Below are 71,707 nucleotides of genomic sequence, written 5' to 3' on the forward strand. Positions count from 1 at the left end.
AGCCCCTCCCATTTCCCAGTTTATTGTCTATTTTGCCGAGCCTTGTCCCCTCTCCCAGGTGTAGGTGAACAAAATGCCGAATCCCCGTGCTGGACCCTCTCCTCCAGTGACCGCCGCCTTGGGAGCAGAAGATGGCGGTGATGTGTAGTCCTGCATTTCCCTGGAGTGGTTTCTAGAGGTTGGGTCGCCTCACTCCTGGAGGCAAAAGGAGGGAGGGGCCTGGGTGAATGTTTTTGCAGTGGGTGTTGTCAGTGTTGTGTATCTTACTTGTAATGGTGGTGGCATGGGAGCAAATCTATCAACTTTTATACCTTCCAGAGCTATCTGTCAATTCTGCCTTATTAAAGCTGGTACTATAAAAGCGCCACACCTTTCCAATTTCACCAATAGAACACAGTGGTCCCTGAACACAAGGAGTAATAAAATAATTATTGCCTCTCTGACTAGTTCTTCTTAGAACGTAGCTTTTAAGTGTTATTTCAGACACAGGTGTTGCTGTGCTGTGGACATGATTTCCTTCCCAAACAGCCATGAATTGAGTCTGGTCCTGGGCGTGGGTGGTGGCGGGTGGTGGCAGGACCTTTAGGAGGTGGAGCCTAAGGGGCCCCCCGGGGTGCTGCCCTGAGGTTTTAAGGTAGCTCTCAGAGGCCCCTTGCTTAGTTCTCTCTGGAGAGGGCCTGGCCCTTCCCAGCTGTTCCTCGCCTCCTCTCTGTGGTGTGATCTCCAGCTCACACATCTAGTTAGGCCTCAATGGCAGCCAGAGCAGCAGGCCTCCCAAACCTGTGGCGATCTGCACCTTTTTAAAAAAGATTGTTACTCACCTGTAGGTGTTTTATTAATAGTAGCAAAAATGGGCAAATATAAGCGTACGAGTGAATATTTACTTCTAACCTTGAACACTATTTTCCCTTTGTTTCTAAGAGCAAAGCAGTTTGTTTCTGATGATTGACTCCATTTGGGTTGCTGTAAAGCACGGTAGACTTGGTCATTTCTAAGTGACGGGACGTCTCACACCCGGGTCTGGGAGATGGGGAGCCTCTGAAGGTGTGGCGGTTAGGGAGGCCATGGCCTGCGTCCTGGCCAGCGGCTGCTGTAGGCCACTACTCTTACCTCGAGGGAGGAACCCTTCTGACTTAATCAAGTCACCAAAGTCTTTGCCACTTAATAGTATCGCAGTTATTAGGCTGCAATAGACAAATTTGGGTGAACGCATAGTAAGAAAGCATGATCACTAGTCATGCCTTGTAGGCGCGTCGTAAATACTTGTGGACTTGACAGTTGACTGAACGTTTTCCTCCTCAGGTCATTAGAATAACCCACTCCCATCTGCTCCTCTTGCCAGTCCCCTGTGGTTTACATGGACCCGTGGCACAAATCAGCCAACCGGTAGCCACAACATGTTGTGCATCTGTCTTGTCACTTGCTGGGCTCAGAGCCTAAGAAGGCCTGTTAATGGGAGAGGGGCTAGGGTAATCCTTATTCTCCAGGGACTGAGGCAGAAGGATCACAAGTTCAAGGCTGGTCATAGTGAGAGACGTTGGAGAGAGAGAAGAGCGAAAACTGTGATTTCCTGTTTGGATCTTTGGAGGGAGGCAGACAGGAGGAAATGTGTGCCAATGGCATGCCCCCAGCGTGTATAGTACGGAATATGCACAACGTTATCTCCCTCATTCTGTTCATATTCCTTTTATAGAGCCATCCGTTAGTTCCAAATTACTCATTAACAAGTCTACATCTTTCCCAGATTTGTTTTTCTTAGTGGCAAAGTGAATCATTCACTGGGAGGCGTGTGAATTTTCCAAAGGGAACAGATCAAAGGATTTTGAGGAGCTCAGTCTTTCAGATTATTATTATTATTATTTATTTTGTTGGTGATGGGGCTTGAACTCTGGGCCTGGGCACTGTTGATGAGCTCTTCAGCTTAAAGCGAGCACTCTACCATTTGAGCCACAGTGCAACTTCCTGTTTTCTGGTGGTTAATTGGAGATAAGCATTGCATGGAATTTCCTGCCTGGGTTGGGTCTGAACCATGATCCTCAGATCTCAGCCTCCTTAGTAGCGAGGGTTACAGACGTGAGCCACATTGGTCCTTGGTTTCAGATTCTTTTTGCATGAGGTAAATGGACCCACTCTTTAGTCCTGGGCTGTACCGGTGAGGTATACTGTGGGACAGTGGGGTGAGCCTGCTCCTCATTCCCCAGGCCAGGCAAGCCTCTGCGGGGCTCCTGTGGGAAGACACTCAGTCCTCCCAGCTTGTATCATCAACCATGGGCTTCATTGGTGACTGCTCAGTATTCCGGGCGGCTTGTTTGCCTGCCCTTATGAAGTTTACCAGTGTTGAGGTTGCATCAGGAGTCATAGAAAAGAAAGCTGCAGTGAAAGTCCCTGTGTCTGAGAAATTTTAGCTGGTAAATGGATTAAAGCTTGATTTAGGAAATTCGTTTGGGATTCCTAGATTTTAAAAAAAAGTTTTAAGAGGGCAGAGATAGAGCTTAGTGGTACAGTGTATGCCAAGTGTGCGCCAGGTTCTGGGTTTGATCCCAGCACTGAAGACAAAATCCAACAAACCAAAACCAGGTTTCTAAGGCATTGCTTGCTAAATCTTCTGAATGGTAGATTTTCATCATCAGTCCCATACAGAAAACACTCAGAAATATAGTCGTAAGCTCTATATTTAAGCAACTGTTTGGACATGTACTTTCTTCAAGAAGAATTCTTACTTGTTCATTTAAAAGATGTCATTTCCCATATGCTATACTGAGGCTACATTACTTTAAAAAGATGTCCTTCGGTTCAGCTATTGTTGTGAGAAGCGAGTACCAGCATTATTTGACATTAAATGTGTGGTAATGAAAACTATTCATTAATTTTTGGTAGTTACTCAGAGCACATTCAGGGCGGGCACAGCGTATAATGCCACTGCGTGCTGATAGCTGTGTGGATCTGCCTTCAGATGGTGAAATGAGGGTGGATGATCCCCCTTCACCCCCGCCCCTCCCAGAAGGGCCACTGAGGCTCAGAATGTGATGGCGAGCAGAGGATGCAGAGAGCTGTTTGCTTGAGGAGCAAGCGTGTAGACTGCTGGGTGCAGGCAGAGGCTGCGCAGCAGATGAGGGCTGTGCTTTTTGACCTTTTCTTGTCTCTTGGCTCACTCGGTACCAACCCTAGATTACGAAACATGTTCTGGAAGTTATTTCTAGAGGGCACACATCCCTTTGGTGACAGCTTATTTCTGGATTCCTGGTGCACATGCCTGGACTCTGATGACATTCGGAGGTGTGTGGCCAGCCTGTCACTTGATTAGTCGCTGAATTGTAAGGACTCCCCACTGGCAGGGCGGGGTTGGGGGGGGTCCAAGCATGTGAGGGAAGAAGCAAAATAACTTGTTTGTTTCTTCCAGGCTTATCTTGACAGGACACCAAGCCGGCCTCCTTCCTTCCCCTGTGTCCCTCTTTATTGATGTCCCTACCAGTTCAAAGGGAGCTAATGTAGCCCCTCCTAGGGAGTGATCTTTAGGGAGTGATCTCTGAGACCCTTGGAAGCTGCTGTAGTTATGGGAGAGCTTATATCTACAAAGGTGACTCAAATCCCCCCTGAGACATCCGAGATGATAGCAGACTCCTGTAGTCCATGCTCAGTGTCCCTGTGCTTTCTCTTTCTTGTCTATTCTGAGGTTCTGTGCTGAGGCTCACTGTGTCTCAGGAGGTCTGTGGTAGTGGCGGAGGAGGCAGGGATGTGGAGGTTAACTTAAAACAGACGACTTCTCTGTACCCTGCTGTGCTTGACTTTAAAATGAGGATAGAAAGCAGGTTCTCACAGAGCTTCGGGGAGAGTGGAATGAGGCCTGGCCTGGGGAATGTTTAATGCAGAGTCCAGCACAAGGTGTGCATTTGGTTCATGTTAGTGAGCACCACCGTTTCTCTCTGCTCTTACCTAGATTGTGTTGGAGAAGCAGAGCCCCTGGTCTGGGGCTGTTTCCAAGCTAAGCACAAGACTCCCAGGAGCCGGGAGCAGGCACCAATCCCGCAGCCGCCTCTAGCCGTCACAGCACAGGCTCCTTTCGTCCAAGACCGTCTCTTCATCTGTCCTCTGGCTTGGCAGCGTGGTCCTCCCAGGGGGAGGCACCAGCTGCTCCCTGTTTTAGTCGTGGGGGGAAGGTTGAGTTTCTGAGTCTTCTCCAGGGGTCAGGGCTACACCACAACTCTGGGTTCCCTTTCTGATCCAGGGCCCCGAGAGCCTCCAGCGTCTGACCTTGTAGGAGGGACGAGGCTGTGCACTGAGATCCCAGGATTCTGTGACTATACCTGAAAGTTCCTGCACCACGTGGGCTTTGCGTGCCAGGAGTTTACTTCCAGTGCTGGGACCCCGTGTGTGTGGCAGGGGCTGTGCCTGGGATCCCAGGCGGGGCCCCACAGGCCGTGGACACAGGGCAGCCTGTATGGAACTGCCTGTGACCCAAAGGGTCCTTTTACCTGTGGTCTGTGGCCAAATCCACACACCACACACCATCCATTCCACTTGCTGTGGCTTAGATGCAGTGATGTCTGCAGCTGCACCTTTGCCCGGGCCCTGGGTGCCTAGGGGGGCACCGTCAGTGGGTGGAGAGGAATCCGTGACCGGATCGGCTCTCAGGCTCACCTGGGCTTTTCAACCCTGCTTGCTCTCCCTCTCCGCAGGCACTGGCCTCTGGGCAAGTGATAGATCTCATTAAAAAAAAGTCTTTAGATTGTGGGAAGTAGAGTTTATTTCAGGAGGCCATGGTAAGGAGTAAAGCCCACAGACACTTATGTGCTCACCTCGGTGCCTGCCCCTCGGTGTGTTGTAGGTTCCATGAGCAAAGCGGTTCCTTGATTTGTGTGGGTGGGACAAGACCCGGATTGTTTGGAGTGAAAGGACACTGGGCTGGTGGAGAGAAGACGGGAGAGGGAAGCTGGGCTCTCATCGGACCTTGTGCCTGACCCCGCAGGAGTGGCTGCTGTGGTTTGAATGTGGTCTCCAAGTTTATGTGTTGCAGATTTAATCTCCAAAGTTGTATGTTAATGATATCTAGAGACAGGGCTTTGAGAAGATAATTAAAATGAGATGTGGTCAGGAGTGTGGGGTCTTCATGGTGTCTTTATGAGAAGAGACCCTTGTTGGGTACTGGTGGCTCACGCCTGTAATCCCAGCTTCTCAGGAGGATGAGACCTAAAGATCATGCTTCAAAGTCAGCCCAGGCAGGAAAGTCCATAAGACTCTTATCTCCAGTTAACCACCTGGAAGCCACAAGTGGAGCTGTGGCTCAAAGTGGTAGAGCACTAGCCTTGAGCAAAAGAGCTCGGGAACAGCATCCAGGCCCAGAGTTCAAGCCCCACAACCAACCAGAAAGAGAGAGAAATCCAAGGTAGCAGTTGCTCTGTCTTACCATAGAACAGTATTGCCAGAAGGGCTTCCTCAGGGGCCAGCGCCCCGCTCTTGGACTTCCAGGCTCTAGAGCTATGAGCCAAACAGACTTATTCTTTTCCCAGGTTTTATTGTTACAGCAGCAGAACATGGCCAAACAGCGGCTCTTGGCATCTAGGACTGTGTCATGTGAGGCCGGAGGCGAACCCATCTCCGCCCTCAAGAATCCTTATCCCTACTCAGAGAGTTGATTGCTCTCGGCCTACAAGCACATCTTTGTTGGAAAAATACTATTTCAGTTTGCCAGCGTGTTCTACAAGCCGACAGTAGGAGATGAACTTTTAAGTCCGCTCGTTTATGGAACCTTCCTGCTCTGATTTTAATTTGGTCTCGGGCGCCGCTTGCTTGCTTGGCACCCATACCTTGCATTGGTTTCCAGTCTTTTTGTTCACAGCTATGCCACCCTTCCAGCATTTAGGATTTTTCCATCTGATGCAATCTGCCAGTTAGAATTTCCTGTTGGCAGCGTGCTGAGAAAATGAAACTGGAGTTAGAGGTTTGTTCTGCATCTCTGTGGCTCGGGAGAGAAGGTAGAATGCATTGAGAAGTGTGCACGTTGGGTCTGGGCCCAGCCTGTGACCTGGGTTTGTGATTCATGTTTTTCTGACTTGGTCACTCTGATGACCATCATGAGGATCATATTCTTCATGATTAAGTTTGGGGTCCCATCCCCACTGTCCACTTCAGAGCATCGAGTGAGAACTCTTGGGGAGTGAAATTAGTGGGGCTCACTGGTTTCAAGGCCAGGACTGGGTGGAGACAGGTTTCTGCCCCTGGGGAAGCCAGCTAAAATTCCCACCAGCCCTGTGGACCTGGATGATTGATTCCATGCCAGACAGGTGAAGCGTGGACAGTTTACCACCACCTTTGGTGAGACAGGCTGGAAAGGAGATAAAGGGGAAGAATTCTTATCAGAATCTTGCTTCATGTGTCCCTATGTGGCATTAGATCCACATTTGATCTGCACATTAGATCTGCACAGGTGGCAGATGGCTCTTGTGACAGCCCAAAGCAGCCACAGTCCCCGCTCTCAAAGCGTGAGGTCAAGTGGAGTATTCTGATCTTACAGGACTCACCCTGCTGGACGGCTCAGGCATGGGCCGACGGAGGATATGGGCGCATGTTTGTGAAATACACAGTGAAGAGCATGCACATATTTGTGAGAGCGCAAGAAAGAACGGTGATGTAGATGAGATTCCAACTTCTCATGACTCCCAACAGATTGGAGGTGTGTGTGTGTGTGTGTGTGTGTGTGTGTGTGTGTATTCATGTTGCCACTTGGACATTGTCTGCCCTGGGAGCTCTGTGAGACAGGAAGATGTCTGTCTTAACAATCCCTGACTCTCAAGGGCCTACTATGGCCAGTGGTAGTCTTGGCACTTAATTCACACTCAATATAAATAAACAGCAATTGAGCGATCTGGTTTTTGTAAGAGACCATCACTTGCTATGTACTCATGGCTTACACCTGAATTCCTAGTTACTGAATTGGCTGAGACCTGGAAGATTGTGGTCTGAAACGAGCCTGAGAAGAAAAGTCTGCAACACTCCATTTCCAATTAACAGCAAGATGAGGCACGACTCAAGTGGTAGAGTGCCAACTGAGAGCAAGCAAGTCAAGGGAGCGTGCTAGGCTCTGAGTTCAAGCCCTAGAGTGCACATGTGCACGCGCATGTGCACACACACACACAAAAGTGGAATGCAGGTGCAGAAGGTACTTTGGTCTGGAGTTTGGCGGCAGTCTGTGGTGGACTAGTTCCATGGTGACTTTCTTTCCACTTTTGGCATGCATTCAAGTAGCGGTTAAGAGTGTCCTGTGGAAGGTGGTTGTGACGGCTGGAGGGGAAGGTGGCAGCTGGCTGGAGGTGAATGTGAATGTTGATGTGGAGACAGACATACCTGGCTTCCCCTTCTGATGGATTCACACATTATGGCATGGTGGCCTTGGCCTTGCAAAGGTTAGCTGGAGGAGGTATGTAATCTCTCCGCCGCTCTGTATGTCTCCATGCTGAGGTAAGACGCCCCCCCCCCCCGACGCTCCGCACTGATAACCTTGGGGAGCCCCTTAGGGCCTCTTCAAACCTCACAAGTTGGCAGTCGCTCCTATCTCCGTCCTTAGAGAGCGTGTGGACAACAGGGCCCTCACAGGTTACAGTAATGTGTGTGTGAGCGGCTCCAAACGCGGCGGTGCTTGGCGGTGCTTGGCGGTGCTGTCGGGAGGGTGTTGGTCCTGCATTGATGGCAGTCATTTCTCTTGGCGGTGCAGATTTTTTGAAGCACCTTCCAGTGCAGGGTCATATTCCAGTCTGAGACTTTTCAAAAGGCTGAGCACACTTCCCCAGCCTCCCTCCAGCGAGCATGGCCACCTACATGCTGGGCTCCACCAACCGGATGCGTCGGGCCAGACTTGGCCTTAGAAGCTGGGAGTGAGAGAAGCAGGCTTAAAGGAAGCCATTCTGACTAGGGACATGGTGACACATGGTTTCCTCACACACAGCTCCTTCCCATGGTGATTCTGCCAGAGTCCCATGTTCTGATTTGGGTGACACTTGGGGCCTGCGTCTCTGGCCTTCTAGAAATGCTCAGGGATCCTTTAGTGAGTTCCTTTCTGCTTACAACCACCAAAGTCTTCAGTCTTATTTACCATGAGGACTGTGGGCTGAGACTGTAGGCCTTTCCAGTTCCAGAGCCCACAGGAGGGTGAGTTTATGGCCGTAACCACCTTGCACGCTGCTCACCACAGAGCTTGTTCAGGGGCCTAGAATGGTGGCCTGCCTGCCTAGCAAGCATGAGGACCTGGTTCAGTACGTGCTGCTAGAGGAGGAGGAGGAGGCGCCTGAGAGGTGGCTGTTTGTTTTCTCAGTGGTGAAAGTATCTTGTTTCTGAGAGGTCCGCGCATAAAGCAAAGTCGCTGCAGGAGGAAGAGAGGCCGTAGCCTCCATTGTGAGCTCCCAGACTGCCGCGTGCTGTGGAGAATCCACACATCACCCACAGGCCTAGCAGTGTGCCAGCTTGCTTCCCAACCCAGACGATGTTAAGGCTAACTTTGCAAAAGAAAAAATGAAAGAAATAGCACCTAACACATTGCCTCCATCTCCCCCTGTATTGTCTGCGTGCAGCCTGGCTTGAGCTACCACAACAACAAAAACCAAGAACTCTAGAAGAAAATTAACGTGAAACTTTTGATGTTCCGGAAAACTGTGTATCATACCCCGAACACCCTCCCACCCCTGCCCACCAAATTGAGTGACAGCTGCTCACCTTGAGTCAGGGGCATCAGTGTCATTGAGTGTCTGTCAGATTGGGAAGTAATTTCATCTCAGCGTGTGTCTTCCTCTGTCCGCTGTGGAAGGAGGGTTTCCCAGATCGCGGTGACCCTGGGTGTATTCCCTCTCCATCTCCACCTGTCCCAGGTGGGCTCAGCCCGGAGGCTCCGCCCCTTCCTGGGCCTCTCCTAACTGGCACTGATGGAAAGGAAGCCTGTAATGAGAGGAGAAGGTATGTGGACACCTTCCGAGTCCGTGCCGTCACTGCTTGGTTATAAAAGCAGAGGCAGACCCCGCTGCCCAGCGCTGACTCGGTCCCTCCCCTCCCTTCCCCCCACCCCCTGCCCCCAAGCCGAGCCGTGAGACCCGAAAGGGTGGGGTGGAATGCCTCCTCCCCGCGTGACTCTCAGAACGCCCAGAGTTTCCCGAGAGGGTCAAGCTTGAAGGGAGTTCACATTTCTTCCCAGGTGTGGGCTATTTCCACACCACACTTTCTGGGAATACGGGGATAGACCAAAATCCATGCTAACTATAAGCCATCCGCTGCTTCCGCCTGCTTCTGAGGAGAAAGAGGTTATTGATCACTTGAGTACATGACTGGTGCTCGCGACTTCAAGGATTGAGATCGTATCCCATGATCGGTGCTGTGGCTTCACTTTCTGCGTATGCTCCTGGACCCTACTCAATCAATACCTGTCACGGGGCTCAGGACACCCGAGGCTGGCGGCCGGCTTCAGCCCCTGCTGCCCCAGGCCTCAGTTCCACGGTCTGGTGTCCATCATTGTCTTGTCCCCGTCTCTGTGGGTCACGACAGAGACCCTTTCTGGTCCGCAGTTGCAGCAGGTGAGTCACTCCCCAAGCAGTGTCACGACCGAGCCTGCGTGGTGAGGTGACATGGTGCATGTGTGGGAGATGCAAGGGAAGAACGCACAGCCCGGGCTCAGCGGCGGCCATGCTGTGCGGCTTTGGCAGCATACTTGGCCTCCCTCAACCTCAGTCTTCGGGCCTTGAAATGGGTAAGAATGACTGCTTCATGACGTCATAAGGGTTCTGTAAAACAAGGAACAGAGCTTGGTACTTAGAACAACTTAGCTGCTGTTATTATTGCCTGTCATCAAGGGTCAATTGATCAGTGGTAATGAGTGGTTAAAATAAAAGATGAGTTTAGGGGAGTCTTTCTCCTTCTTCCTTTCTCTCTCTCTTTTTTCTTCCCTTTCTTTCTTCTGATTAAAATAAAAGGAAGGAGGCACCAACAAAATCTAACCTGAATTCAGGTACAGTGGCACACACCTGTAGTTCCAGCTACTCGGGAGGCGGTGGAAGGAGAATCTCAAGTTTACGGACAGCTTGCGCAAAAACAAAATAAAAAGCACAAAGTTGAGGCATAGTTCAAATAACAGAGCAATTAAGAGGCCCTGGATACAATCAGGTACTGCAAAACAAAACAAAGCAAACAGGTCGACTAAAATTTATTTTTATTTTTTTTTAAGCAGACACACAAGTAGGAAAACCAGTATGCCAGTCATGGCTCACAGCTCTTTGCCTCGGATTCCATTCTCACCCAGTCCTGTATACTTTATCCACTGCAGTCATATACTTAATCCACACAGATTTGCATGTGCATTGAGTCTTCAGATCAACTGTGAAAAGTACTATTATTATCTTGACTGGTGAAAAAACAGACACACAGAGGGGGTGAGTAACTTGCCTAAGACCACACAGCTCCTAAAGGCTGGAGCCAGCACCAGCTTGCAGGCAGGTCATTTCATTTGGCAGAGGGGCACTGTGTCCCGAGCAGTGACAAGACTGGACAGCTCAGACAGCCCATCAGCATCGGCCCCATCATGGGAGGCGCATGTAGGTCGTATGGAGGAGTAAACGCAGTTCTGCGTGGAAGTGGAGGAGGACTGCGGCAGGGTTTCCTGGCAGTCAGCTGGGGGTGGAGATGGGCAGGTAGATGTGAGGGTCCAGGCCCGATGTGTGTGTGGGAGGGGCTGGAACGTGCTTGGCCTCCTGGGCAGGGAGGACCCGGGGAAGGGTGGATAGAGCAAAGGGCACACGCTTGGGATTCAGGTCAAGCTGCATCAGGCTCTATTTAGACTTGACTTGCTCTTTGAGACAGGCTGAAAATTCACCCAATGGCCATTCCCATGTACCAGGCTGGGTGGAGCCTGTGCCGGGCATGGAGTTACCTGTTGGTGTGGGACCCCTCCTGAAGGGCTGCTGTGCATGCACAGCCGTGGGAACCCTGCCAGCAGAGCTGAGAACGCCACCTCCACATGTCCCACCCGCTCCTTCCCGGCCTCAGCTTGCTGGGGAGCAGTGATTGGAAATCTCCATCTGGGACTCCATGGGGGATGGAGAGACTCCAAGGAAGGCTGGTATCTGCAAACAGTGTCTCTGATTTGTTCAATTACCACATTACCAGCAAGGGCTGTTAGCTTGATGATGAGAAGCTAATTATATGACAGGGTGAGCCACGTGGCCAGCCATGCCACTCAGGGCAGCACAATATTTATCTGGGCAGCGGAGCCGAGCTGCTAATTCAGTGCCGTCTTTTCCAGAGATTCAGCAATGCAGTCAAAAACGGCCCAGACAGACAGACACCCTCCAGGTCCTGGAGACACAACTCTAAGGCATTCTCTTGCCAGCTACAGACTTGGAACTCACTTGCTGATGGCCTTTCTTGTGTTTCCTATTAAATAGCCTCCATAAAAAGGGCAGGAGGATGACGGGACATCCGAAGTTTCAGGCAGAGCTTCCCTTGGTTGATGGTTAAAGGCAGAACGACTCACAGGCTTTATGTTTCACATGTAGATTTTTTTACGCAGCTGGAGAAAATTTGAAACATTTAAAACACACGTAAGTTAAGAATCCTGATTATGGCCAGAGCCAGACCTGGTGGTATAAGCCTGTAATCCCAGTGCGTGGAATGCACAGGCAGAAGGGCAGGGAAGGCCACCTGGCTACAGAGGGACACCCTATCTCAACAAAGAAACAACAGCAAGTAGTCACTGTCACTAATGATAAAATGCTTGGATTGACATGCCATCAGGGCCAATGACATGGAAACATTAGCTTAAACCAACTGATACAGTTAGGAACCAAAAATGCTTGACTTACACAAAATGACCCTGTGTGTGTGTGTGTGTGTGTGTGTGTGTGTGTGTGTGTGTGTGTGTGTGTGTGTGTGTGTGTGTGTGTGTGTGTGTGTGGTGGATGGTTATAGCACTAAAGCAGTGTTGCTGCGTGAACAGTGTGAGATATATAGTGCCTTCCAGGTGTTATCTTTACAAGCCAGTTTCAAATTGGGCCACATGTTCTGTGGTAAGTATGTGTTGGGAGACACGCGGTACACACACACTCCTGGTTCCATGTTGTCCACCACTGCTCTTGAGCTAAGTAGTTGTGTCAGAGACCACCTGGCTTACACATGGGAAATATTTGCTGTGTTACCTTTCCCAGAAAACTGTTGAGTCTCTGTGGAATCTGTCAAGCACTCTAGGCCTTCAGATGTGCTTCAGAACAGTGCTTTGCAGAACTGCATTGTATTCAGATGATTGACATCCCCTTCACGCATGTCCCGCCCTCCTCAGGGCCTCTGATCCTCCTTCGCCCTGTGATCTGGTGTCATATGGGGAAGCTCCTTTAGACTCCCATGTTCTGAGTCCAGCCGACACTTGTAGGAAGCACTGTTTTCATCTCCATTTTATTTTATTTATTTTTGTCGTTCACAGGGCTTGAACTCAGGGCCTGGGTGCAGTCCCTGAGCTTTATCACTCAAGGGTAGTGTTGTACTGCTTTGAGTCACAGCACCACTTCTGGTTTTTTGGGGGTTAATTGGCGATAAGAGTCTCACGGACTTTCTTGCCTGGGTTGGCTTTGAACTGAGATTCTCAGATCTCAGCCTCCGGAGTATCTCTGCCTCCTCAGATCTCTGGCCTGAGCCACCGGAGCCCAGCTCATCTCCATTTCAGTGATGTAGCAAAAGACATGGAGAGGTGAAGGAAGACAGCCCAGTAAGGCAACTTGAACACATATCTACACAGGGTGACCTTGAACAAAGTGGTTTCCCCTTTTCTACTACCAAGATCCAGGAGAATGCTGGTCCCGTTGAGTATGATAGGCTTCCAGGAGCTACATTTTGTACTCATATGAATTTTAATCTCTGTAAAACATCTTCTTTACATCATATGTTTGTTTTAAAGCATAGTTTTTCCTGTTTTTCTTTTGTACCTCTTTCATTGGGACCAGAGTAAAAGTCCTCATTGGGACTTTTTGATTCTTACGTTTTTTAGAACAAAGGTTCTCCCCTGCTTTTTTTGTTTGTTTGTTTGTTCTAAATTATTTTTGTGCTGGTACTGGGCTTGAACTCAACGCTTGCACTCTTGCTTGGCTTTTCTGCTTAAGTCTGGTGGCCATTCTTAAGCTGCGGTAGAACACGTTAAAAATTAGCCATTGTAAAACATACTACATACTTTTGGATTTAGTCTTCATCACACAACCCCTTTTTGGAAAAACATATGGAGAGCTTATTTAAAATGACTTTTAGCCTTTAACTGTGAAGGCCCATTTTCTCCAATAATTATTAAATCTATAATAGATTTTTTCCCCTCAAATTTTGATTATTATGTTTGCTAGTTTCCTCAGGTGATCACCATGACATCTAAGTGCTCCCGGATTCTGACTGACTTCCTCCTTCCCAATTTATTTTGTATTCAAAACAAATTGAACAATAACTGGTTTTGTAAGATCACAAGCATACGCCACATGCCCTTTGTGAGGGATGGTTTTGGACAGAACAGAGCAAGGATGCATAGGTGAAATCTGAAGTCCGACAGCCACTGGACCCCACTCACATGGTCCTTGGACTAGAGGAGCAGCGTTAGGCTCTACCCCGGAGCAGCTGGCCAGGGTTCCAGTCCGGTCTCTGTGCTCACCAGTTCTTTGACCCTGAGCATTGGGCAAGTGACTTCCATACCTTGCCCTTATCTCAAAGGTCTTCCTGAAGAACCCTCTTGAGTTGGGGCGGGAAGGACAGAAGCAAGATTGCCTAGCAGGGGAGGCTGAGCCGTGCTTTGTCTCTGTGGAGTTTCCAGCCCTGAAGCCTTCTCCCAAACCAGGACGAGGAAACGTGGTTTCCACAGTGACACCGAGGAAGGCCGTGCAGATGACACCCGCACAGGCCTGGCAGCTGTGAGGCTCCACCCCGCCTGGAGGAGCGAGACCTTCCTCCCGCAGGGGCCCTGGCCGCGTGTCCCCATGGGGTACATGAGAGCCGCTTCTCAGAAGAGCCAGCATCAGAACAGGTCTGACCTGTAACTGCTGGCTTGCTGAGTGGATTAAAATTAAAATCTCAAGGTTTATCTCTTCACCTGTCACGTTCCTCCTACCAGTGCTGCTACCTTGTTGAGTTCTGGACCCTGTGTTTGGAACATGTCCATTCTCCTCCTCACTCAGCCTTTCTGCTTACTCTTGGGACATTTCTTCTGGTATTTGTTTTCCCCTGGGTAATGGCTGAGGCTCCTTTGGCCTGGGGTCTGAGCCTCCTCCCAATCAGTCACTGACACTCCGGAAGCTGGTCTTATTACTTGTTATATCCCATGGGATCTGCATGAATTATCCTCTAAGTAAACACGTGGGGATGATAAAAGGCTGAGAATTTTCTCATCCACTCCACAGTACCCCTGTAGGCCAGGATTCTTTGATTTTTGCTGGAAACAGAACATATGTTTCTGTGGACATCAATCTACTTGATGCTCATGCCAAGGCCCTCCATAGACATGGGGATTTTTCCCATGGTGATGATCAGTTTCTGTGTCAGTTTCTGTGGACCCAGTTATTGGGTACAACACCCATCAAGATGCTGCTGAGAAGGTAGTTTTTGGATGTGCTTTATGTATCAGCAGACTTAGAGTAAGGTGAATGGATGACCCTCTGTCACGTGGGCGGACCTTGTCCAATCAATTGAAGGTGAACAACAAAGATGGAGTGCCCTTGAAGAAAGAATTCTGCCTCTCGACTCAGAACTGCAGTGGTGCCACATTTCCCCCCTGCTGGTCTGTCCTGTGGATTTCAGACTTGCCCAGCCTGGCATGCACCTATTCTTTAGCACAAGTCTGTCTGTTTCTCTCTCTTCAGTGTTGGCTCGGTCTCCATCCCCAACTTGTTTCCAGATTGCTGCCATGCCCACCTGTTTGAGATTGTTCCTCAGCTGCCATCCCAAAGAGGAGCTTTGCCTTAACCTGTAGTAGTAGTTCTGTGCCACCGTGAAGAGACTAGAAGAGCTGTTTCTCACTGTGAAGCGGTACTCTTGTGTGTCTGCTCCCATGAAGCCACATGCCTCCTCATGGAGGGAGAAGGGACATGGCTTATGCTGGAAAACACCAGTAAACATGATGTTCTCACTCGCACATTCGTTGCAGATGGTGTGGCCATGCACGTTGTTTGGGGGCCTCTCTTAAAGCTCCTGACACATCCTGTTCCTTTCCCTTCACTTATATTTAGACCGAGGTGATGTTTACATTTTAGCCTCTTGTGATGGGCACCCAAGCGTGGTCAGGAGGACTGTTCACGGGCCATTGCCCTTTGCAGTTCTCAGGACAGCTTGTGACTGTATTGTCTCATTGGAAATAGTAGCAAGTAGACTGGAGCAAGAGAGTTCACATGGATTATAAACAAACAGCTAGGTGGACAGCCACGCTGAGTGGCGTGAGTCCATGAAGACTCCTGAGGAGCTGTGTGTACGGTGTTGCCATGGTTTGGTGCTAAAAGTAGGCACACATAAAGAAGCCAAGTTCATTCTATTTTTAAAGCATAGACTTCCTCTAATAGTCAAAATAGAAAAGAAACATGAAAGGTAAGGACTGGTAGATTGGATACAAAGTGAATCCAAAGTAAGACAATGTTTTTTTGGAGAGTTTAGCAAAGAGTTTGTTGAAGTTTATCCAATGACAGCTTATTATTCATGGCTTTCATAGGAGCATGCTGGAAATAGTTCTGCCCACTTGGGTCTGCGGATGCTGCTCCCAACATGAGAGAGGGTCCCAATGTGTTTCTGCGTGTTGTGAATGTTCCAGGAAATGGATGTGCCTGTGGGGTGCAGCCGTTTGTTATGCCCTATTGTATCAGCTCACGCCGATTTCTGCTTTCTCCCAGCACTGGGGTTATGCCTCGTGGCTGGCATAAGGCATGATGCTGGCGGGAAGGGCATGAGGTATCTCAGAAGGGACTGGGTGCTTTGTGCTTAGTGAGCTCATCTAGAGAGGATGGGGCAGGGGGAGGACAAGTCTGAGGGAGTGATGCTGAGTGGGCAGGAGGGGAGCTGGATGTGGCCCCTGGAGCTCATGTAGTGGATTTGTCAGGATAGGAGAGAAAATCAGATGTGTGTCTGGAATAGTTGGAGCAATGAAACAAATAACATGGTGCTTAACCCAGAGTGTAAAATAAATAACATGAGTTCTTGCTAATAAAAATTACTGAAGAAATGGAGGAGTAAATCTTCCATGTAGAAGATTCCCACATAACCACATGCCAGTTCTCTGGTTAGGATTTAAGATTTGGTCTCTTTTACTAACATCCTTCCCTCTTTAAGCCTGGATTGAACTTAGTGACTTGTTTTCAAAGAATAGAGTAGGAGAAGGGAAAAAAGACTAGGAGATTTATAATAGGCAAACCTGAAACCACTGTATCCAAGTGATTCCATTAACATTAGTTTTAGTAGCTATTGGGTAGGGTGGCACAGACCTGTAATCCCAGCTGTGTGGGAGGTGTAGGTAGGAAAATCACAGCCCAGGTCTAGCTTGGACAAAAATATGAGATGCTATCTAAAAAATAACGAAAGCAAAAATGTTTGGGCATATGGATTAACTTGTTGCCCAGTTACCAAATGCAAGACCCTGAGTTTAAATTCTAATGTTACCAAAAATCCTTCCTCAAACTGAAAAATCATTAGCCTCATGTTATTATTTTTGACCCTCAATATACTGTTGAGAAAAACTCACCACAAATGCAAGCTGAAAGGTATCTGCAGAATACTCTGCGTAACCATGACGGTCATGAAAAGCAAGGAAAGACCCAGAGTGACTCTCAGAGACCATAGGACACTAGATATGATACAGTGCAATCGCTTGGGTAGGATCCTGGAATGGCGAATAAAAAGTTAGTGGAAAAAATTTATGAAATTCACACGAACCTGAAGTTTAGCTCGCAGTAGCACACCTACTACATTGGTTTTCAGTTTTAAAGCAAGTGCCATGGGAATGCAAAGTGGGGACAGGTGGAGGGGGATCGGAGAGGGGCAAGAGACAGCTCTCCCCATGGCCTTTGCTGCTCTTCGGTAAATTGGAAGCTATTCCAGAAGAAAGCTCTTTGTGTGCTCCCAGGAGGGAGGGCAGATGCCGGAGAAACGCAGACAGGCGCTAGATACGGTATAGGCGGAAGCCAGAGATGACCGCACACCTGCTTTCTCCTGTGAGAAACTCTTCCAGTTATGGATTTGTTTCATTCTTGAGTTTAAACCTCATTGCTTTTATTTTTTAAGTTTTACTGTCAAGGTGATGTCTAGCGGGGTTACAGTTACATAAGCCAGGTAAGGAGTGCGCGTCTCTTTGAACAGTGTCATCCCCGCCCTCATGTCTCCCAGCTGTTTCCTTCTCAACCCCTCCCCCACAAGTGGTGTAGTTCTCCTCCAGCACAGGGTAAGTCACCCTTGTCCCACCGCCGCTCCACCCTGAATGCGCCTAGCTCATCTCGTTACCTGTCATTGTCATTGAAGGGTGGTGTGGTTTGAATGTGTCCCCAAAGTTCATGGGTTGGAAACTTGTTCCCCAAAGTAACTATATGACAGACTTCACCCTCCGAGTGGATTAATGCTGGGCCTCACACTTATGAACTGTGAGAATGGGTTCCTCATCCAAGGTGACGTGGCTCCTTTCCTCACTTTCTTACTGTCCTCTTCCCATGCTGGGTGATCAGCAAGAAGGCCTTGTCAGATGTGGGTCCCTTGACTTAGGGCTTCCCAGCCCCCACAGGTGTAAGAAATAATTGAATATTGGTTATAAATTACCCTTCTTTGGATATTCTATTTTTATAGCATACAATGGACTAAGGCAAAAGGGTTTTGCTTATTGCATGATAAAAATGAACTCATTTATGGGAAACTTGCAGGTTACTGTGTTGTTTGGGGTCCTGAAGTAGCCTGAAGGTGATAAGCCATGTTTCCAGGAAGCCGCGTTTATCACCACACAACATTGGAGGCAATCAGGGGCGAAGAGCCTGCTGGTTAAGAGCCTGTTGGGTGACAACTCAGTCGTGTGAGAAGCAGTTCTGGGGTCTGTTAAGTTAAAGACCTTGCCCGGCACTGGCGGCTCATGCCTGGAATCCAAGCTACTCAGTAGGCTGATACCTGAGGACCCAGGCTCAGAGCCAGCTGGGGAAGGAAAGTTTGTGAAATTCTTTATTTCCAGTTAACCATCAAAAAGCCAAAATTGGAGGTGTAGCTCAAGTGATGAGTGCTAGCCTTGAGTAAAAAAAAGCTAAAAGACACACACACACACACACACACACACACACACACACACACACACACACACACACACACACACACACACACACACACACACACACACACACACACACACACACACACACACACACACGTCTTCTTTTCCCCACTTGCCTGGGTCGGTCTGGTACCCAGCACATGAGGGCTTCTTCCTCTCTGAACTTGCCTAGACTGGAGCACATTGGCCAGCAGCACAGTTAAGGCCAGGGCCTGGAGGAAAAGTGTTTTCAGTGTCTGAAGACATCTCATCCTGTGCCAGGGCTGGGTCAGCAGATGGAGCTCCTCCAGCCCAGGCCACCAGGTTGCCAAGTAGCATATGACAAAAGGGGGACTTGGTGGCTGAGGCTTTCCATCATCTGACCCAGACAGATTCAGAACTAATAATGAACGGTTTGAGTTGTTGAGCTAAATAGCCTCTATTTCAGCCTGACTCTGCCCCAGAGCACAGGGTAAGTCTGTAGACAAGAAGCCTCTCATCCTTCATTCAAGAATGGAAGCATCTTAGCCCTAACGTAAGCAAAAGGCAATAAGGAAGATTAGCAAGCAAGCAAGCAAAGGATTACACAGCCCGTCGTTCAATAACAGTTATATGTAATTGCTCCTGTGTTACATTATGTTTTTAAACTCAGGAGATAAGTCTTGTTTGTACCAACCTTGAGTCACTCCTGTCTTCAGTGTCCACAAAGACCTCTGTCTCCACCACTTGCAGGCTTGGAACATTTCCATTTCCTTGTGCTGGCTAAAACACTGAGACTTGCCCAAGCCCTTTTCATTGCTGTAGCTGTTTGTTCTAAAGTTCTTGGAACCAGAAATTCTCTGTGAAGGAACTGCAACCCTCAAACACACAGAGTCTTAGGAAAGAGCTTTCAGTAAGAAAGCAGGCAGGGGCAGTTTTCAGGAACAAGTGGCCCAGCTGGTTATATTGGCCCCCTACGGAATCAGACCCTGCAGAGGCCTAGGTGTGTAGATGTCTGTGCGAGTTATGCTACAGGGTTGGCTGGTTTGTTTTAGAGTAAGGATTGAGGGTATGCAGCTAGGGGAAGGACAGGATGTTAAAAGAGGAACAAGAATGGAGTAGAAAGGGAATCAGTCTCCGGTGACCAGCAGTCTCTTTGGGAGGGAGTCCCAGCTGAATATCTAGAGCTAGCTTGGTACCATGAAATGGGTCTATAACGGCCATCGACCCAGCAGAAAGCAGGCCAGTGTGTCAGGGTAATCTGCCTCCCCAGGCCTGAGCACCTGCATGCTCTCTCCCACTTCCCTGAGCTGTTGCCAGCCTGCTTCCTCTTCCTTACCACGTTTCCTGGGGCTACTTCTGTCCTCGGAATTTCTGACCACTTCCTGCCCTTCTCGCCTGTCACCCTTCCTGGAGCAGAGCCACTGCATGAGGGAAGGACAAATGGTGGATGGCAATCCTTGAACTTGACTTCACCTATTCACTCAGTCATCAACTCCTAAATCTACCACAACACAAAATTTAGCAAGTGTCATGGGCAGTTTGGAGTTTTTTTTGTCAGTCATGGGACTTGAACTCGGGGCCTGGGTACTGTCCCTCAGCTCTTTAGCTCAAGGCAAGCGCTCTACCACTTGAGCCATAGTGCCACTTCCGGTTTTCTGGTGGTTCATTGGAGATAAGAGTCTCACGGAGTTTCCTGCCTGGGCTGGCTTTGAACCGAGATGCTCAGATCTCATCCTCCTGAGTAGCTAGGATTACAGGCATGAGCCACCAGCGTCTGGCATCATGGGCAGTTTTTGAGAAACACATTTGATCAGAAAATCAGGACATAGTGTTATGAAGGTTGAGGTGAGAACAGCAAACTGGATATGATGGAATCTTCCCAGGTTGTGAGGCTTCTTGAAACTTCCGTCAGCCCCTCTGCCATCCTTCCCCTTCCCACCTTTTTCTGACTTCTGCTGTCTTCCTGTCCTCACACCTTATTCCTGCTCATCTTCCTCCACCACTGGCCTTTTCTTCCCCACCGGGCTGGCTGGCTCCTCCAGCGCCCCTTGGGTGCCCACTGTACCCTGTGCAGAACACCGTCTCCACCTAGCTTTACTCCACCTGATCTTTGGGATAACAGTGAGCTATAGGTGTGGCTGGAACTGGAAAGCAAAGGTCCGAGAGCCACTCATGGCCAGCCACACACAGTGGCCTTACAGCAAATGTGGTTGTTCCAGCAGGACTGAGTAACTTACCAAGGAAAGAAGTGACGTGGAGGCTGGGAGGGGTGAGGGAGACAGGGGGCGTGGGGGCTGGCGAGAGCCTTCGCCCTGTGTCATAATATGGCAAGTATTTGCAAAAGAGAAGGCCGGAGGGGCCCTCTCCCATTCCCTAGCACCCCCACCCCGAGAGTAAAGAGATTAATCCATTTATGAGGGTTCCGTCCTCATGACCCAGTCACCCACCAGAAGGACCTGCTGCTGCCCACCATTCTCAGCAGTCTAAGATTCTGACACAAGAACTAGGGAGACCCATCCAAACCACAGCAGAGATATTTCTAGAAAAAAAGATAGAGAAGGTTGGCAGAGCGCAGAGGAGGGAAAGCCTCAGAAGCTCAGTGTGTTGCTTTTAGAGTTGCAGCTATCTGAAGATGAAAAGAATTTTGGAGAAAACACTCCATGTGCTACACTTTACCTAAAACAAGTACAAAGGTACAGCGTATAACTGGGTCAATCTAATTGTTACGAGAAGAGAGGGAGAGAAGGCGTTCCTACTTTTTCCTTTTGCTTGGCTGTGCAGGTGAGCTAGCCACCGTTGGCCACCTGTCTTGTAAGTGCTTTCCCAAGGACCCATGTCAGTTTGCCCTTGGGGGACTGTGAGGCCATGTTTCAGCTCCCTGCCCCCATCCAAGACCAGTGAGCTCCTCTTGGTTTGACTGTTGTTTTGTCTTCTGTGTTTTAGGTTTGGTATTACAATTGCATTGAGAGTGCTTTAAAAGTCACAATCTAGGGCATGTCTCAGCTTGATGCCAACCTTAAAGCAAGCCTGAGGAACCATCTCTCCTGAAGCAGCACGGCTTATAAAGTCATTATTCATCAGATCAGCAGTATTGCATGCTGACATTTATACCATATGGGTATGCAAATTTGAGTATGCAAAACTCTGCATACCTTTGCATTCTTTGATATGGGCTTGCTTCTAGCACTGTACCCTCCTTCCACTGTTGTGAAGAACATAACATGGACTCTGAACTGTCCCGGGACACAGGTTCTGCACCAGCTCTATCAGGAGGCTTGGGTGGGACGTCGGCAGGGAGGGAAGAGGAAGTCACATTCTCTCGAGTTAAGATTTTGAGGCAGCAACTGTCCCACTCTGCTGATGCTTTCTCTGTGCTTTATGCTTCAACACTGTTCTGGAAATGTTCCAAAACAATTAAGATTGTATCCACCAGTTAGCACTCGCTGGTATTTCTGTCTTATGTCTAATTCAGACACTTTGGGCAGAGAATTAAAGCTCTTAACCTGAGCTGTCTGATAGAAATCCACAATGTGATATACATATATGTATATATGTTTATTATATAATATTAGATATTATATATTTATTTATTCATACCATATATATTTCAACATTGTTAATGGCCATGTTGTAGAATGAAATAGACAGGTACCAGTGGCCTGTAACCACTAGCTTCTCAGGAGACTGAGATCTGAGGATTGGGGTTTGAAGCCAGCCCAGCAGGAATGTTTGTGTCACGTATCTTCAATTAACCAGCAAAAAGCTGGATACCAAGTTCAATCCTTAGTGTACACACACACATACACACACACACACACACACACACACACACACACGTCAGTGCAGGGGAGAATCAGCTATGGAAAACTATACAGCAAAGAGCTAAGGTGTTAAAACACTCAGCCCCAAAGCCCAGCCATGAACCAATAACACTCGGGGAGAAAGCCCTTTGCCCACAAGGGCACCCACTCAGATACATGTACATGCTTCCACTGAGTCGAGAAATCTAAATGACTCAGAAATCTAAATAACTCGGAGATCTAAATGACTCAGAGATCTCTCAGAATCCGATTGCCTCGCAGACTGTTGTGTTTTTCCTCTGTGAGTGAGGGCGCTTTTGCTGAATGGCCAGGCCTTCTGCAAACAAGCCTCCCAGCCCTTGAAGGGACAGTCTGTCTTGTCTTGCTCTCTGCTCTCCAGCCCGCCTCCTGTGACTGGAGATCTGACTGCCTGGGGTGAAGTTTCAGCCTGCTCACAGTCACTCCACTCCACCTTTCGGAGGGTGCCTGATCATGCCAGGAAAAAAAAAGGAAAGAGAGGGCAGGCCTGCACGGTGAAGTCATTCCACGAGGGTGGTGACACGGCTCACACGACTGCGGGAAAACACTGGCTCCAGCTGCTGTCACGGTGCTGGGAGTGAGAGGTGACCTCTTTATTTTTAGAAGGGGGCTGTCATAATAACCCAGCCCTGAGCTTCATTCACGGCAGGTGGCAGGCACTTTGGAAGTTTGTAAACACCAACTTTCTGAGTAAGGGAGGAGCACCTTTCTCCCAAAAGGACAGACTTTCACTCCTCGGGTTTTTCCTCATAATATTCTGTGTTATTGTGGAAAAGACGCTATTGTTTGACCGTAGCTGTGTGGCCAGATCTTTAAAGGGCAGAAATGCCTGAAGGGGAGGACTTCGGACCAGGCAGAAGGTAATTATGATACATAAATTATGATGTATACTTTGTTTAGAGTCAGTTTTATTTGCTAATTGTCTTCTTAAAAATATTGTGATTAATTTGAAGTATAGGTTAAGTAAAAAGTTTTTTTAAAGAAAAAATGCCATTCCTTAATTCCAGAAAATTGAACTAACCAGAGAGAAACAAATAACTGAAAAACTCTTAGAAACATATGTAAACAATGATGACCTAAAGTCCTTTGTTATTTTCTATACAGAATGTGAAGTCTACTTGAATTTTTGATGTTTTTCTTTTAACTTGAGATGATAAAATCTTGTTGAACTCTAAGTTCGCGAAGTTCTTTAACTATTTGCATTTTAAAGACCTGCTAAGCAAGCAGTTCCAAAGCTTAAATATTGGGCCAACATACCTATTTTGATATTCTATAACTTTTTTAAAAAAAACATGGTTCTTGTCTTTGAGAGTGTGATCGGTTGCACCTTCCTCCTCACCCCCTTGCAGCAGCTTAATTGTCTCAGTGTTTTTTATTTTTATCTAATTCTAAGAAGGGGGAGGGGAGTTGCAAAGACACCAGGCACCGGCAATTAATTCTTGCTAATCTGAGCACAACTGTGTCCATATTGAAAGTCCCTTCGCCCGCTCCTTTGCTGTTAAGACTTGTATCGAATCACTAGAATTGGGGTCACTGAGATTTGGTTATGAAAATGTAGAGCAAAAACTACTAAAGAAAGACAAACACTGACAATTTCATTACCAAAGAAAATGTAACTAACTTTTCAGAACAAGAGCTCCAAAGCTGTGGATGAGGCGACCCCTGGGCAGACCACCTTTCTCTGCACTGTTCTGCTTTTCATTCCCTCCCAAATTCCTTTCCAGTAAACGAAGAGACTTTAAGTTGACATTTAACTGAACTAGGAAACGACTTTATACATAAAATAAGACATCAAACCAGGTACTTGAAGATGACCTTTATAAAAGTGCCTGGAGAGGTATAAGGATTAATGAACTAGTTAGGAAAACATTTTCAGAGAAATTTAAATGTCAGTTTGGGTTTTGACAAGATAGGTTGATACATGGGTCTTGTGTGTATTCTCTGAACATCTGATGTCTCTTTCCAAACTTTTGTGACTAAGGCCTGATCCCTGTAGGATAAGAGGAAGTGAGGTTGGCAGAAATGTAATCAGGGTTGATTTAATAAAATACAGCACTATCAAAGTAAAATTAAATAGTAATGGATTGTTGATAACAGATATTTTGAACTCTCAATCTGTGATGCAAACTTAACCAGGCATAGTTTGTTAAGGATATATTACTAATTAAAAAGGATAACCAGAGGGGCTGGGAAGGTGGCTCAGTGGTAGAGTGCTTGCCTTACGTGCATGAGGCCCTGGGTTCAATTCCTCAGCACCAGATAAGCAAAAAGAAAAAAGCCGGAAGTGGCGCTGTGGCTCAAGTGGTAGAGCGCTAGTCTTGAGCTGAAGAGCTGAGGGACAGCGCCCAGCCCCAGAGTTCAGGCCCCATGACTGGACCCAAAAAATAAAAAAATAAATAAAAGGGATAACCAGATAAAAAGGAGAATAGATGTGTGTATGTATGCATGTATCTATACACATACATAAGTGTGAATTATACACATAGTAATAATAATAACCAAGGACTGTATGTTTGCTGGAAGGTGAGAAAATCCTTGCTTTTTTTTTGAGGTAACATATTTCTGCCTCCCATTTAAATTACTTTGCTTGTTTTTCGGTTTATTGATAGTTTGTATATTTGGTTGTACTGGGGTTTGAACTCAGAGCCTCACACTTAAGTGCTCTGTCACTTGAGCCTCATACCTAGCTCTCATTTTTAATTTTGATGAGATAACTTTCAGCTAATAGTTAGGGGTTTTATCCTTTGCCTCCTGTATTTTTTTCTTCTATCTGTGCAGAAAAAGGGCATCCTAGATCATGTCAGGGAGTGGGGAAGGTTGTTTAGAGCTAGACTAGAAATAAAATATTTACAAATGAGAGCGAAGCTTGCTTTTGCTACTCTGGAGACTATAAATGCCTTTGAACAAGGCCTTTGGTGTCATGTGTAAAAGAGCAATCACTATAATAAGTCCTGAATCTGCTGACAAAACTTGTTCTGAGAACTCTGTGGCAGCAGGTCTTGATTGAATCCCACACCAAGGCTTATTATGTTACTTGAGTCCCTGTGTGGAATCTGGCATCCTGGATTGCTCTATAATTTCTGGACAGCTAAATCTGAGTTGGTCTTTAAAAAAAATCAGTGGAACCACCAGGACAGGGACCTTATCACATACAGGAGTGTGTGCCTACGGCCCCATTGTCTCCTGCTGCTCACTCGGGGCCAGCTCCAAAGCTCGTGTAGAATTCACCAAAGGGGATAGACTGCCTGTGATCAGGGGCAGGCCAGTAGAGGCCCTCCCCACGGGTGCTGGCCTTTGCCCAGTCATGAACCTGCTTAGTAAGGACATCTGAATATTCCATGCCATTTCCAAGGTCAAGATTTGGGAGGAGAGGGCAAGGAAGCCATTCTGAAACAGGCTCAGGACAACAGAGACCCAAGCAGGAAGCGGTGTGTGCTGGGGTGGGGGGTGGGGTGTCCAATAACCACACCCCAGCTAGAAGGCAGAGGAGATGAAGAACTCTGGGAGATTATTAGACCTCATCCACGGGCTAGCCCTGACTCTTTTCCTACCTCATCTTGGAGCATCAGCCCTGCCAGCCTGCTGAGGAGCCCTGGGAGCCAGATAGATGGCTGGGTGGGTGGGACCAGACCTATCTAATGGTCACAAAGAGAGATGGGCATATACTGGCCCTGAAAGCACTTGGACGGTGGATAATTATGTCCATTTAGTCATGGGGAGAGACACTATAGGGAAAAGCACTAAGCAAATCAGGAGTAGTCTGATCATCAGGGCTATAATTTAAAATGACAATGTGGGAGAGTTCCTGGTGAGGGTTCAGTGTGTGAGGGCTGGGGTGGCGGTGGTACAAAAGCAGGGGGTAGCTGCCAGGGCGGCCCTGTGATCCGCTGTGGGATTACTTGTCAGGGAGTAATGACTTACAAATTTGCTGGGAAAGGCCACCAGGCCTCTAAAATTGGAGCTTTGTAACACTAGTGTCTGCTGCTCTCAGACCTTTTTGTTATTGCTGCTCTGGAGAGGCAAGCTGGTCCTAAACAATTCAGAATCCTTTATCCAAATGCTCGTATTTGGGTCCTCTTCCTTTCCAGAAGAGGTTTTTGCATGTCGTATTTCTTTCGAGACTTTTGGCCTATTTGCACACATAGAACGATAGATCTTGGGGCTGGACCTCAAGTCCAAACATGAAATTCAGTTATGTTTCATTTAGACTGTAGCCACAGAACCTGAATAACTTTCATAGCTTTCTGCATCTGCATTTTGACTGTGACTCATCACTTGTGAGTTTCCACGTGTCACATCAGGTTCTGCCTCAAACACTTTTAGATCCGGAACATTCTAGATATTAAATTTTCAGATTGAAATCAATACCTTATATTTGTTTCTGCAATAAGAAAGGAAATATTTCTTAAAAAAAAACCAAAGCTCTTAAATGCAGTGGGCTACTATTTAGTATTTGGAAATGTTCTTATCAAATGCATTGAATTTGCTTAGAAAGCTTGGAAGAAATCGATTTAAACATAGTCTTTAATCCAGACGTTGAAATAATTCATCTTGGCTGGATGATAGGTGTAGTTTTACATTGTTGCTGTTCATTAATAATGCCATTGCTTTAAAATCTAAGAAAGAAAGGCCTTTTTACACAGAAATCTAGTTTTGCACAAATCTTCTGTCTGTGTATTAGCTTTTATGTGTTTCACGAAGTTCTTTCTACTGTCTGTGGTCTGGAAATAGCTATTGAGAGGTAAAGTAAGCAAAGCCCACAGAAGCCATGAAATAAGGGAGTTGTGACTTGGCTGGGGGTAGGTGGAAGTGGGGAAGAGCCCCTCCCTCACATGGCCCTGCAGGAGCAGTATGGCTAGCCAGGGGCTAGAAGCCCCCCCCCCCCCCCCAGCCACATGGGATAAATCCGCACCCTGAGTCCAAGCCACCCACCGGAAGTTGCTGCAGATGGCACAGGAGGCCGGAAGTGCTGGCTCCTGGTGAGCCTCAAAGGCAGCCCTGGTGTACACGTGATGGGGGAAGGCATTAAGAGGCAGCATTTAACTTCACAGCGCTACATCTTCTTAGCTGATCTATCCCTAAGCCCTCACTGATGCCCAGCAATGGTTTGTTGAAAGAAGTAATGATTTATTTTCTTACCCCCTCCCACACAGTTATAAAACATGTCAAAAGGGCCTGGAAAATATTTATCACTTTTGAAATCCTGCTTTGACCCAGCTGGGCTAATATTTGAACCTGATAAAGAACACGTAGAACAATGTCATCTGTCCTAGTCACAGGAGAGTTTGTTCTGCAGGAGAGATATCGTAATCGCCACTTAGCTCTCCTTGGGACCCTCCTCCCCCAACTGCTGCTTCCCTGCAAGTCTCTGGCTTTCCCCCTCCCCGCCCCGCCCCTGCCCTGAAGCTGATTTCTCTGCCACTGCCATCTCTGGGAGGGGCATGAAGGCCTTTTTGGTTTGCAACACCAAAACAGGCCTGCAGCAGCTCTGCAGTGAGTCACAGACAGATCTGCCCCAGGTGACAGCGAAGCAGGGGTCTGCACACTGTGCTGACCTGGAGGCCAGAGGCGTCCAGAGCCCGTCCCACCACTTACTCATTCATTAAAAACAAAAAACAAAAACTGGGGCTTGAACTCATGGCCTGGGCGTTGTCCGTTAGCCTCCACTTTTGGCTTCTTTGGATAGTTAATTGAAGATAAGAGTCTTACAGACTGTCTGCTGAAGCTGGCCTTTTGAACCAAGATCTTCAGATTTCTGCCTCCTGAACAGCTAGAATTAGAGGAATCAGCCACAGGTGCATGGCTAACTTACACATTTAAAAAGCAACAGCCCTCTAAAAATTAACAATAAAGGATATTGTAGATGCTCATTTGAGTAGATAAAAGTAGTATCAGTAAAAAAGAATTAAAAAAATTACAATCCTTTTATTTCTGGTTCTACTGAGCTCCCCCCGCCCCTCGACTTTTTTTTTGTTGTTGTTGTTGGTCGTGAGGGCTGAACTCTGGGCCTGGGCGCCGTCCCTCAGCTCTTCAGCTCAAGGCTACCACTTGAGGCACAGTGCCACTTCGGCTTTTTTCTGCTTATGTGATGCTGAGGAATCAAACCCAGGGCCTCATGCATGCAAGGCAAGCACTCTACCACTGGGTCACCTTCCCAGCCCAGCTTCGCATTTTCAAGGCAGGTGCTTTACCACCTGAGCTACCTCTCCAGCCCTCATTTCCCTGGATACTTTCCAGATGCCATCTTAAGTTTTGTTCTGGTCAGGCTTGACTGTGATACTCATATTTATGCTTTTGATATAGCTTCGATGACAGGTGGATACCACCATATCTAGCCTTTTCTATTGACAGGAGGTCTTGAGAATTTTTTTTTTTGCTAGGTTGGCGTGAAACCACAATCCTCCTGATCTCAGCTTCCTCCGTAGTTAAGACTACAAGTATGAGCCACAGCTACCCAGCTGTAATCTTAATACCTAAAACAAAATCAAAATTATCTTTTAGTTTCTCTTAGATCTAATTGTTTGACAGTTTCAGTAAGCATATGTATACATGACTTTTTTCTCTCATAAGTGTTTCTCAGTGGTGTCTAAATGCCTGCCTCCTTGTGCTGTCCATTTCTTGTTGAAATGAAAAGGATCATGCCATTTATAAATGAAATGGGGGTAGAACACAGCAGTTTTTTTTTTTTTTTTTTTTTAATGAAAGGAACACAGGATCAAGGAAGGGAAGGATAGACTGCTAGTGCTTGAGACCTGGGTCCAGAGTCTCCCAAAGCCCCTCCCACCATGTTCTATTGGTGGCCCATCTTTCCCTGGAAAGAGTGTCAGAGAATTTGCATTCTTGTATGTCAGTGATCAGTGGAAAAGGTATCTGTGGTGAAACTTAGCATCTAGCTCCCTTTCCTGCTCTGTGAACAGTCGCAGGCCACAGACGGCGGCCGCTCTATCCCCTCTGCACCCCAGTGACCGCACTTGATGAATAAGCTCACTCACATGTAGTCTTAGTATGTACAATGTTTAAAAATTATTTTTCCGTAGTTGGACAAAGGAGTTATCATTCATCAGATCAGCTTGTAAATACAATGTGTTAAGCACTGACCCATTCTCCAGACAGCCTCTCTCCCGGGCTTTGGAATAATGCCAAGCTGTTTTTGATCCTGGCTGTCACTGGGTAGCCTGGGGCAAGGTACTTCTCTGAATTTCATTTTGTTATCAGTAATAAAGGAGGCTAATAATACCTGTCCTACAGGTTTGTTTTATAGATTAAAAATGATAACACTATTTAGTGAAAGGCTCATTGTTATGTTCTCAGAAGCAGAACACAATATGTAAATGACATATTTTCCTAAGTCACTTTTGAATGAAGCTATTCCTGGTATAATTCTTGTGCATATCTGTATTGTAGGAGAGCTCTCAGTGTCTGAGTCCCTCTGCTCTCAACTGTGTTTAGGGCTAAGAGGGGTGCTTGTTTGGTCCTCCTTGTTTTGACTTTCCCAGGGATGGCTTCAAGTCCTGTGTTATGCCACAGATTGTGTTAGTGAATGGAAGCATAGCTTCCATAAGGGCTCGGGGCAGAGTGTTTGCACAGAGCCCACACAGTCCCCTCCTATGCTTTCAATCACCTCGGGGGTACTGGCTCTATCTCCTGCTATGTAAGTACTATGTAAAGAGTTGGCCTTCTGCACTGTTTAGGGAAATAAGGTCAAGAAGTCTGTCATGTACCACACAGACCTCACTTCTTTTCCCCCAGGTTGGTTGAATTGGTGGCTGTGGAGCTACGTGAGCCATGTCCTTCCAGAGGCTTCTCAGTGTGTCAAGAACCCACGAGAGGACTTGCAGGCTTAGACCACACCCATGTCTCTGGTGCCACTGCTTTGGTTTTACTTTATAGGCACTTTGAATCTTAATGGTGACACTTCTGTGTCTTATTAAGCTGTTGGGAAATCTGCAGTGTATTGAGTGAGTGAAGGCATTATTATCCCTCAGTATCTACCAGGGCCTTAGTTCCAGGAAACACCTCTGAGGGTACCAACACCCCTTTAAGCAGAACTTCCGCTTCCCTCTAGCATAGGTTCAGCCCTGTCTGTAATGAATGCTCTGCTTCTGCATAGCTTTGTTATATTCATTCCCTTAGGGTCCTTTACCCCTTTCTTTTATAACCCTTCCATACTGTCCTCCCATAGTTTATTCCTCGTGTCCTGTGGCATCCAGCTAACCTAATGACAGTTCGGGCCCTGGTTCTGGGTCACATACTGATGATGGAGCCCGACTTTGTATGTCATACACATTGGCTGGGTGCAACAAGTGCAGAGAGAAAGGTGGGGAAAGAGAAGAGTCCCCATTCACCTAGCTTTTAGCTGAAGCAACCAAAAAGGACTTGGTTCTAGAGGTCAGGGAAGGGGTGGGGATGGGAGAGAACGCAGCCCTTTCCTTGTGTGCTGTTGGCAAATAGGACATAGCATGCGATGCTTAGAGGGTGCTTTGAAAAATCATTGTTTCCTTTACCCATCACGCTTCTCTTCCAGCTAAAATCTAAGGGTTTTATTTTAGTTTGTTTCTGGCTCATGTTTCGTTCTTAATATATAACGAGAGCCAGACAAAACACAGAGGAAGGACCTTCAGGCAGAGGCAATTAGAAAATTGGACTTATATTTTTTTCAGCCAGTCTTGTGAAACCTCCAGGAAACCCTGAATGGGGAAATGACAGTGACCTCAGGAGGGAATATGGGGGTCCGGTTCTTTGGCCTCACCCACGGCTCCTGTGCGGGCGATGGGAGCAGGCGGGACAGATCAGGCCCGTAGGCCCTGCTTGCGGTAGAATCTGTACCCACTCTTCTCTCTGAGCGCTCTCCGCCTCTCCTCAGGCCCTCCCACCAGTGAGCTTCCGTCTCAGATCATGGCACCTCCAGTCTCTGAATTCCAGCATGACAAAGGCAAAGGCCAGCCCCAAATGTGGCAATGCCTTGTCTTACAAGGCATCTAGGTCACACCATGTCCTGATGGCCAAGTTGGGAAACCAGGGGGGCAGGGGATGTCCCAGCTGCCCCCGGGGACACAGGGAAGCTGAGGGCGAAGAGGACAGAGGTGGTGTTTGTTCCGCATGGACCAATTAGCCCTTTCCATAGAGATGAAAAGAAGCTTTGAAGGAGGCTTCCAGTCTCCAAGCGCAGGCACACCCTTTCTCACTTTAGCTTCATTTTTTAAGCGTTGGCCTGTCCTGGTAGTAATTGCCACAGAGTGGGGAAATACCAGCCAGGGCTATTAAAGCTTTGGCGCTGTGGCCTGTAGTGGTGTTTCAGGGTTGTGGGGGGGGGGGGGGTAGTGGTGGTTATCACCAGACTGCAGTCTTTGCCTTGGGAGGGGGAGGGAGGACTCCAGTGGTGAGCGCCTGATATAGAAACCATCCAAGCCCAGAATGTTCTCTCTGCCTGGCAACAGTGAGGTACAGAGAGTTGCTGCATCCTTGTCCCCAACTTGCAAGTACTTGGTGGGTGGAGGCTGGCCCTCCCAGAGGTGGGGCCGTGCCCCACCGAGGAGGCTCACGAATGTCAAATGTCACGCGGTAATTACTGCGTGATGGGCCGCCTTGGCCTCCTTTGCCCGCCCCGTTGACAGAGCAGCAGCAGCTGTGCACAACTATTAGACCCAGGAACAGACACTTGGCGCCGGCGTTTTGGTTGAACTTAGAAGCTTTATAAACAAGTGTTTTGTTTCGTGGGTTTTTTTTTTAAAGGATAACAAACCCGCCAATCACTGGGACATCTTAAAATTATACTTGGAAAAATGATAAACTTCATCCTTGAAGATGAGAAGATTACAGATGGATGTAGGTTTCTTGGAAAGGACTCGTTTCTCTTGGTTTGATTATTCTATGTAAGAATCAAATCTGAGCCAGGCACTGGTGGCTCCCACTTGTCATCCTAGCTACTCAGGAGACTAACATCTTAGGATTGTAGTTCAAAGGCAGCCAGGCCAGGAAAGTCTGTGAGACTCTTAGCTTCTATTAACCACCAGTAAGCTAGATAGGACAGTAGCTCAAGTGGTAGAGCACTGACCTTGAGCAAAAAAGCTAAAGAACAGGCCCTGTATTGAAGCTCCAGAACTGGTGCATATGCGCGCGCGCGCGCGCGCGCACGCACGCACACACACACACACACACACACACACACACACACACACACACACACACACACACACACACACACACACACACACACACACACACACACACACACACACACACACACACAAATCCAGCATTTCTGAAGCAGCTTGGGTGGTCCAAGCTCTACCATTGCAGTAAATAAAACACAGATTCTGCTCTCTGTTCTTTTCTGCTCTCTCTCTCTCTCTGCGCTCTTGCTGCTCTTTTCTAGCTCTCTCTGCTCTCTCTGCTCTTTTCTAGCTCTTTCCTCTCTCTTTCCTCTCTTTCCCAGCTCTCTCTCATTCCCAGGCCTTTCCCAGCCACGTGGAGTGCCAACCTTGCCTGGTCCCAGCAGGTCTACTGACAAAAAAAAACAAAACAAAACACAGATTCTTCAGTCTGTTTCTCTATGCTGGGATTGTGTCAAGACTTGCTTTGAGGAGAATATTTGTTTGCACTATGAAAGATTTTGAGATACACATTTTGTTGCAAAATGTATGTATTCACAGAGGAATTGTAAACCTAGAATTAATTGACTTGCTTGCTGACACAAGAAGAACTTTGCCTAGTAAAGCCAAGAGACAACAAACACTGGCAGGAGCGATGGAGGAAGTGACTGATAATCCCTTGTTCGGCTCGGTGGAGGAGAAAGCCGGACGCTGGTGTGTCCCATGAGGCAAGTGTGGAGGGTTTGGTGTCCCCTGGCTTAGTGGCCCCATGACAACGCCTATAAACTGGAAATAGTGCCTGAAGCTATGATACGAATCATGAGGCCTTGTGAGGAAGTTTCTGGAAAGAGTGCTAGGACATGTTACATGCTCTCCCATGGGAGGGGAGGATGCAGGAGTGAGGACGAGGGTTGAGGTGATCATCTTCCTTCCCTTGGCGCACGATGTTGGTGCCCAGTGGTCTGGATGGACACTTGGCCTTTCTACCCTCTCATTAGTGACTCCTGTTCTCATCATTAGGACCTTGAGATTATTTCCCAGGAGCCCCTTGCTATGTGCCTCCTTGCTAAAGCCAAGACACTTCTAACACAAAGTCTATTTTAAGATCAGAGGGAAGACTGCTTTTTACAAGTCAGGTCGGCAGAGCGGCTTTGCCAATACTAGGATGAGAACCTACATGCATACATTTCACTTATTGTTAATTGAAGGATGACTTTTTTTTTTTTTTGCCAGTGTAGATTTTGAACTCAGGGCCTGGGCGCTGACATAGAGCTCTTTGACTCAAGGCTAGAGCTCTACCACTTTGAGCCATGAGGCCACTTCTGGTTTTCTCGTGGTTGACTGGAGATAAGAGTCTCATGGACTTTCCTGCTCAGGCTGGCTTCAAACTGGCTTCCGAAGTAGCTAGGATTACAGGCGTGAGCCACCAGCGCCTAGTTTGAAGGAAGGACAATTTTGCACCTGACTTCTGAAGAACATGGTTTCTCCTGGAAAAGACCAGACCTGGGTAGCTGGTAGGTTGTAGCTGCAAAGAATTTGGGGCTGCCTCCTCTTGACTGTGTGTACTGGTCATCTGGGAAATAGAGGTCCTCCTGCCCACTCCCCCCCCAGCCAAAGTTGTAAAGTTTGTTTTTTGATATAACTTCTTGTACATCTCATTGTTGCAATGGGTCCACCTGTATCCTTATTTAAACAATTTGTTTTTTCCCTTCCCCTCCACAAATTATACCAACATCAAATATAGTGAAAACAGGGGTTATACCGTGGGAGAGGGACATACAAAGCAACAAAGAAATCATCTTATAAATATGTTAGAAACAATTGCAAGAAAGAAAAAAAAATTTGAATCCTTATCTTGGGGTTCATTTCACCTAACATCAACTTATCTGTCCTTTTCTACTTGTCTCAGACATATACTAGTTATTTCAAATAAGGGAAACCATGGGACCTATGTTTCTTTGGGCCTGGCTTCCTTCACTTAATATAATTTTTTCCAAGTCTTTCCATTTCCTAACAAATGAGGCAATGTCATTCTTTCTGATGTAGGCATAGAATTCCTGTGTGTGTGTGCGTGTATGTGTGTGTGTATACATACACACACACCATATTTTCTTGATCCATTCATCTACTGAGGGGCATCTGGGTTGGTTTCATATCTTAGCTATGGTAAATAATGCCTGCAACCTGATTTGTAAGTCAAGTTTTATTGGGCCACAAGCAAGCTCTTTCATTTTTATATTGTCAGTGGCTGCCTTCGCATTGAAAACAGAGACCTATATGGCCAGTAAAGCTGGCCTTTTACAGAAAATGTTTGCTCACTCCTCATCTATTACATATCTACTTGCACCATTGGAGTTGTGTGCTTATGAATCAGTTATGTTTATCTTCATATCTCTTCATACCAGTTGTTGTTGTGATTACCCCTGAATAGTGTTTCTTTTTGACCAACTGGCCCACTGGCTTCCTTTTGGCTGTGTCCACAGTCTGAAGACTCACAACCTTGGTGACTCTCACCTAGCACTGTGGAATGCCAGGTACAATATGTGTGGTACCACATGATCATTCTGCTGGCCAGATGCAAGCAAGTCTTGCCTTGGATGTCAAGGCCCACTTAAGGGCTATTCTCTAGTAGTTCTATTCATGTGGTTCTAGATGTTTCTCACTCAGGAAAAGTAAATGATTGAGGTAGATCAGTTATACTTGATTTTACTAGAGGATCTTTATTTTTTAAATGATCTCTAAGTAATTGTACTAAGGGGTCCAATTCCACATGTCAGTTTGTGAGTATATGCATCTTGACCATTATCACCCTTCCTTCCTTCTCTCCCATCTCTCCTAACACCACCCAGTCCCTCAAGTTACTCGGTTCCATTTTCACATGTGTACATTGAATATTACGACAAATTGTGCTCACCTTTCTACTCTCCACTTATCTGCCCTCCTCCCCTTGCCTTTAAAACATGTCTGACAAAATGTTTTTCAGCTTTCTTGTATTCATTTTGTTGAACTGTAAATTAGTTGTTCAAAGGAGCTACACCATTGGAATCCTCTTCTGTGTATACCATACTTTAGTCTATTTTTTGTGTATACAGTCATATGGCCCTGTATATGTTTTTAATTTGAATCTAACTTCTACATATAAAAGAGAATATGTGCCTTTTGTTTTTGAGCCTGAACTGTTTCACTTAATATTTTCCAAGTCCATCTGAATGATATATTATTAGCCTTCTTTCTGATGGGTTAGTAAAATTCCATTGTGTATGTGTATATGATGTATGTATATGTATGTGTGTATATATTTTGCTTGATCTATTTATCCATTGAATTACATCTGGGCTGGTTCCATAACTTGGCTACGGTGAAAAGCACAGCAGTGAATATGAGTGTTCAGGTGCCTTTACCGTATCCTGACTTGTAGTCTTTTGTACAAATGCTGAAGAGGGTTATTTCTGGATCAGAGGGTAGTTCTATGTGTAGAGTTTTTGAGGAATCTCTAGACCGCCTTTCCATAGTGGTTGCACTAGTTACGTTCCCACCAACAGTATAATAGGGTTCATTTCCCCCCATATCCCTGCCAGCACTTGTTTATATTCTTTTTTTTTGGGGGGGGGGGGTCCGGTCGTGGGGCCTGAACTCTGGGCCTGGGCGCTGTCCCTCAGCTCTTTAGCTCAAGGCTACCGCTCTACCACTTGAGCCACAGCACCACTTCCAGCTTTTTTCTTTTTGCTTATGTGGTGATGAGGAATCGAACCCAGGCCTCATGCATGCAAGGCAAGCACTCTACCACTGAGCCACCTTCCCAGCCCTTGTTTATATTCCTGATGATGGTTTTATCTAGTTTAAGTAACCAAAGTATAGAGTATAAGCAGAAAGTGCAATAATTACTTATTATCTCTATGTGTTTATGCATGTTGTTTTGCTGGTGTAGCAAACAAAGTGGCATCAGAAAGTAAGTCTAGTAAACAGTGCCCCTGCAGGAGAGGGGTGGGGGCGGGAGGGAAAGGGTGCAGGGGGAGGTGGGAGGCCATGCTTCACCCCCTGTGCTGTGTGACCCCTGCAGTGTGGTTCAGCAGTTTACCACACCCCCTCACCTCATTAGAAATGATCTCCAGATTCCTGACAGCACTTGGGGAACATAAGCTCCCACCATCCTCCCCTTTGAACGTGACCCCAGATAATCCCAGCTCAACTTCCTGCATGCTGCTATTGAGTAGTGCACTGTGTGATTCTACATTAATACATTAATTCCCAGGTGGTGGATTGCCCAAATCTGCTTTTGGTAGGGCCCATGGCAGGCGCAGACAGCACTGGGACATTGCAAGGAGACTCAGTTTGCTCTGTGGCTGGTCAGGGTGTGGTCCCTTGATCCCTTTCCTGTGATTCTGTTCCTTCAAGCGCCTCTGGTGATGTCACTTAGCCACTGATGTATGTATGAAGAGAAATAACAGACGTATGCTTCAAAGATTAAATAGCTCAGCATCCTGCTATGTCCATGTGTGATGGCCAATCCTGTTTTATCCTACTTATATTCCCGCTCCCCCCACCCTCCCCGCCTTTTATCTCAAAGACTGACAAAGGATTCTCCAAACAGACTAAATTTGAATTGGTCTTCTTAATAAAGAACGTTGGAAACACTCAGTAATTCAGTCTCTGTAGGTTGTATATAATTGGACCCAGTGCAATGGATGTAATCTCCAAAGAGCAGAATTAGAAACCATATTGTTAATTACTCTTTTTTTTTTCTTCCGGTGCCGTATTGTGGCTTGAACTCAAGATCTAGGTGCTGTTCCTTGTTGTTGTTTTTTTGTTTTTGTTTTTTTTTTTTTTTTTTTGCTCAAGGCTGAGTAACACCTCCACATTTCACTTTTTGCTAATTGATGGGAGGTTAGAGTCTCATGGACTTTTCTGCCTGGGATGGCTTCAAACTATAATCCTCGATCCTTAGCTCTTAGCCTCATGAGTAGTTAATTTCTATTCTTTTGTACTATTAAAAACTCCCTCCCTGGGGCTGGGAAGGTGGCTCAGTGGTAGAGCGCTTGCCTTGCATGCTCGAGGCCCTGGGTTTGATTCCTCAACCCCACATAAGCAAAAAGAAAAAGCCGGAAGTGGCACTGTGGCTCAAGTGGTAGAGCGCTAGCCTTGAGCTGAAGAGCTGAGGGACAGCGCCCAGGCCCAGAGTTCAGGCCCCACGACCAGACCCAAAAAAAAAAAATTCCCCCCCTTTTTTTGTATTGTCACTGGTTTCATGTAAAGAAAAAGCAGGCCAAAGAAAAAGTAGGGAAGAGGGAAAGGACATTTACTTTTGAATCTAGCTGCCATAAATCCTGAATTATTATTGATTGGAAATTATGGCTTCCAAATAGACCAGCATCTTCCACACACTAACTTTGTTTGTCTTGAGGAATGTTTGGTGTGTCTGATAGCATCGCCCTTCAGGATAGTGTAGAAATGCGGCATGCACAGATGAGGTGTGCTTTGTCTTCCACGTCTCCAGTATGTACTTGTTCTGTGTTAGTGATGGAATGTACACTGTTTGTGCCCTTTCGAAAATCTAGCTATTACAAATTAACACGGTGAAAATGCCAAAAAACGACTTTAACTAGGATCTAGTTCTCAGGAACTCAAACTATACCACTAGCCAGGTATTGGTAGTTCCCGCCTGTAATTCAAGCTACTTAGTGGGTTGAGATTTGAGCATCACAGTAGCCTAGGAAAGATGATGAAACTCTCATCTCCAATTAACAACCCAAGACAGAAGAAGTAGGGCTGTGGCCCAAGTGAGAGAGTGCCAGCCTTGAGCGAGAAGCTGAGGGACGGTGCCCAGGCCATGAGTTCAAGCCCTAATAAAACACACAAAACAAAGCTCAAATATTACCTGTAATGTAGTGGGCCACCGTCTGTGTTTCGAATGACAGGTGAATTGAAGAGCTGGTGACATTCCCCTGGGTAGTGGCAATGTTTAGTTTGAGATAAAAGGGGGAAAGAGACAGTCTCACAAAGCAAGCATCAGACCTGCCATGAGAAAGAGCCCCAGATAGAGCCGTTGGGTTGCCCAGGGCAGGTGGGGCCCTGCTTCCCGGGCAGACTGCAGACGCGCCACTGGCGCCTGCCCGTCCCTGGTCTTAAGGGGAGGGTGGTGCTGGGTGGCTAATTGGTCTGAGAAAGTGAAAACCTCAAGTTGAGTGCTATGTAATGTTTTAATCTGGTGTTTGCTTATTTAATCCTCCAGTTGACACATCTTATTTGCTTTGTCATAGCTCAAATTCTGTGAGGGTTTGTGAAGAGAAATATAGCCCTGTTCTTATTTTGCTTCTCTGTCTACATGTATTCACTCACAGAGGAACAGATTAAGTCTCCACAGATTTTTTTCTTAAATAGTCGAGCTACTACATTAAGAAATGTGAAGAGTTGGAATCAGATATTGACTGACCTTTCTAAGAAAAATTCGACAGGTCTTAGCATCAAGAGATGCTTCCATCCGTGGACAGCATAAGACTCTTAGTCACTTGCTGAGAACAGAAGGTGTCCAGGCCAAAGGGTATTTATAGGTGTGAGGGCAGCGGCAGCTGTTGGTCATGGTTGCTAGGTGACAAGTTACAACAATTTTTATCTTTAGTGTGGGTCCTAGAACTTCAGCTCACGGCTTCCCACCCTTGTAAGGCTGAAACTCTACCACTTGAGATATCCTTCTGGTTTTTTTTCTGGGTAATTGGAGCTGAGTCTCAAGGACTTTTCTGCCTGGGCATGGCTTTGAATCATGATCCTCAAATCCCAACCTCCTGAGTAGCTAAGATTACAAGCATGGAGCCATTGGCACCTGACTAAAAACTGCATTTTTAATGTTATACAAGGTGCAACAATGAAGAGATCTTATCTTTAACAGGTCTGCTCCTGTATCTAGCCCTTAGCTTAGTATTCAAATTACTTCTTCTCCAATAGCTTTAGATCCAATTCAAAGTTGTTTTTAATATGGGACTTCCATATGTGCTGTGCTGTGTGTGTGTGTGTGTGTGTGTGTGTGTGTGTGTGTGCATGTGTGTGATCACTTAAGGGACATATGTAGGCTGGGAGTTGCGCCTTAGTCATCACTAAGTCTTTTTTTAATTTTAATTTTTTGTGAACATACTGTACAGAGGGGTTACAATTACATGGGCAAGATAATGAGTACATTTCTTATCAAGCATTGTAGCCTCCTCCTTTGTTAACCCTTCACATCCCTTCTCAGCCTCCCCCCTCCCACACCCAATCCTCCCCCCCCCCCAACGTTGTAAAGTTCGTTTTTGACATGACAACTAATACTTATTGTTGCAACAGGTCCACCTGTATCCTTAAATGACTTGTTTTTCCCCATCTCCTCCACAAATTATACCGACATCAAATATAGTGAAAGCAGGGGTTATACTGTGGGGGAGGGACATACAAAGCAACAATGAAATAATCTTATAAATGCATTAGAAACAAATGCATGAAAGAAAAAAAAACATTTAAATACATATCTAAGGGTTCATTTTCCTAACATCACATTATCTGACCTTTTCTGCTTGACTCATACATATACTAGATATTGCAAATAAGGGAAACCATGGGACCTATTTTTCTTTGGGCTTGGCTTACTTCACTTAATAGAATTTTTTCCAAGTCTTTCCATTTCCTAACAAATGGGGCAATGTCATTCTTTCTGATGGAGGCATAGAATTCCATTGTGTATATATACCACATTTTCTTAATCCATTCATCTACTGAGGGGCATCTGGGTTGGTTCCATATCTTAGCTATGGTAAATAATGCTGCAATAAACATAGTTGTGCTGGTAGCTTTAGTGTGGTCTTGTTTGTAAACATTTGGGTAAATGCCCAAAAGTGGGATTGCTGGGTCATAGGGGAGCTCTATGTGAAGTCTTTTGAGGAACCTCCATACTGCTTTCCAAAGTGGTTGAACAAGTTTACACTCCCACCAACAATGAAGTAAGGTTTCATCACTAAGTCTTTAGCGCCAGTGATGGTCGGACAGCCTGCTGTTGGTGTCTATTTATTTACATGATCAGAGGCGAAATGACAGACACCAAGGACACTGCTATTCCTATACCAAGATTCATTTGTTTGAGCGCCACCTTTCCTAGCGCTCATTGAGTGAAGGAGAGCTCCTGGGCCAACCACATGTCCTCTCTGAATGACATCTATTTTTAAGGAGTGTTGCATTTCTTAGTCTCACAGAACCCCCTACTGGATATTACTAGGTATTGCATGCTGAAATGACATTCTGTCTGTGTAGCCATTAAACTTACACAGAACTATATCAATCTCATATTATTTAGACATAGCTTTTGTTAACACTAGTTTTGAAGGGGAAAAAAGATACATGATAACTTAGAATATACACATAAAGATGGATATGTAAAATCATTCAGATCCCAGTTTGACTTTTTTTGTTTGGGATCCTAACAAAGCCTGCCTCTCTGTTTTCCTGATTTGAGCAACTTCAAGTCAGTTTGACCCATTGGAGGCCTGCTTTGAGGACTTGTGACCCAAGACCAGAGCATGTCTAGTTTACTGTTAATATCTGGTGTTGAGGAAAAATCTTTTTGAGAACTCTGCCAGTGTCTGTGGATTTTGAGTTTTTTCCAGTCTAGTTAGCAGGACCAGGAATCATTACTAGCAACCAACACTGTTCCTTCTCATCTTTCCTAATGTCTCTTTTCTGGCCCCGTTCTCACACACATGAAGACCTCAACTGAGGTCTTCAACTGAGGGCTCCAGGCACACCTGGTTAAATGTCCAGTACTTTCTTTTCCCTTTTTGACTTTTTTGTCCTGGGGCTTGAACTCAGGGCCTGGGTGTTGTCCCTGAGCCTCTTTGTGCTCATGGCTAGTGCTCTACCACTTGAGCCCCAGCATCATTTTTTTTTTTTCTGAGTAATTTATTGGAGACAAGCCCCATAGACTTTTCTGCTTGGGCTGGCTTTGAACCGCCACCCTCAGATCGCAGTGTGTCCTAAGTAGCTAAGATTACAGGCGTGAGCCACAAGCCCCAGGCTGGTACTCTCCTGTGCTCCTGGCACTCCCTCTTTGTAGCACTCTACTTTCCCGCACTCGGGTCGGCAGCGCAGGCAGTTTGGTACCTTTAACTCAGGAGGCAGCAGGCTTACTCTGAGGCCTGTCAACCCTCAAGGCAGCAAGCGGGCAATCCCGACTCCTTCCTTGATTTCCTGGTGGTGGGGCACTGTCTTCCTTTGTCTAAAGACCAAGGCCTTGGAAATAATTATCTTTTTTTTTTTTTTTGTTGTTGTTGTTGTTGGTCATGGGGCCTGAACTCTGGGCCTGGGCGCTGTCCCTCAGCTCTTCAGCTCAAGGATAGCACTCTACCACTTGAGCCACAGCGCCACTTCTAGTTTTTTGGTGGCTTATTGAAGATAAGAATCTCACAGACTTTCCTGCCCAGGCTGGCTTTGAACCGTGATCCTCAGATTTCAGCTTCCTGAGTAGCTAGGATGACAGGCGTGAGCCACCGGCGCCTACCTTGTATTTTTCTTTTTATGGTTTGATTGTTTCAGGTGGGAAGGTAAATCATGTCCCTCACATCCTGTCTTGTCCAGAAACAGAAATCTCCCTCTTCTTTACTCATGAAATAGGAATCCCGTGTAGCCTTCTGTCAGATATTTCTTTCTTCCTTTTTTTTTTCTTGTGCCAGTCCTAGGGCTTGAACTCAGGGCCTAATAGCTACACTTGGCTTTTTGCTCAAGGCTGGTACTCTACCACTTGAGTCAGACTTCCACTTAGGGCTTTTTGCTGGTGGGTTTGTCTTCTGAGCTGACTTTGAACTAGGATGCTCAGATGTCAGCTTCTTGAGTAATTAGAATTATAGGCATGAGCAACTGGCACCTGACTCCCAGGTGTTTCTGATAGTGATTTGGCTAAGAACCAATGCCTCAGTAATCTGGGTCTCCTGTGGGTGAGGGAGATTTCTGCGCGTCACCTTAGCATGTCTAAAAGACTCTCCCGACCGAGGCTCACGCACTGCTGCAGCAGGAGCCGGGGTTGTCACATTCCCAGCGTTAGGGACTGCACAGAGGCCTCACTTGTGAGTCCACACCTCATGTGCATAAGTCGATGTATTCTAATATGGATATGGAGGCAGAAAGAATTCTGATTTGAAATTCTCCCCCAAGAGCCAGGGCGACTCCCTGCAGATGGCAAGATCCCCTCGCTGCTTTGTATTCCCCAAGAGTTGCCCACGGGGAGACCAGCCATTCTTCAGCTGCCCAGAAGGAACTTTGTCTTGGCATAGCATTCTTTGGTAAATAATTACTTACCTTTCTCAAGCGCACCTGATTGACTTCTTAAGAGGGAAGGTAACCAAGCAGCATTCACTAGAGCTTGTGTGGGAAGCATCTGTGCCTGTAGATTCAGGGTCAGAGGCCATGTGGAAAGTGGCCCGGCCTTGCCTGGGTCTGCGACTCAGTGACCCCTCCCAGGGGGCCACTTGGGCTGCTGCACAGCGATGCTGGTGGTCACAGCAAGGTGGACATGCTGGTCACCAGCTGTGCCTGAGTGCCGAGCAGGGGCACTGGCTAGCAAAGACAGTGGAGAGGATGCAGGGAAGGATGAACCGAAGGGCCTTATTCCCCATGAACTCTGAAACCGCACATTCCCTCTGAAACAAAGAAGGAAATCTCAGGAATAAAGCCATCGGTAACATTTTTTTTTCCTTTATAGATGACCTTCAGTCATACTTTTACTCTTTGGTTAAGAACTGGTTAAAACACTGGGTGCCAGTGGCTCATGCTTGGCTAGCTGCTTAGGAGGTTGAGATCTGAAGATCTCAGTTCAAAGTTACCCCAGGCAGGAAAATCTGTGAGACTCTTATCTCCAATTAACCACCAGAAAATGGGAAGTGGAGGTGTGGCTCAAAGTGGTGGAGCACTAGCCTTGAGCAAAGGAGTGCCCAGGCCCTGAGTCCAAGCCCAGGACCAACAAAAAGAAAAGAAGAAGAAAAAAGAACTGTTTTGAAAGGCAAGGTCTATTTCCCATCTTTGTTAGTTGGGCCTTACGTTGTGTTATGCTTTGTGCCAAGCCTGGTGGGAAGACAGCCACACACCACGGAAAAGATCTGCTGTCCAAACCTTGTCCAGTATTCACAGGTTATCCATTCTCTGGTTCTGTCTAGGAAAACCTAGAGTTTCGTTATGGAGCAAGTCTGTGCACACGTCACTTGTATTACGCATCTACCAAGCACCAGGCCTGGGGCTTAGTTTCCGCTGAGTTTTTAGATTCTGCCCATGACGTGCTCTGTGTTCCTGGAAAGGTCTGGCCTCACATGATGCCACGACGGCACTGGTGAATCACGGCTCATCCTCCTCACTCCAGCCAGGGGCAGGAAGGACGTGGCGCGTTCCCCATTCTAACGACAACATGGTGTCTTTAAAGAATACCGCTGACTGTATTCGTCTGGTGAAGGCACGTGGTTCAATGTGAATAGAACTGTATCGGAAATCAGGAATGATCTCTCCCAAGCTACTACTAGGGTGGGTTTCATGATCTTCATCCATAAAGCATCAAGGGTCATATTCAATTCCAAAATTATGTCAGTGTCTGGTATCCAAATTGAACTGCATAAGGTAGGGTAGACGCACAGTCTAGGCTGTAGGCTATAGGAATGTGTGTTCCTATAGTTCCTATTCTGAAATGACTACTGAGCAAATTTCAACTTTTATTCAGACCCCCAGAGAGCAAGTCTTTTGGGTATGTGTCTCATTTGAAGTTGTAGAGTGATATCCATTCTCCATCTTGGAACACAGGATTTCTTTTTAAATCATAGGTTCTCAGGGCTGGGGGTATATCTCGCACGATTACTTGCCTAGTTCAGTGCAGGGTCCTGGTTTCAGTCCTCAGTACTGAAAATCAGTCAATCCTACTAAATTTCCCTTAGCACATTTACTCTTACCCCAAATATTAATTACTCTCCAGAACTTACTTGGTTAGATATGTTCAAGTTGTACATACGGCATTTCTCATTTATGCTTAAGTATCAATGAGAACTATTGGTTATTATTGTATTAGTATAAATGTAACAATGGAACTTACTATTTAAAAAAACCTATCCCATAGCTAGAGCTTGAACACAGGCCCTAGTGTTTGCTAGGCAGGCACTGTAGTACTTTAGCCAAGTACTCAGTCCTTTCTACTGTAGTTATTTTTTAAGTGGAATCTCAAGTTTGTATCCTGGGTCAGTCTCGGATGTTGATCCCCTCTTTATGCCTCATGTATCAGGGATAACAAGAGTGTCCCACAACACTCAGCTTATTGGTTGAGATGAGGTTTCACTAACTTTTTTTTAGCCTAGTTGACCTCAAACAATAATTTTCCCAATCTCTGCTTCCCAAGTGGCTGGGAGTACAAGAGTGGGCCATCACACCCCCGGCCTGTTTGAACTAGGCCTCACTATATCAGGAGCTAGGATTATAGGCACACACCGAACTTGGTTATATGAGTTTGTTCCAAAGGGAAGAAATTTAACATAAGTGCTTTTTATGAAAAATAATCACAAGTTATTCTTTGGTTTCTTCTTCCTACCAACTCGTAATATCTAGAGATGCAGTTAGAGGGTAGTGGTACAGCTATTCAAGCTTTCCAAGTAATGCTTGGCATATTTATCATAACGTAGGACACAAGGGGAAACTTTGGTCACCTTGTATTACATAAATGAATAAAGTAATGGACAATATCCAACTCAGAGGTCCACTGTAGAAAATAGGTAAAACTCTTAAATGTGAAAGAAAGCTTTGTTATTAAACTGTGCTCTCTACAAATCTCTTTTAGTTATTATTATCTCTACAGAGCTCATTTAGCATCAGAATAGGCTCTGTTCCAATTTAGGGCATTATTAAATAGAACAACACACATACACACACACACAAATATGTGAGCTCAAGGCTAACTTTAAGCCACAGTGCCACTTCCAGTTTTGCAGATAAGAGACTCACAGACCTTCTTGCTCAAAGTGGCTTTGAGCTGTGCTCCTCAGATCCCAAGTAGCTAGGATTACTGTGAGCTGCTGGTAGCTGGCTGAATTGGGGTATTTTTATGAACTAGGATTGTAAAAGCAGAATTTCAGCTTGGTATCGTTTATGCTTGATGTTGTTGTCAGTTTAGGGAATGGCCTGCATCTGCATATGTCTTCTTCCTGGAGCGACTGTTTCTAGTTTTTAGCTTCCTGGGGTTCTCCTGGAAAAGTGAGGGCATGGAAAAAAGCACCTTGCCTGACACTGCATCGCCCTCCACACATTCCAGGTGATGGCTGGGAAAAGATACTTGAGAAAAATAAGGGGTAGCAGGAGATGACATTGAGTTTGACAAGCAACTGCTATGTATATTATATTGAAAGTAAGTGGTTGAATAGTTATTTTGATTTAATGCTTGAATTTTCAAAAAAAAATCCCTGCAGTTTAAAAAGTTGTTTGTTTGTTTTTTTTAAGTCCTGCAAGGCTATACTCGGCCCTGAGCCTTGTAATTGTTCTTCTAGTTCACTGTGCTGGCTCCACATGGGACTAATAGGGTAGCACTTTTAGCTTTTTTCATCCCAAGTCTTTCATGCTTAGGGTGAACTGCTAATCCATTCCAGACCTGAGCTCAAAAATGACTTCTTCAGAGAAGACGCCTGGAAGCTCCAACCCTGACTTTGGCCCAGTGTTTTCCTGCTGCGTTGTCATCAGATATTTCATTGTGTAGCTACTTGTATCTGTTGGCACCTGAGATTTTTTTAAAATTTTCTTCATTGTTATTACAGAGGTGATGTACAGAGGGATTACAATTACATGAGTCAGGTAATGAGTAATTTCCTTTCAAAGAGTGTCTCCTGTTCCCTCCCTCTCGCAGTCCCTCCCTCCCGGCGCTATCCAAGAGTTGTTACAGTTCACTTTCATCAGCGTCCAGTGAGCTCCACTGCTGGTCTTTTTCACCCTTCCCCCCACTCCCAAAGATAAGCAATCAAATTCACCATACAGAAAAGAAGACAGGCATCGGAGATTCTTGAGTTATGTATCTTACTGGTTCAACTCTGAATTCACAGAGCTTTTACAAAGTGAGACCAACAGTAGAGGATGATCTGATTGAATCTTCTAAGGTTCAAGTTATACTTTGTTTTCTTTTTCTCTATTTAGCTGGGAAGTTATCAATTCCAAACCAGATGAAAGACCCAGACTCAGCCACTGTATTGCAGAATCATGGATGAATTTCAGCCTATTTCTTCAAGAAATGTCTCTTTTTAAACAGCAGAGCCCTGGCAAGGTAAGTTTTCCAATGGAGGGAGTGTGTTTTAAAATGCAGAGTATACTTGAGAACAAATGAACTCTAACCTCTTTTGGCTTGGAAAGGTCCTCCAATTCTGAATGTACTAGGAATGTATGCTATGGAAGTTGTTATCAACAAAGATCTTAACAAGTGAGCAGTAGTCTGTTGACTCATGTTTTGGAATTGTATTAGTTTTAGATTTTATGCAAACTGAGTTAGCTTATTAATTAGAATGAGTGATGATTGGCTTTATCAGCCAGCCTAAAAAGGAAGAAAAATATCTGATTATAAATGTCAGTTATTATATTTAATAAGGTTTGAAGTCGGAGGGAGGTAAATAAACACATAGCCCTCTGATTCTGCTTTCAGAGGTAACAATCCCACTTTCAGTCTAAAAAGTGGATATTCTGGCATGATTTATTTCAGAAAATTCACCACCTATAGGTGCCAGCACTCAGGAAGCTGAGGCAGGAGCATTGTGAATTTGAGCTCAGCCTGGACTACAAAATCTAAAACAAAGCAAAATAAAACAATTCAATTGCTGGCAAAAACATTGATGGCAATTCTGCATTCCCAATCAAGATGAAAGTCTCAAGAGACAGGCGTGGGGTGCATGGAGGCGTGCACTCGCTTGCCCTTCACGTGCAGGAGCCTCTCCACCTCAGCCCAGCATGCCTGATGATTTGGGTGCAAAGAAGACCGTGTCCATTCCACTGCTGCCTATAAATGTAAATCTCCATCTGGTTGGAACCAAGAGCTGGAAATATCCACATCTGAGATCCCTGCCATTGTACTTATAACTTGATGAACCTGGGGACTTGCACTCACTAAGCAAGCACCCTAATACTGAGTCACATTCCCAGCCCTTTCTGTTTTAGTTATTTTTTCGGATAAGGTTTCATGATTTTTGCTGTGGCCATCCTCAGATCACAGTCCTCCTACCTGAGCACCCCACGCACTAGTCTTACCGAGAAGCACACCATGCCTGGATTGCTTGTTGAGACAGGATCTTTTCCCTCCCTAGGCTGGCATTGAAGGGATCCTTCTGATCGCTTCCTCCCGAGTAGCTAGGCCTACAGGCAAAAGCGACTCAAAGTCATTTTTAATCTTTTTTTTTTGGGGGGGGGGAGGTCTGGTTGTGGGGCCTGAACTCTGGGGTGGGCACTGTCCCTCAGCTCTTAAGCTCAAGGCTAGCGCTCTACCATTTGAGCCACAGCACCACTTCCGGCTTTTTTCTTTTTGCTTCTGTGGTGCTGAGGAATCGAACCCAGGGCCTCATGCATGCAAGGCAAGCACTCTACCACTTAGCCACCTTCCTAGCCCTCATTTTTAATCTTGACAGATGTCAAGTCCATGTGGTGGTGGAGGGAGGGGGGAGACAGATTTTTGACACCTCTTAATCACTGAAGTGATTCAATGTATTTTGGGGGAGATTCTAAACTTGACACTTCTGCATTGATGTGTTCAGATACATTAGCTGACGAGGCTGAAACTAACAAATCTAGATGATTATAAAAAATCCTTTGCAAAATAAAATTCTGGTTGCAATCCTGCTTTTATGAACTATTCATTCAAACTGTTTATTCTTTTGAGTTCTGTGGCCTTTTCCTCCTTTTTCATTTCAGTTCTAAGATTCCAAAGGACTTGATATTTCTGTAAGAACTTTCCATAAGTTCATTCATTCTTTCAGTGAGTTAATTTATTAATAACCCTGTGCCAATGAAATATAAAAGCAAACCTGAAATATAGTCTCCTTGTTCTTCCTCTGAATCAGTTATTGTGTAAGCCCTTTAGTGAAATTTCTTTGGTCACTTCTCAGTTTTCCACCCCTCCATTTAAAGGTGAAGAAAGGACAGGAGAGTCAGACTGGGCGCGAGCTCATGTGAAGACTCCTAGGAGAGGCTCTTCTGGGTTGAGCTTCAGAAAGGAAATCAGGAGAGTTTACTGTAGGCTGTTTTAAAATGTCTTAAGACAACCAAGGAATTTAAAGAAACTAGATCAAAGAAAAATAATCACAAGCCTGGCACCGGTGGCTCACACCTGTAATCCTAGCTACTCAGGAGGCTGAGATCTGAGGATCATGGTTCAAAGTCAGCCCGGGCAGGAGACTCTTATCTCCAATAAATCATTAGAAAACCAGAAGTGGTGCTGTGGCTCAAGCGGTAGAGCACTCGCCTGGAGTTGAAGAGCACAGGAACAGTGCCCAAGCCCAGAGTTCAAGCCCCACGACCGACCAAAACAAAAAATAATAATCACACTTCACTGGAGGTATTTCCTTTGCATTGGTTTCTAGGTGACCTGGAAGTGACTGAGTATAGTTAGGGAGGAGGATTATAGTGTCCCCAGATTTATGCCAGAACTTACCAGCTGTGCAAATTATGATTGGTATAGATGCCTCTGATTTCTGTTTTGCTGTGCTTATGAATTTTAGTGGACTTACCATGGTGGTTTGAAATTTCAGATTAGCTGATCTGGCTGCATTGTTTTTATTCAATGAGGAGAGTAGTCTTCTGCCCAGCAACAAAAGTCACAGGCATGGTACGGGAAGTCATTTCTCTCAGTGCCAGAAACAAGCTCTTCTGCCCTCCAAATGCTTATTACTAAGTGTTAAAGTGAATTAAGACTTAATAGATGTCCTCAGTGCAAAGCGTGCGGCTTGAAAGAATGATTATATGTAGGAAAGTAATTGAGTATGAGTAAATGTGTGCTCTCAGATTTCCTCATGTTGTGCATAACTGGTCTGTATCATTTCTGTTACTTCCAGTTTTGTCTCCTGGTATGCAGTGTGTGTACTTTTTTTACAGTCTTGGGAAGTTATATTCCTGGGGTTATACTCAGCTATCTATTGTGTAAGTATCAAAGGACATTTTTTTTTTTTTTGCTTACTTGGATGATATGTGTGGCATTAGTATACCTACTGTAGTTTGGAAAGGAACATATGAGTTTCTGTGTTATAAAATAATCTCATCATTCCTAGAGATATCTTTTTATTTTGAAATTAGAAAAAAGGTTGCAAAAGGAAGGATAAGTAAATTTGTTATGTTAAATTATGCCAACAAAAATTTAAATAGTAACAGTGGCTTCTGCCTGTAGGCTCCTATCTACTCAGGAAGCTGAGATCTGAGGATCGCAGTTCAAAGCCAGCTCATACAGAAAAGTCCCTCGAGACTCTTATCTCCACTTAACCATTCAAAAACCAGAAGTGGCACTGTGGTTCAAAGTGATAGAGTGTTAGCCTTGAGCAAAAGAGCTTGGGGACAGTGCCCAGGTCCTGAGTTCAAGCCCCACAACCGACCAAAAAATAAATAAACTATATATCCCATTCTCTACAAGTATACTAGCACTTTTTCTTTTAGACATATACTGTGGTTTTATGAGAATAATATATCATATACAATAATATATCATTGACTTCTACCATTATGTCTAAAATAAAAAATTTTGATCATACCAAGTACTAGGAAGAATATGGAGCAGGCAAAATTCTTTCATAATGTTGATGGGTAAGGTACCAATGTAAAGTCATTTTGGAAAACAGGATAGCAGTTTGTTGTTTTGTTGGTCATGGGCTTGAACTCAGGGCCTGGGTGCTGTTCCTGAGCTGTTTTGCTCAAGGCTATTGCCCTATCACTTTGAGCCACAGCTCTATTTCTGGTTTTCTGGTGGTTAATTGGAGATGAGTCTCATGGACTTTCTTGACAGAGGTGGCTTCAATCTGTGATCCTCAGATCTCAGTTTCCTGAGTAGCTAGGATTACAGCCTAGTGAGCCACTGGTACCCAGTTCAGAATGGCAGTTTTTATTATATGCCTAGCCATCCCACGGCTAAGTATTTATGTAAGACAAATGGAAGCACACTTTGAATAAAATTCTTTATGTAGAAATGTTCACAGCATGGAAGGGAGTATGGGAAGGAAAAAAAAAAAAAGAAATGTTCACAGCAGATTTTTCCGTGGCCCAAAGTAAAATGTAACGCACAAGATCTTAACTAATGAGAGCAAATTAACTGTGGTATATTTATATAATAATTACTACTAAAATTGATTTGCAACACTATAGATTTTAAAGTAACTCGTCTGAGTGAGAGAAGCCAGATAAAAGTCTATGCTCCAGGAGTCTATTTATACATAGTACTAGAAAAGTCAAAGTAGTCTTTATGACAGTCATGTCAGCTGTTGGCTGGGATGAACCAGGTGGAGGCAGCAGTTCAATAGAATGTGAGAGCACTTTTGGGGGCCTGAGCTTTGTTTGCTCTCAACCGTGCTGCTAGTTTCTAGCAGGGTGGATCAGTCAAGCTCTAGCAAAATCTACACTTCGTGTACTATGTGTCAATTATAACTCAGATATTCTACCAAGATGTATAGATTTTCTCTTGTTCCCAAAAAACTACGAAGATCTAGCACTCTCACCTATGATGGGGCACATACGCTCATACTCTCTCCTTGGCTAACTTTTATTTCCTTTTTTTTTTTTAACCCTGGCTTTTCAAATTCACATTTTGCCTCAGAAGAAACTTGAGTTTGCAACTCCTATATTAAAAGATAGTAGAGCACATTTCTAACAGTAATAAACAAATTCTACAGAATACAATATTGCTAGGTGACATTCATTTTTTTGTACTTTCTATGCATAACACAAATGACAAATGCTTGGAGCTCAAATTAAGCTTCCCAGTAGAACCCATATCCGGTATTAGCTTGTGGGGGTGCGGATAGAACTCAGCAGTAGAATGCTTGCTCAGCATGTACAGGGTCCTGGGTTCTAGACCCAGAATTGCTAAAAAGAAAAAAAAAGAGTTAGCTTCCTGATCTGCACTGTCTAAAAGATGGGGAAGAAAGCGCTGAGAAAGGAGAATTATGAGCAAGCATTTTCAGGTGGTCACATTTACTCCAAGCAATAATATTATTCCAGTATTTCTGATGAGAGGCTGATAGTGATTTTCCCACAGTAAATGGTATTGAATAAACAATGGTGAGAGTTTAATTCAGGACCGTCACCTAGACAGTATGCACTATCACCTTTCTATAAGGTTTAGGGTAGAAGTACAGAGGGAGAAAGCTGATCTAATTACAGGCCTAAAAACAATGGGCATGAGTGTGTGTAGTAAAAACAATGGGCATGAGTGTGTGTAGTAGTAGTAAAACATATTTTATTACAAAGGAAGAGTAGAAATTAAGCACTTTTTCATAGAGACATCTTAAGAAAAACCTTTTATTTTTCCATGGTTTAGAAAATCATATTTTGTGAGCTATTAGGACATAAGCATTTGGAAACAAAGGGTATTTCACCTGTACTCTCTTCTTGTATTCCAGTACTGTTTGCATTTTTGTGTCCACTGTTTAAATGTAATGACATTGGACAAAAAATATACAGCAAAATCAAGTCAGTTCTGTTGAAACTAGACTTTGGAATTGGAGAATATATTAATCAGAAGAAACGTGAAAGATCTGGTATGTAATGTGTGAATTTTAGTTTCTATGGATTAGACATTGGCAGGCTGTTTATTATGAGATCATTGTTAAAAGGATTTCAGGGTGGATTTTGTCTTTTGCTAAATATTTTAAAGAATACCCTCTCCCCAATCTAATATATCTAGCCTTTCCAACTTGGGATTGTATTCTTTTCTAAAAAAAAAAATAAATTGACTTTTCAATCAAAATAGTCAAGGGAGGGAGAAAAGGTTTCAACCACTTCGTATTTTGCTATTCATGATTTATTTTATTTTGGATGGGACAGCTAAAGATAAACATTGCCAAAGGTAGAGATCACACATGGGAGCCCCATAAGTCAGGAGTGAAATAATGGGAAGGAAAGGGAAACACGTAGAAAAAGTGATCATTTTTTACCTGTTAACTTGACCTATGACCCGGTATGTCATCTAGAAGATGCAGCAGAATTCCCTGACAGGCTTATGAAAGCATAGAATGTGGTCTTACAAAATTTCTGGCTTAGTGGAACCTGAGACTGCACAGCTAGCAAGTTCCCAGGAATGATGGTTAAATGTAGACCATCACCTATTTTGCACATACGTGAAGCTTCTTGAATGCAAACACTTAATTATAGGGAGGTATTGGAGAGTATAGGGAAATTGAGTAAGAATTTATCATAAAATACGTATACTTTGTTCAAGCTTGCCAGGAAAGTGAAAACTTCCATTTTTTTCCTCAACAGAAGCAGATAAAGATAAAAGTCACAAAGATGATAGTGAACTTGATTTTTCAGCTCTTTGTCCTAAGGTATGTTCTGTTTGTTTAGTTTGTTTCTGCATGGTTTGACTGTACATTTTTTTACCTGAAGCAAAATGTAATTTTTGTTGTTGTTGTTGGTTGTGGGGCCTGAACCCTGGGCCTGGGCACCGTCCCTCAGATCTTCAGCTCAAGGCTAGCGCTCTACCACCTGAGCCACAGCGCCACTTCCGGCTTTTTCTGCTTATGTGGTGCTGAGGAATCAAACCCAGGGCCTCATGCATGCAAGGCAAGCACTCTACCACTGAGCCACCTTCCCAACCCTGAAATATATTTTTTTCTAATAAACTGTTTTTTTTTGTTGTTGTTGTTGGTTGTGGGGCTTGAACTCTGGGCCTGGGTGCTGTCCCTTGAGTGCTGTACCACTTGAGCCACAGCGCCACTTCCAGTTTTCTGGTGGTTTATTGGAGATGAGAGTCTCACAGACTTTCCTGCCCGGGCTGGCTTTGAACTGTAATCCCCTGATCTCAGCCTCCTGAATAGCAGATTATAGGTGTGAGCCACTGGCACCCAGCTATAAACTCCTATTTTATAAGATGACTCGATAATCTCAAAGGAAAATGCATCTGTCTTTACCTTAGGGGTTAATGGAGATTATTCACAATACTTGCATCTGTTTATAATGTATCACTGGGATTTATGTTAACACAGATTAGCCTCACAGTTGCTGCCAAAGAGTTATCTGTGTCTGACACAGATGTCTCAGAAGTGTCCTGGACTGAAAATGGGACCTTCAACCTTTCCGGGGGATACACTCCGCAGACAGACACTTCTGATGGTATACCTCTTTTTATTAGTATTAAGTACATGCAAACATATTCACTATCAACAAATACGTGGATAACTGAAAGGTGGTATGTATTATTAATGTATTATTATTTAGCTATAAAATGAATGAGGTATACATACTTGCCTACAGCATGGATGAACCTTGAAAACTTTATGCTAAGAGAAAGAAGCCAGACACAAATGGCTACATATTGTATAATTCCATCTGTATGAACTGTCCAGAATAGCAAATCCACAGGGAGGGAAGTAAGTTAGTGGTAGCTAGGAGTTAGAAGGAGGGGATGGCAATTGTTAATTGGACCAACTTTCTTCTTGGAATTCATAAACATGTTGTAGAATATGCAGTAATGGTTGTACAGATTTGTATATATACCAAAGCCCAATGACTTGTATACTTAGAGGGGTCCAATAAATGGTTAAAAAGATCCACAATAAATGGTTAAATAGATTCAAGTGGATTCGGGATGAGATGAATACCAAGGCTGCATGGTGAGCTGGGCTCAAAGTCAGATTTCCCATAGCTCTTGGTTCTAATTTGTTATGATGCTTACCCATGAACTTTCGTTATACATTTCACAGATCTCGATCGGCCTGGTGAAGAAGTTTTCTCCCGAGATCTCTCTGATTTTCCATCCCTAGAAAATGGCATGGGAACAAATGATGAAGACGAGTTAAGCCTCAGCTTGCCTGCTGAGCTCCAGAGAAAAAAGGAACAGTTGGATGGTGGTCACAGAGCATGTCAAGAGAGGCCATCAGCAGCTGGCCTCAGCCTCCCTCTGAACAGTGACCAAGCCTATCGCTTGATGGGTGACCTGGCGGGGGACGTCATCACAGCCGCAGTGTCTGCTGCTATCAAAGACCAAGTAGAAGGCACGCAGCAGGCCCTGGCTCGCGCTGCCTTCAGCCCAGGAGAGGACACAGACACTGAAGAAGGTGATGACTTTGAGCTGCTTGACCAGGAAGAGCTGGATCAAATTGAGAGTGAACTGGGACTTGCACGCGAGCAGGAGGCAGAGGCGCAGCAAAGTAAGAAGTCCTCAGGCTTCCTTTCAAATCTTCTGGGAGGTCATTAAACCAGGAATTAGCTTACAACAGAATACAGACGAATCACCAAACATCTCAGACAAGCAAAAAAGGAAAAGGAAAAAAAAAAGGGAAAAAAAGGAAAAAATACAAACTGTAAGCTTTTAATGATTAGATATTTTTTTTGTTTTCCCTTCTGCAGTGAATTGGATATATATCAACTGATACTGGTAGACTGGTTATTTCTGATAGTTATTTTTATGTAATAAGCATGGAAATGAACTTTATATATGCATATATACATTCTGTGGTGTCAGAGATGAATACATGGGGTTGTTTGTAAAGAAAATTGAAACAAACAAAAACCCACCAGATTACTAAGATCCTTCTGTAGGCATTATTTTTTCTTTATAATTAATTTTCAAGCATGTAAAAATTTATTGTAACTAAGTGAAAAATATTGTGAAGACATGCTCTATCAATGACCCTTCTTCCTAAAACTTGGCAACAGTTTTAAGACTTTGATGTTAAAAAAAGCTCAATTATCAAAGTGTCTTTAGTTGAAGGTGTTGGGAAATAATCACAATTAATTTCCTAGGAAAAAATTTAAAAAAATAAGTATTCTGGATAGGCAGAAACATTTCCATGTTATTTCTGTGGTTATAGACAGGCACACTTATAAAGTGGCATGCTCCATTGACAGCCACCTCTAGTCCAGCAATGGTGGTGTTATGTATCACATAGAGGGTGGTTATGATGTAACAGATTTGGTTGTTCAATAGCTCATTTCTGTCATATGTTTGCAACAGGGGTGTTGCGGGTACAGATCCCTTGTGTCCATTCAGACTTAAGTTATACTTTCATTTTTTACATTGTGTCATGGAAAAAGTCTCCTAAAATTGTGAAAGTAGTTATTGATATGTCTCCTGTGAGTGATGTGGTTATCAGCAATAAAGAAATAAGAACTCTGTTCTCTTAGTCTGCATAGATAAAAGAGAGGAACTTGCTTGGCTTTAGAGTGTATTTATTTGCCATTGAAGTATAAATATATACTGTTTCTTATTGGGAAGGTAGAATATATTTTTTTCCTTTAAACATTTTTCAAAATCACTTTTAAATAATCAAAGCAGAAATCAAGGTAGTTTTGTTTTGTATTTAAGTAGTGTTGAGGGACCATGTCAGCAACTATCCCAAATCTCTTAAATCTTCATTTGTAGCTGGCATTTGTCAGATAAACATAGACATGAAACCATCAGATAGGCATGTAGGAAATCTGTGTTCACATCTTTTGGTTTATCCCTTTCTTCTATATCTAAGGTAATCTGACATTTTAATGTAACATCTCTTATTTACTTTTTCTTTCGAGGTATTATCTAGACTGAATTTTGCCAAATGTTAACAGGAGGAAAGTTACTGTAGACTGAACACTTAGGTTTCTGTGACTGATAGAATATGTCATTAGTGCCTCATGACTGTGATATCCTTCATTGACACAAAGTGAGCCTGTGCCTTCGTTTTCTTGCCCATTTTGATACAAATGTAAACTCCTGTTAGGAAATCTTGGAACTATGTGGGGTTTGGAAGAATATATCTGAGTTCTATTCAACAAGTTTCTGGACATGAAGAAAAATACAGTTACATATTCACAAAATAGCTGTTACCAGTATTCTTTTTTATATGTATGCATTTTCATTTATAAAATACTCTTGGACATGAAGTAAAAAAAGTTTAAAGGTCATTTCCGTTTCCTCACTGAGAAGATAACAAGAATTTAAATAAATAATGAATATTTTATAAGTTTTTTGGGCAAACTTCTAAGGAGATAAACGCTAGGGCTGTTAAATTTAATGGCATGAATAATACTACAAATTAAAGAGGGTTTGCAGATCGGTGGTTGGTAGGATAAAAAAAAAAGAGTCATCAATATAGAAAAAAATACCATCTCTCCATGAAGGTAACATTATAATAACTATATATCCTTTTGATAGTCTTTATATAAGAATATGTGGTTATTTTTCCATATTCAAAACCTTTCATTGAAACCTATGGATGTGGAGGCGTGTGTGTGTGTGTGTGTGTGTGTGTGTGTGTGTGTGTGTGTGTGTGTGTGTTTGAACGGGGGCATTATTTTCAGTTTTACAATATAGTAGCCAATAAACCATGTGAATGATCTACAGTCAAGGCCTACACGGCTTTACCGTGCAGATGCAAATAGCAGTATTTCTCTAATATGTAAGAAAAAAACCCTGAAAAAACAATGTCTTATAATCCTAGTTACTCAGGAAGGGGAAACAGTAAGATTGTGGCATATGGCTAGCTTGGGCAAAAAGCATCAATTCTATCTTTAAAAAACTAAGATCGGGCCAGAAGCATGGCTGAAGTGGTACTTCCTGGACTTAATTCCCAGCAACACACACACACACACACACACACACACACACACACACACACACACACACACACACACACACACACACACACGCTTGTACACGCTTTGTAAAGACTTAAGTGGAAGATAGTCATTAAAATATGAATCATATTTTTTCTTTAAAATTGTAGAGGAGCTTTGGAAAAGTTTTACTCATTTCCTTTAGAGAGTGCTGAGAAAAACCATATAATGGGAATAGCATAAAGATAGTATATGTTTTGATACAATAAAACAGTCTTCAAGAAGTTGGAATTTGCTTTGGAAGTTTAATCTAGGCTTGGGTATTTCTTACTCTAAAAATCATCCAACATGACGTAAAACAAAATAAAACAAAACCACTCTCCAACAATGGTAAGATTTTGAATTCTACTCATATTTAAATAAGTATAACTTTCTTCTTAAAAATTAGCAAATGTCATCATGATACTTATCTTAGGCTGAAGCAATTCCAGCCAAGTTGTAAGAAAAAAACTTAAATGTACTTTTTTTGTTTAAACAAGATTAGTATGTTGCTTATATTGTTCTAGCTGTTAGTTGCTAGAAAATTTATGTAAAAAAACCCTTAATGAAGTACTGTTGTCAAAGATCACTTGCATTATAATAGTTATAATGCCTCAACTATCTTATTGTATATCATTCCTCCCTTTTTACTGTTAGAACACAATTAGAAATACAGGCTCTGGTTCCGTTATTAATATCATAACCCTACTACCCAATGATAGAAGTCATGTACAATCTACAAGCCATTGCCTATTTCACCAAACCTGCTTACAGGAACATTGTAATGTTCTTTTTAATGGATCTAGTGCTGTATTGGCCTCATAGTCCAATAAATGCCTTTGGAATAAATGGATGGAAAATAGTGCAAAGATGTCAGTTAAACTTGGGACCATGTGAAAGGTTCTAGGCTTTTTTTTTGCACTAGTAGGATTTGGATTTAGGGCTTTCATCTTTGTTAGGCAGTTTTCTTACTGCTTGGTCATGCTTCTAGTCCTATACTAATCATTTTTAATGCTTCTAACACTACTCTGTGGCTCTGGGACAGTAGCCTAATAACTCTACTTGTTTCATCTACAAAATGAAGACAAAATAGCTCCTACCTCATAGGACATTGCAAGGACTTCCTGTCTTAAGGTTGGCATGGACCCATGGACCAAATCCAGTCTGCTACATATATGGGCTACTATCAGGAATGATTTTATATTTTTAAATTAAAAAACCAACAGAAGATTATTTTGTGACTGTGAAAGCTATATCAAAACAGATACCCATAATAAAGATGGATGAGAACACAGCCATGTTCATTCTTCTATGTATTATCATGACTGTTTTTATACTATAAAAGTAATCTTGAATAGCTTCAATAAAGACGAGAATGGCCTACAAAGCCTACATTATTTACTAGTTGGCCCTTTAATGGGAAAAGTTTGGTAAACACTGAAAAGTATGCTAAGACAGGAAACTGCTCTTCTAATGGAATAGTGTGCTAATGGTTACATTTACTTACAATTTAATTCACCCTAATTCTCATGACCTTACAATTTGTGGTGATTTGTTGTATTTCCTGTGGCTATAACAGGACTCCTGAGGCTAAACAGTTTACAAGTAAGAGGTTGATTTAAGAGAGTTCTGGATTCTGTGGCCCCAGCATCTGCCCAGATACTGGTGAAGCCATATCATCAATGTGTGGAAGATGGAAATGGAAGTAGGTAGGTGTGGAAGAGAGGTCATGTGTAAAGGACAGAAAAGGAGGGACAAAGGCCTGGTGGTAACCAATCACAAGTCCCAGTTTCTTGATACAGTAATCCATTCATGAGGGTGCCCTATGATCTAGTTACCTTTTAAAGGTCCAACCAACTCTGAACACAGCTAAATCGGTTCCTAAGATGGTAGCCTATGAAACTTGAAGGATGGACCATGTACAAACAATATCAAGTGGGAATTAAGAGCATCTGGATAGAGAGTGGTAAATTGTCCACAGCCTACATTGCTAGAAAGGAGAAAAACTAGCCTGAGCCCACGCCTATATTCTTGTTCATTGGAAAGTTATTGTGGTCCTGGACACAAATACCCTTTTGAACAACACAAGTAGAGAATCTATGGAAAGTTCAAAGATGCTGAAGCAGGAGGATCACGAAAATAGATGGGAGGAGGCAGGGAATAAATAGTAGTAACCTTGAACAACAGAGGCTAGAAAAACCTTGTAAGAACATGGTAGGAAAAAGTAAAACAGTAAGTTCTGTATATAGCAATTTTCTGCTTTAATTTTGTTTTATTCCAAGTGATGATTTAATATAACCTACATTTCTGAAAATGGGTATCTGTTCAGAGAGCTCAGTTTTTTCAAAAGACTTGATAATCTCAAAATCATTCTTTTGGAATAAAAATCACCATCAGATTTAACTTTTAACACTGCATTATTGTCCATTTCACAAATACTTATATTTATATGTTGACACTGATCTAGCACTGGAGTATACAGACCAAAAGGAATGCCTACTCAATACAGTTTATATTTTAGATGCTTGTGAGTGACCATGTTATGTTAGTCATTGATTAGCCCAAGAAGGCAGTGTTTTCTGGGATGCATGATTTCCAGTGCTGACACTGGGAAATTAGTAGAGGCTAGTAGTAGCCAATTTCTCAAAATGGTGACTGGATACCACATGGCCTCACTCCCTTCATGCCCTAACACTAAATAAGATTGACTTGTGGAACTAACTGGTTTCCACGACTGGGTTTTAAGAAGACATCATGGTTCTATTCAGTTATAAGAGGAAGCCAATTGCCATGTTATGACACTGGAGCAACTGTAGGAAGAGATTCGCTTGAGAGGAACCTCTTACTATCAACTATGTAAATTAACCATTTTTGTTGTCTTACTTGGAGTACTGGGGTTTGAAATCAAGACCTCAAGTTTGCTAGGTAGGAGCAAACAGACATCAGATGGAGTCTCATGTTTTTGCCCAGAACTGTTCTAAGATTATGATCCTGTTAGCTACACCCTCCTCTGGGATTACAGAAGTGCTTTATTTACCATGCCCAGTTTATTGAGATAGGATCTCACTTTTTCCCTGGGACTGGTCTTTAACTTCAATCTTTAACTCCAGCTTGTGTAGTTGGGCTTACAGGTATAAGCCACAGTGACCAGCCCTTAAATGAGACTTCTTTTTTTTTTTGAGAGGTGGGAAAGAGCCGAGAAAGAGCTAGAAAAGAGAAGAGAGAGCTGGGAAAGAAGGGTGGGAAAGAAAGAGCTAGACTTAAAGAGAAGAGAGAGCTGGGAAAGAGAAAAGAGCTAGAAAAGAGTGCGTCTGGGCCTGGGCTAGGCCTTACCTAGGGTATGGGCGGAGAAAGGTGTGGCCACATCAAATTCAGATGTGACCTCAGGGGATGCAGATGTGACCTCTTTCAGGTGTGCCATGTTGAAATACTCAAGCCTTCATATGACTTCTATTCTGGATACAGGTTTGCCACAACCTCATGAGACTGAAGCAGAACTACACTACCCAGCTAAGCCCATTAAATGCCTGATTTACAGAAACTGAAAGTTTGAGGCTAAATTCTGTTGTAATTCAATATAGAATAATAGGTAGCAGTGTTATTACAGAGAAAAGTTATTCTGGTTAAGGGCTTGTAAATTGGGAGTAGACACTATTTTTGAAAGCTCTCTTGTAAAAGACCTTTGAGCAGAAACCTAAAATGACCACAAGCCAGCAAAAAAATATTCAGATTGATGCCTACATAGCCGTATTAGAAGACTGAGAATGTGTCTGTGACTGCAAATAGGGTGAGCAAGATGGAAGAGGAAAAGGTAGCCTATCAGAGGTAGAGTGCATCCAGGGGCAATTCCTGTTAGGCAACATTAAACTATAAAAGGAAGATGTTTAAATTTTACTCAAGGTCAAGAAAAGCCACAGGAGGTTTTTTTTGTTGTTGTTGTTGCTTTTTATAAAATGACAGTATGATCTGACCTTAGATTCAGAAAATGTAGTGGTCAAGCCTGCAACCCATGCCTGTAATTCTAGCTATTAGGGAGGCAGAGAACAGGTTCCTCATTCAGCCAACCCAATTCTTAAAAATAAGCCGAGCAAAAAGGGAGATTTTTTGGCTAAAGCAGATTTGCTCGTTTGCAAGTTCCCTGTGTTCAAATCTCAAAGAAAAAAAAGTGTCCTATACTCAATACAATAGGATGCCCAAGATTTAGTACTAGTGAGAGAATGTAAAATCTCTTGTGAATTTTTTTTAGATTACAAGTTGAAATAACATTTTGGAATTACTGAGTTAAGTGTATAATTAAAGAGTAATTTTATTTTTATTTGCAATGTAGATAGCCTATTAAAAATAGGTGATCTGTGGAAGTTAGGTCTAAATTATAAACATACTATACACACACACACACACACACACACACACACACACACACACACACACACACACACACACACACACACACACACACACACACACACACACACACACACACACACACACACACACACACACACACACCAGACTTAAAATTACTTAGTGGCATGGACCGTATTTCAAACTGGGACCCAGCAGGCAAGCTGGATTTTGCACTTGTTAGGTTTTTAAAAAGAGGTAATCGAGTAAGAACAGCACCATGCACGTGGTATTCAGGTAAGGAGTAGGTTTATTCAGTAGACCTGCTGGGACCAGGCCAGGTTGGCACTCCACCAGGTCTTTTACGGCTGGCCAAAAGACCTGGGAAAGAGGTGGGAAAGAGCCGAGAAAGAGCTAGAAAAGAGAAGAGAGAGCTGGGAAAGAAGGGTGGGAAAGAAAGAGCTAGACTTAAAGAGAAGAGAGAGCTGGGAAAGAGAAAAGAGCTAGAAAAGAGTGCGTCTGGGCCTGGGCTAGGCCTTACCTAGGGTATGGGCGGAGAAAGGTGTGGCCACATCAAATTCAGATGTGACCTCAGGGGATGCAGATGTGACCTCTTTCAGGTGTGCCAGTTGCCTAGGTAATACAAGTACTGGGTGGAGACTTTGCTGCTAGAGGGTGGAGTTTTCTCGCCACCCAGGAGCAGACCTTACATTCCAGCCTTTTAATAATCATGAAATAGGGCGGGGATTCTCTCCGGCTATTTCCTGCTGACAAGAGGCTTCGCCAATAGAAGTAAAAGGCTGGAATTTGGTCCCCTCCCAGAGAAGGCAGCGAGCAGCAGCTGTCCCTTGGTGGCTGAGTTCTTAGATGAAGTCTGGAGAAGTCTCCTGAGGCATTGAGGGGCTGGAAAAAAAAATACTAGAGAGCAAATAAATGGCAAGAGGAAGGAATGGGGCTGAAAATGTTGGTAGAAATGTCCCTAGCTACTTCTGACATCTGGCGACTAGGTAGAGAAGTCAGGTGACAAAGGCAAGAATATAAATTCCTGTTCAGTTAATAGGTAGACAGGTATAGACATTGGATGGGCAGGCTTCTTACTTCCACTGACCTCCGGCTCTGGTTAATTTAGGAAGGGCAGGCACACTCATCTCCTCTTCCTCCTCTGCATGGTCCCTTGTTCCCCAGGCTGGCTGAGTCTAGGTGCTCGTGGCTGCCAACAGCACTCAGGAGTCTGGCCTGCTTCCGAGTTCCGCCTAGATTCCCGGCTTCCCAGTGGACCGGGCCTGCCCGCAGGGTGAAGCCTTGAGTGGCGGGGATCACCCGTGGGCTCCTAGAGGACCCAGTACCGGAGCGCCCCCTCTCCTCGGCTTTCCCCCTAGGGGTTGCGGTAGCAGGAGGGCGTGACAGCCTTCCCTAAACCACCGGGCGCTCGTGAGTCCCCACCTCGGTAAAGCCATACACTTCCGGGGCGTGGCCCCCGTCGGAGAGGCGGGACTTCCGGTAGGGCTACCACTACCTTCCGACGCGTACCGGAAGCTCCCTCAGTGAGAGTGCGGAAGTCGCTGCGCGCGGGCGTCTTCGTGGCTCCCGAGGCGGCCGGAGGCGCCGGGGTTCTGCGGGGTTGGAACGCTGGCCGTCGGAATCTGGGCTCGGTCGCCTTGATTATTTTCCGCCCCCCTGGCCTGGCCATGGCGACGTACACGTGTATCACCTGCCGGGTGGCGTTCCGCGACGCGGAGCTGCAGCGGGCCCATTACAAGACGGACTGGCACCGCTACAACCTGCGGCGCAAGGTGGCGGGCATGGCGCCGGTGACGGCCGAGGGCTTCCGGGAGCGCGTGCAGGCGCAGCGCGCCGGGGCGGCGGCCGAGGCCCGCGGCCCGGCCACCTACTGCACGGTCTGCAGCAAGAAGTTCGCCTCCTTCAACGCCTACGAGAACCACCTCCGGTCCCGGCGGCACGTGGAGCTGGAGAAGCGGGCGGTGCAGGCCGTGAGCCGCAGGGTGGAGATGATGAACGAGAAGAACCTGGAGAAGGGCCTGGGCGCCGACAGCGTGGACAAGGATGCCATGAACGCCGCCATCCAGCAGGCCATCAAGGCACAGCCGTCCACGTCCCCCAGGAAGGCGCCCCCGGCGCCCCTCGAGTCCGCCAGTGCCGTGGCGGTGGCCGCCGGGGCCCGCGGGACCCACGGTCGCGACCCGGCGGAGAAACCGCCCCGGCTCCAGTGGTTTGAGCAGCAGGCGAAAAAGCTGGCCAGGCAGCAGGGCGAGGAGAGCGAGGAGGAGGAGGGGGACCTGGACGCCGAAGGTGAGGGGCCTGTCCGGGGGAGAAGGACACTGCCAACTGGCTCCTAAGTTTCTGGAAGCTTCGTCTTCCAGGCTTACACCCGAGTGTATTGTTGTTGTTTAAATTACTGTTGTTGTTGTTCGTTGTGCTATGGCTAGGGACCACACCTAGCAGCATGCGTGCGAGGCCCCGCACTCCGCCCCTCAGCCTTTTATAGTTTTATATATTTGGAGACTGGTCTTCAGTTGCACACATTGGCTTAGATCTTTCAGTCTTCCCTGTCTCAGCCTCCCAACCTGAGGTTCCTGGCCTGGACCACTACTTCCACTGACAGGGCTTTTGGTTTGGTTTTGCTTTTGCTTGTTTGTTTCTGGTGATACTGGGAGTTGAACTCAGGACTTGGGGCTTGCTAGGCTGGTACTCGGCTGCTTGTGGAGTGCCTCGAGAGCCACCGTGAGGGTGGTTTAAGTGCTTTCTGAAGTGCCTTTTCCACATGGGAATCATAATTTCGGCTGTTTGGTTCCATGTTGTAGATTCAGTGTCTATAACCTTATCTGAAAAAAGACTAGGTACTGGGAAAATACGGTAAAGACTAATTGTGTCTTTTGGCTTTTGGCTTGTGCTAGGATGACATGTGTGCTGTTGGCCTACATCTGTTATAGATTGTGCATCCAGGGGGCTTTCCATTGTATCGGAACCTGCCCTCGTTGGCTTTATGACCTGTTTATTACTTTGATCACCCCATGTCCTGTTAGCACTGATAATGTATGTGTTGATATCTTAATTCATTTGTACTTCTATGACAAAATGCCCAAAGTTTTTTTTTTTGGGGGGGGGGGGGTCCGGTCGTGGGGCCTGAACGCTGGGCCTGGGTGCTGTCCCTCAGCTCTTCAGCTCAAGGCTAGCGCTCTACCACTTGAGCCACAGTGCCACTTTCAGCTTTTTTCTTTTTGCTTATGTGGTGCTGAGGAATCGAACCCAGGGCCTCAGGCATGCAAGGCAACCGCACTACCACTGAGCCACCTTCCCAGCCCCATCCCCAAAGTTTTAGAGGATGAGAAGTTAAAAAAAAAATCAGGATACTGGTATATTCAGTGTCTGGCAAGGCATAATCTATAGTGAAGTTTTCTCATGATCTGTTCTCATGATGGGAAAGGCAGAAAAGTGACAAGGGGTTGTCATCCCATGGAGAAGCAACAAACAGCAAAAATCGGACTCGTTAGTTCTCTCAAGCACTTCTTAATCCATTCTTGAGGACAGAGCCCTCATGACTTCTTAGACATCTTACCAGTTAATTTTGTCTCAATAGGGCTGGCTATCAGCATGGAAGGGAACATATGTTTAAACTTAAGAACGTATATTACATGAACATGTAGCACATATTTGAACACCACCACCATGCACATTCATAGAAATATTCCTGTGAAATGTTAGAGATGGTTAAAGTATATGAAAATAGAGTATATAAAAATAGGAGATCACTGGAGTCCCACACTGGGTGGAGTGTATAGAGTTTTACTGTGCAAGAGTTTTCTGTGTACTTGAAATTAAAGATTAAGGAGTTTCTTAGCTGTACAAACATTTCTGTGGTTGATAACCAGCTGCATTTGAGATCTTGAAAGTATTTGTTTTCAGGGGATGTCATTGGTGCCATTTCCCCCTGCATGTAGCACCCTGCCACTTCATAGGAATCACTTTGGTGTCTTTAACTGTGGTTACTACTTTTCATAAATTAACTTTGCTTTTTGAAACTTTGGCTTGAAGACTGGGAAGACATTGATTCTGACGAGGACTTGGAATGTGAAGATTCTGAAGTGACGGATGACCAGGAGGAGCAGGATGTGGAGGAGGAGGAGGCGGCTGGTGAAGGCCCATCCCTTGGTGCCATCCCAATAACGGACTGCTTGTTTTGTCCCCATCATTCAAGCTCTCTCATGAAGAATGTGGCTCATATGACTAAAGTCCACAGCTTCTTTATTCCTGATATAGAATATCTTTCAGACCTTAAGGGACTGATTAAATATTTGGGTAAGTATAATGCTAATGTCTTCCTCACTCATCCCTGCCCTCCAGCAATACTGGAGTTTGAACTCAGGCCTTGTGCTTGCCCGGTTGTGTGACTGGGCTTCTGTCTACCTATTTTATGTTTTCCATTTGTAGTTGTGGTAACAGGTATGTACTACCATGCCTGCCCAGCTGTGCAGATGGAGTCTTAGACTTTGCTTCCTAGAATAGCCTGAAACCCCAATACTCCCAGACTCTCAGCCTCCTGTGTAATTGGGATGACAGTTATCACTGCACCCAGCTATTGGTTGAAAGGGAGTCTCCTGTATGCCTGGCTGGCCCTGAACCATGATCCTCTCATCTCAGCTTTTTATATGGGATTATAGGTGTGAGCCACTGGGGCTTACCTAGTTTTACTTTTAATGAGGAAATACCATGTTACTGGGGCTGGGGGCAATTAAATTAGTCTTAAGAAAATATTTTTGTTTTTCTTTTCAATCTTTGATTTAATAATTTGCTTACTTTGTGAAAACAAACTTTTTTTGAGTTGGAGAGAGAGATGATGAGACTCAGGGTAGCTGCACATACTTTAAACTTGTTTTTTTTTTTTCTTAAATGATTTGACCAGGAGAGAAAGTTGGAGTTGGCAAGATTTGCTTGTGGTGCAATGAGAAAGGGAAATCCTTTTACTCCACAGAAGCAGTACAGGCACATATGAATGACAAAAGCCATTGCAAGCTCTTCACAGATGGTGATGCTGCTTTGGAATTTGCAGACTTTTATGATTTTAGGTAAGTTGAGGTTTGGCGAAATGACTTGATGACTTATTTTCATTGAAGTACAATATGTACACTAAATTCTTAACAACCCTTATAACAGCTCTCTATGAGCCAAGAACTTAGTTTAACACAACTAGGAAAGAGAAGAGCTTGGGTTCAGATGAAGTCTGTTTGACTGGTGGTTAGAAGGTTATCAATTTTGCCACTTAACCTAGTGAACTGAGAGTGAAAATTAGATTTCATGTTTTGGATTTACTGAGACTTTGAGTCACAAGCTGTTTTCTAAAGGGATTGCTTGGCCTGATCCTGGCATTTGGTGGGAGATTATTCCCTAGATGATTTCACTAGAATCTTGAACAGTTCATACGTTAAGCAGCAAATGTATTAGTGCTCATGAACAACTAATTCCTATTGTCAAAGTTGCTGTGATGTAACGTAAGAGATGAGTAAATGCGTATAATTACCAGCCAAGCATGTATAGCCCAAGTTGTACAGATGTTTAGAAAAGTTTGAGTCTTTCAAAGCCTCTCTTTACGGGTTTTTTTTTTTTTGGTTGGATGTGGGGCTTGAACTCTGCTTGGGCGCTGTCCCTGAGCTCTTCAGCTCAAGGCTACTGCTCTACCACCTGAGCCACAGCACCACTTCCCTCAAAGCCTCTTTTATTTTCACAGTGACTGCTCACTTTTTCAGTTGAGAGCTTGGGTCTGTTTTATTTAGGTGGTTAGAGGTGATGGCAGTGCAGAACATGAATTGTGTCTTTAGGAGGTGGAAAGCATCCTTCTGGCAATAAATTGTATTTTTTCATGTCCAGTGTCCTGTCAGACAGGAGTGCTTTTTTTTCATACAACTTTTATTATCATGCATTGCTTGTGCATATAATTTCATATATACATACAGTGTATCTCAACCAGACTCAACCCTTTATCACTCTTCCTTACCCACCTCTCTTTTCTAAAACAATTTCAGTTTTTTTGCTGTTCTTATATATGTAAGGAAACAATTTCAAAGTCCTCATATACCCTTTCTTTTCCTGTTTTCTCCTTCTACTGATGCCCACCCCCAAATAGAACCTGTTTTACTTTCTTGTCACTGTTTTTTTTTTTTAATCTTTAAGTAGGTGTACAAGGGGTTTCAATTCCACAGGTCAGTTTGTAAACATAATGCATCTGATCAATGTCCCCCATCCTTGGATCTCTTCCAACTCCACCCATCCCCTCAGGTTACCTGGTTCCAGTGTTAATGACCTTTTGACTGATGTGTTCCAATCAGAAGTGGTCACAACAAACACCACAGGCTAACTCCTAGCTGGCTTGGCATGTTGGCAGTATCGCGTGTGACCTCTTAGTCCACATCCTCTCCCTATGCATTCAGGTTTCTGCCTTTCTCATAATTTCCATTATTTGTGTAGATTCATGACTCCCAAGTTAATGTCCCAAGTATAGTAGTTTTCTTAACTCCAGGCATACATACCAAGCTCTCCTTGCCATTTTGGTACTATTTCTAAGTAAATTGTTATCCTGTCCTTCTAGTTCATACGCCTCAAAAGTCCCAAAGCTAGGCAAAAGGATTCTGACATAAAAGCCCTATGAGTTCTGGCCTTGCCATGGTCCTGGTGTTTTCAACTGTTTGTTCCTCATGATTGTCGTATCCCAGGACCTTTGTACTTCTTGTTGTCTTTGTGTATAACCTTTGTTCAGATTACTCATATGAAATTTATCCCCTCCTTTCCTGCAGGGCTTGGCATGTTACCCACTGTGACTTTCAAATTTTCATAAAATTGCAATAACTTCCTTCTTGTTTATTCTTTCATTTGTCCTTATAACGCATACTGTCATTTCAACTTTATGTATTATTTCAGTCTCTTAAAATCTAGATGGCGTAGGTCTTTTTGTTACTGTTATTGTTGTTCACTGTGTTGCTCAGATTGTTAGTTTGAATTAAAATTTATAACTAATTCGAACCAAGAAGTGGATTTCCCTGTATCCAAATGAAGATTTGTTATTTAGACTTAGAGGTTTTTTTTTTTTTGGCTCCTAGAAATGAGAAATGGAATGAGCCTTAATAAAAGAGAATAATAAATTATTTAATTACCTTGAAAGCAAAACTTGCTAATGCTCAGTGAAGAAAACTTGGAAAGCAGAAAACCTTATTGAGTTTGAACTGTTCTAATAAATACCTTATGTGGATTTGTTGAGTTAAAAATTATTTGTAATTCCACCCTTACTCCCAAGATAACTGTTAACTTATTTGACAGATATCCAGATAAGAAAGAGAAGATTAATGATACCTAGACATTTTTCAAGTATATTTCTCTAAATGATCCTTTCTTTCTCTAAGAATAACTACTTTTAGAACTACATAGATCAGTTTTTTTGGCCTTTTATAAAAACATGTACTCTGAATCTGATTTCCTTTTCTTAGCTTTATGTTTGTGAGACTTATCCATACTGCTTAGTACAGTTTTAGAACATTCTCATTGTTACAGTATTTTAGTTGTGTCTAGTTGTGAACTGTTAGAAATAATGCTGCTCTGTCATTCTAGAGTCTTCTGGCAAGCATATACATTCTTTTGTGTAAGAATGCATTTAGGAGCTAGACCAGAGGATATGAATCTATTCAAATTTTAAAGATGTTGTCCTGTGGTTTTCCAGAGTGGTTCTCTGAAATCCTCCTTTAAGGGAGAGTTTTTCATTTTAGCTGCTTTGGTAGGTCTGTCTTAAAATTACTAATGTAATTAAGAGCCTTTTTGTATTTTGACTGGTCACTTGGAAAGCTTTTTGTGAAGTATCTAATCTAGTATTTTATCTGTTTTTTTCTATTGAGTTATGTGGCGGTTAATATTTTATTGTACATTTTTTCAGTTATTGGTCACCAGTATATATAAGTATGAATTTATGAATAGTTTTAGTTACATACAAATTCTTACTAGAATTGCATTGTCCAATATGGTAATTACTGGGTAGCTATTTTAAAATGAGCTAAAAAGGGAAATTAAAATTATAGTTTTTCAATCAGTTTTAGAAGTTCAGTGCTAGAAGCTCCTGTGTCTATGACACATAGAACATTGCTGTAAACAAAGAGTTCTGTTGGGAGAATTATTCTAGAACTTGTTTTTACAATGGTTCATCTTACCACATGTGTATGTCTAGATCTGTGTTCTCTTAGAACCTTAGAAGCAAATAAGATCTGTGTTCTCTTAGAACCTTAGAAACAAATTAGAAAAATTATTAGTGTCACTTCCTTATTTTTATTACAGAGAAATGCTGGCAAGTTGCTTTTTCCACCAAACCTTTCAGCTGGCAATCTCTGCAGCTGACTTTCAGGTAGTTAGTGGGTATGCCACATGTGCAAGTGCAATTTGAATGAGGTATTGCATAAATGCCCCTTCTTACTATTCTAGGAGTAGCTACCCAGATCACAAGCAAGGAGAGGACCCTGATGAGGCTGAGGAATTGCCTTCAGATAAGAACTTAGAATATGATGATGAAACTATGGAATTGATCCTGCCTTCTGGTAAGTGTATCTGTCCAAGCAAAATAGCTTGATGTTAACGGACTGTGAAGAAGTTACCTGCTATGCTGAAGGAATAGAATGGAATGTATTTGTTCTTATGTATATAAGATAACACCTTTAAGTTAGCTGTTTTGTTTAATTTGGATCAACTTTTTTTTTTTTAACTAATTTTTTTAAACTAATTTCTCTTACAATTCAGATTAGGCATTCTTTTGTCTTCATTTGGGTCTTTTCTAGGTTTCTCTTATTAATCTTGACTTTACTCTTATTCGTTGAACTGATACCTATGGTTTCCAAATAGTAGACTAGTAATCTGGCATGAGCATACCTGGCAGACACTCCTGCATTTCTGTCTGTGTTTCTAGTTGAAGGGGAAGCCAGGAATTTTAATTCTGCCTTTTGTGAGGAATAGGACTTGGTGGGAATTTACTCCAGGTATGAGATGGAGAATAACCGTGAATATGAGAAATATCCATTGTATATTGTTTGGGAAAAAGGAATTGTATCTAGCTGGTATTGGAGAATGTGAAGTTAAAGGGAATGGAGTGATAGAGATGATAATGCCTAGAATTAACTCAGCAGGTTTTGTAGCAAGTCTGTGAGAGAGATTCTGTGATCCTCACAGGACACAGGAATCAAGCTTTCAGGAATTGAGTAACTTACGGAAGTCACATACCAAGCCTGTTGTCCACTTCTCTGTTGTGGGGCAGGAGCAGCACACCTGCCAGGGAAGTTGTGTGTGGTTAAGGAGCAAGCTTTCAGTATTGTTTTCCATGCCATCTTTAGTCAGAATGATAACTGTTTAAGGCTCAAGGGCAACTTGAGGGTATGGCTGTAGAAGAAGATGGCAGGCAGAATCTGTCTTAAAGAATCTTCCTACAGTGATACTTTATTGTAGTGTAGCATTGCTAGTAAGAACCTGAATATAATCATAAAAAATCTCTAGAATTCTGTTATAAATACATAATAGGACAAGAGCATCTGTGTCAGCAGTCAGCCAATTAAGAACTGAGGATATTCAGGGGGAAGAATTGCATTTGTATTGAACACACTTTTTCTTGGCATTTCTGAAAGAAAGTATAGCAAATGTGTTGCACTACATTTGTGTTACAAGCAATCTAGAGATGAAATAAATAATACTGGAGGATATGTGTAGGTTATATGCACATACTATACCATACTATCTTGAGTACCTACATGTATTTAACTGTAGAATAAGGTAACAACATACCTTAAAGTAAGTTGAATGAAATAAGTAGTATCTGATGTGGAAGAGTAATTCATATTTACTTTGTTTTACTACTTTAGCATCTATTACAAAAACGCTCATAATAACAAGCATGTCCTATTTAAGAAGTATAAAGTATTTAAGAACTGTTTTCCTCTGGACATTTTGAAGGGGAGGGGGCTGTTGTTACTGGGCTTGAGCTCAGGGTCTAGAAGCTGTCCCTTGGCTCTTTCACCCAAAGCTGGTGCTCTGTCACTTGAGCTACGGCTCTGCTTCTGGCTTATTGGTGGTAATTTTGAAATGAACTTTCCTGCCCAGTCTGGCTTTGAACCATGATCCTCAGATCTTAGCCTCTTGAATAGGTAGGATTACAAGTGTGAACCACCAGTGCAAGGCTTTGGACTTAAAATTTTTGAACCTTAGAAATAAAGAATCATCAACTATGGAGAAAACATTTTCCTAAGGTGACTGGTTTCTCTAAGGTTAGTCAAAGTCCTGAAACGGGTATCTTTTTGGACAACCATTTCTTATCCCACATTCAGATGATTTTCCAAGTTCTTTTGTTTTCTCTTTATCCATTGTTTGTGTCACCAGTATAGTTCAGTCTGGTTTCCACCAGA

At 44.3% G+C, this 71,707-nt stretch overlaps 2 protein-coding genes across 2 annotated transcripts in view; both read left to right on the forward strand.

Annotated features, from left to right (window-relative positions):
* The first annotated feature begins 22,572 nt into the window (after window positions 1–22,572).
* Window positions 22,573–55,030, forward strand: Retreg1 (reticulophagy regulator 1). Its single transcript, XM_042695217.1, has 7 exons — window positions 22,573–22,931; window positions 46,317–46,443; window positions 49,211–49,295; window positions 51,758–51,895; window positions 52,617–52,681; window positions 53,342–53,468; window positions 54,059–55,030. The coding sequence occupies exons 1-7, from the start codon at window positions 22,897–22,899 to the stop codon at window positions 54,550–54,552; spliced, it is 1,071 nt and encodes a 356-aa protein (XP_042551151.1). The 5' UTR covers window positions 22,573–22,896; the 3' UTR covers window positions 54,553–55,030.
* Window positions 55,031–62,832: 7,802 nt separating this feature from the next.
* The window catches only part of Znf622 (zinc finger protein 622), a 14,938-nt gene continuing 6,063 nt past the window's right edge, over window positions 62,833–71,707 (forward strand). The window contains exons 1-4 of the mRNA XM_042695218.1: window positions 62,833–63,584; window positions 65,328–65,591; window positions 66,196–66,358; window positions 69,747–69,859. Of these exons, the coding sequence (XP_042551152.1) occupies window positions 62,963–63,584; window positions 65,328–65,591; window positions 66,196–66,358; window positions 69,747–69,859 (1,162 nt within the window). The 5' untranslated portion in view covers window positions 62,833–62,962. The remainder of the gene's footprint in view (window positions 63,585–65,327; window positions 65,592–66,195; window positions 66,359–69,746; window positions 69,860–71,707) is intronic.

Source organism: Dipodomys spectabilis, unplaced genomic scaffold, assembly GCF_019054845.1.
Source record: "Dipodomys spectabilis isolate Male_0828 unplaced genomic scaffold, ASM1905484v1 ptg000179l, whole genome shotgun sequence".
In the NCBI taxonomy this organism is placed as follows: domain Eukaryota; kingdom Metazoa; phylum Chordata; class Mammalia; order Rodentia; family Heteromyidae; genus Dipodomys; species Dipodomys spectabilis.

Coding starts and splice junctions, on each gene's coding strand:
- Retreg1 (XM_042695217.1), top strand. CDS start 22,897: ATGCCTGAAGGGGAGGACTTCGGACCAGGCAGAAG. Junction 22,932..46,316: donor GACTTCGGACCAGGCAGAAG/GTAATTATGATA, acceptor TTCTCTATTTAG/CTGGGAAGTTATCAATTCCA. Junction 53,469..54,058: donor GCAGACAGACACTTCTGATG/GTATACCTCTTT, acceptor TACATTTCACAG/ATCTCGATCGGCCTGGTGAA.